Below are 72,089 nucleotides of genomic sequence, written 5' to 3' on the forward strand. Positions count from 1 at the left end.
TTAAACATGGTACGGCTGGATTTATCAATTTATCTTGCTATCTTTCATTGTTCCTCATGATGATTGCCTATTTCTTCGTGTCTGCATTTTGTATCAAAAAGTAATTGCTCCTAGCATTGATTCCTTTTCCTGATATCGGGTGTGCTCCCCTTTTCTCTCCCAGAGGCATTTTGTATGGTTTGTTGACTGATAATAAGTGGTCCCGCTCTCGTTTGATCAAATGTAGACTTGCTAAGCTACTTTTTACCTCAGGTTGGGTGGTTAGGAGGGTGGTTGTACCCCCAGCCCACCAGAGTTCAAACCCCAGGTTTGACATCTGTGTGTCTCATAAAGGCGGAATATTCTTTCAGTGGGAGGCGACGTTCCCGTCGACAGCGAGGCGCCTGTGGTGACTTCGTCAATTTCAAGATCCAATCCGCCAGCTCGGTCTTCCGGAGGTGCTCATAGGGGTAGGGTGTGCGTGTGTGCGTTCATAGGGGTGAGTGTATGCGCGTGTATGTGAGCGCCTGCGTTTGTACTGTGTTTCTCAAAAAAAAAAAAAAAAGCTACTTTTTACCTGATATGATCCTAATACGTCCCACCACATGTATCGAACACATTTGTAATTCAATTTTTAATATCCAATTTTATTAAATATTTTTAGAATATGTTTCTTAAGATGGACGGGCGCGGCAACGCGCGCTTTCATGGTCTACAAAGATGGAATGGGTGAAGACGATTGCTTCTTACTAAAGCAGGCCAGGCATGGCCAGAAATTATGCATGGCTTGCCATTCAAGTGATGATGTTCAGGAAACGCTTGGGTTACTAACAATAGGCTGCAACATTGAAGTGCAGACTGCATACAGGGACAACGCAGCTTGGTTGCTATTCGGCCATGTCCATGCATAACCTTATAGTTATGCTTGTATAACATGTCCTTTATCTACCACGAATCATGCAAGAATATCTAGCCGACATGCATTATTTCATATTAGTATGATGCAAATTAAGATGTGAGAAAGATGCAAATCCTATCTCAGCTAGTCTCGTAATTAAATGGTTAGCAGTTGTTTTAGCTCTACCTATGTGAATATCCATAGAATTCAAGGTTCATATCTATGTGTAACCATCCATCTGTAATTTTTTTTTTGAGGTAAGAACACTTATATTAATAAACAGGAGCAGGCCGCCTCATTAAAAACCTTTCAATCCCTTTAGGTACCCTGATAAGGAAAAGAGTGCGTAAGTAACCTGCTGCCCAGAGATTAGAAAGTGTTCAAACAAGCTTACAATCATTTGCTATCAAGTCCAACACACACTGGAGCAGCATCACGTAAAATACCACTAAAGCCTGATTTACCGAGTTGCGCCAACACATGCGCATCACCATTTGTCAAGCGGTCCACCTTCTTAACTTCGATATCTTGATACACCCTTAAAAGTTCACGCGCTTCCTGGAGGAGAGCCCAGCTGCCAGACATCTCCTGGTCCCTGTCCGACATGGCTTGGACAGCGCGACGACAGTCAGATTCCAGCGTTGTTGGCCAGCGCCGAAGCTCGATGAGGTGTTTTAGACCTGCAAGACAAGCCATCATCTCCGCCTCTTCTGCACTAGCACACAAGGGAATGAATTTCCATTCGGATACCACTGGCTTCCCTGTGTGATCACGAATAAGGATACCAATACCAGCTTTCTTCGACAGGATATCCCAACCTGCATCGACATTCGCTTTCAGTCGCCCTTCCATTGGAGCTGCCCACGCAGGTGAGCCCTCAAATAAATCATGCCCAGAAATATTTGGCTTGGTAGCCAATTGAAACGACTGATGGTAGTTGTATATAAATGAACTGATGCCGAAATCGATGCTTTGCTGTCTCCATGAACGACATTGTTACGGTGGTGCCAGACCCGCCAAAGGAGAAAGATGAGCTTTCAATCTGGTGTCCTTAGAGGCATCCAACAAAGTATGCAATAGCCACTCTTTACCAGTATATTGGATCTTCTCATCGGGAGGTAAATTCCATAAGCTTCTCATCTCCTCCCGTAGCGCTCGAGCAAGTGTGCAACGAACATGACCATCTTCATCTTCGCGACCACATATTGTGCAAACAGGATCAGTTTCAGGAATCCGACGATGTAGCCCCGTACGGACAGCAAGCGTGTCAGTTGCCACTTTCCATGCAAAAACCTTCATCTTTTGAGGGACGTCAGCTTTCCAGATAATGTTCTAGATACCCTGTTTCCCGTAGGTCCAGAGCTTGATTGTCCTTGACTCAGCCTATCAAGTGATGACTGAATGCCGAGGAGATATGCTGATCTGACAGAAAATATGCCATTGCTTTCACCGCTCCATGCAACAAAATCTTCACACGATCCGGAAGGAAGCTTGATTGACATAATAGCATCTGCATCGCGGGGGAGGCAGCACTCGCGAACAGCTTCCTCATCCCATAATCTTGCCGTTGGATTTATCAACTCCGAGACCCATCTATTGCGGGAGTTACCCCGTCTCCCCTCCACTTTCATAGCATCCGGCCTGGGAAGCTAATTATCGCGAAAGATCTTCACTTTAGACCCAGAACCAATCCTCCAAACCACACCTCTCTTCAACAATTCAAGACCGTGGAGAATGCCTTGCCATGTCTGCGACTGACTCTGTATAAAAGCGGTGTCAAGCAAATCGCCAGAAGGGTAATATCTAGCTTTCAACAATCGGGCACACATTCTATCAGGAAAGTGTATCAGGCGCCAGGCCTGCCTTGCTAGTAGTGCTTGGTTAAAAACCTTAAGGTCTCTGAAACCCATTTAGCCTTGAGCTTTTGGCCGAGCCATTTTTTCCCACGACATCCAATGCATACGCCGTCTATTTTCCTCATCTCCCCACCAAAAATTGCGAATAATTTGTGATAGATCATCGACCAGGCCTGCTGGGAATTTGAAAACCCCCATAGCATAAGTAGATATAGCTTGAAGTACAGACTTAATAAGGACCTCCTTTGCACCTGAAGACATGTATTTTTCAGACCAGTCGTTGGCATGCTTTGAGAACTTTTCTTTTGTTGATTTAAATTTCCCACTCTTTAATCTACCTTCAGGCACTGGGAGTGACATAGACATCCCCAATGGGCCTGCCGAAGATGGTACCCGGGGTTTACTGAAGGCCCACGACCCGAAGTTTATGAAGCCCGGAAGCCCAATTAAGAGATAGTTTTGGAAAGATAGAGTTGTATTAGGAATAAAACTTGTAACTATTACGGGACGAACTCAAAGAGTCTCCCGGTTTCTGTAACTTGTACATCACGAAACGTTCGGCTCCACCTCCTATATAAGGGGGAGTCGAAGGAGAAAGAGCGGATCGATTTCATTGTCAACATAACCCGAGCTTTCTAGCAGTCGAGTACTTTTCCGGCTGAACCCTCGAGATCTACTTGCCCTCTATGTCTTACGAAAACACTAGTCTACAATCTGTACGGACTGACAAGTCGATACCTTGTCAGGGAGCCCCAGGTATTTTTCCTCAAAACACTGGGTTTCATACTTCAGGATACCCTGCAGTTCAATTTGAACCGCCTCGATGCACTGGTCACCGAATAATATGGAGCATTTACCCATGCTTACCAATTGCCCGGTGCTCAATTGTAGCCTCAAAGAATAAGAGACTATCATCCGCAAATAGCAAGCGGGATATGCCAGGGGCTCTCCTACATATATGTAGCTCATGTAGGGCATTGTTTTCAATCTCTTTCCTGATGAGACAAGACAAACCATCAGCAACAAAAAGGAAGAGATATGGTGAAAGTGGATCACCTTGTCGAATGCCACGAGTTGGAGTAAAGGGGTCCAACATATGTCCGTTAAAGCGAATTGAGTAGCGCACAGTGTTAACACACGCCATTACCCACTGTATCCATTGACTGTGAAAGCCCAATTTCGCTAAAACCCCTTCCAAAAATCTCCAGTCCACGCGATCATACGCTTTGGCCATATCCAGCTTATACACACAAAACCTCCTACGGACAGATGATCCCGTCTGAATAGAGTGGATGCACTCAAACGCCATTAGTGCATTATCCGTAATAAGTCGTCCAGGGATAAAAGCACTTTGGGTTGGTGCAATAATATCCTGGAGAAAAGGGCGAAGGCGATTCACGAGGCACTTTGAGATGACTTTAAAAATCACGTTACACAAATTTATTGGATGGAAATCCCGTAGCTCCTCAGGATCATTCTTTTTTTGGAATCAAAACAATGTAAGTATCATTGACCTCTTCCGGCATAATCCCATCAGAGAAGAACCGCTGCACAGCCAGGACCACTTCATCACGTAACAAGCCCTAATTTCGTTGAAGGAAGCGAGATGGAAAACCATCAGGCCCAGGGGCCTTGAGGGGGACAATCTGGAATAAAGCATCGCTTATCTCCTTCTCCGAGAAGGGGGCACACAGTCTCGTGTTCATCTCCTGTGAACTTTATTGTGCAGTTATATCTATCAAGAAAATTTATTTACCTCAGACTACCTCATCCTCACGACATGGCGCGAACTAGGTCTTCTGTTGCAATGTTGTTATAGGAAGTGGTTGCATTGCATTATATCAGAGTGCGCTCTCGTGATGTGTACATGCCTACCAAAAGGACCATTGAGAAGGATGCAAACAGACCTACACCATGTCTTAAAAGTATTTTACTTGTGTTATGTTATCTTTTCTTTTGAACTTTATTGTGCAGAATTGTTATACAAATTAGGAAATTGTTCTGCGTTATCTTGGACTCCTCCTGGGTGTTTGATTGTAAATCAAATCTCTTAGATGGACAAGTACTCTAGCTTGATTAGAATTATTGATTGTTTAAATCCATTATAAAACAAGATTGATGCTAAGTTTATGTGTTGATTTTGAAGTTCTCACAAAATGGTCTTAGCTAGGTTGTGTTGGGAATTAATAAACATTGATTCGGTATACCTGAGTTTGTGTGCTTATTATTGTTTGTAAGGATCTTCAATGCAATATATCTCTAATTCAGACTAAAAAAATATTTGTATTTCAAGTTTTTTTCCAAATATCATTTAGTTACTTTCTTGAGATGGACGGGCGCAGCAACGCGCGCCTTCATGTTCTAGTTACTTGTATTTCACTATCTCTTCGCCGAACTAGTGCACCTATACATCTGACAAGTGTATTAGGTGTGTTGGGGACACAAGAGACTTCTTGTATCTTAATTGCAGTGTTGCTTGAGAGGGATATCTTTGACCTCTACCTCCCTGAGTTCGATAAACCTTGGGTGATTCACTTAAGGGAAACTTGCTGCTGTTCTACAAACCTTTGCTCTTGGAGGCCCAACACTGTCTACAAGAATAGAAGCGTGCGTAGACATCAATGTGCTGATTCAAAATGACAACCTTGACGATGTGGAGTGGAGGTTTACCAGATTCTATGGTAATCCAGTGAGGTCGAGGAGGAAGTTGAGTTGAGACTTAATGAAGTACTTGAGGAGGGAGTACAACAACCCCTGGATCTGCGCAGGGGATTTTAACGAGGTCCTCTATGCCACGGAGCAGATTGGGGAAGTGAACAACAAGAATGGAAGATGTAATGGTTTAGAGATGCTATAGATGTGTGTAAATTAGAAGATTAGGGATTCTATGGTACACCCTAGACTTGGGATAACAAACAACATAGGGATAGGAATATTAAAGTACGTTTGGACAGAGCACTTGGTGATGATGCTTTTATGGATTGCTTTGATAACACTCTGGTTAATCACGTATAATGTTGTGAATCTGATCAATGTGCACTCTCAATCACGGTTAGGAGATCAGATTGGATTTATTCGGGGGTGACTGCTAAACCATTCCGGTTCGAAAATGCTTGAACGCGTCATGAGCGGTACCCACAAATCATGGAGGAGGCGTGGCAGGCTGGTGGTATTAATTTGCATCAGGTGTTTGATGCTCTGGGCGATGCACGTAATAGGTTGAAATCCTGGAGCAGATATGAGTTCGGGTCAGTGAAAAAACAGTTGAGTATGCTGAGGAATAGACTGAAACAACTTAAACTTTAAGTAAGAAATATAAATTTAACATAAATGGATATCTTTAAGGAATATTTCAGAGTAGAGGGTCATCGCCCCCTGCCCTAAAAAAGCTTAGCCACTATGAACAAGAAGTCATTGGTGTCGGTTCGTCCTAGGGCCCCCGAAATCTGTGGATCGGCCCTCACCAAGGCACTATGTTGCACAGGGTAGCGCCACGGTGCATGGCGCTACCATCCCTGGGGTAGCTCCAGCGAGTGGGGCGCTACCCTAATATTTGTTTATGTCAAAACAAAAACAAAACACCTTAATCACTCCTCTTTAAATAATAATTCATAAACACATATGTAACAACTACAAATTAATAAGGTTTACAACAAAAAATATTCTCTGATTTTAAAATTTTATAACAACAAAATCCCGATTTCAAGGTTTACAAGATTAAAGTGCACGATACAAAGTTCATCAAATAGGTGGCATTAAGTCTGAAAGTTTACACTAGCAAATTCTAAACAACTAAAGTTGAAGACATGTCTGTATTAAGTCCAACAGGGGTACTTGGTTGCATCCTTCTTCCGCTTCCGCCTCTTTCCTTACATGACAAGCCCTCTTCCTTTTCTCCCATTCCGCCTCACGAAGATCCTTCTGTTCTTGCTCCTTCACTTTCTCCAACCATTGTTTCTCAAGTCTAATCTTCATCTTTTTCTCCCACTCTTCCTCCCAAATTCAAAAAGATTAACATATTTTAAAGGGCAGCGGCCTTACCGGGGAAGTTAAACTTCAAAAGGATAGCGCTCTTGTCAGGGGAGTTGAGGTCACGAATCACATGCCCCACCTCGCCACGCTGGCACATGTTCAGCGCCGCTGCCGGCGGCGCTATGGTGAAGAGGGTAGCGCCCAAGAGAGGAGAGAGGCGCTACTAAAAAGAGTCAAATTTTAAATATTTTTCAAAATAAGATCAAATCATGCTGAACTTTCGAAAAAGTGTCAAATTTGTCCAAATTCACGCATCGTGCCCCTCTCTCTCAGGTTATATGGAGCCCCCTGAGAGCCACGTCATAGTTGCTTATTACATAGCTAACTGCACTTAAGGTGCTTAACACAGGTTTTTTAACTTACAACTGAACCTTACATCTCAACCACTCAAATGTTAAACCCCCTCGGACGGTCAGGAAAGGCAACAGCCTGTGCCGTTGACTGGCGATGGAAAGGATCCTGACACTCTGCTCGGCCCAAGCTCGGCGCTGGCCTTCTCCTCTGCTCGGCTCGCGCCACGCTGCTCCTTGACCACGAGCTCGAGGCGCTTGCCTCGCTCGACGCTAGCTGCTCTCTGCTCCGCGTGCACCCAAGCTCGCCGCTGGCCTCCTCCTCTCCTCTGTTCGTGCCTCGCCTTCGCCGCTGCTCCTCAGCCTCGTCCATGCTCCGCTGCTCCATGCGCTCACCTGCTACAACGCTGCTCCGTTGAGTGGCTCCTCCTCGACAGCGCGCCGCCGCAGGGCGACTGCTCCTCCTAGACCTTGGTCGTCTTCTACGTCGCCACCATCCTGAACTCTTGCTCATCGTCCTCCCCTGAAGAGGAAGGTGTTGCTCCCGTTTCTCTGAAGAATAAGGTACAGATTCAGTTCGTTGTGCAATGTTGAGTGACTAGCTGGTAGCCGGAGATAAGAAGCAAATAATCACCATGAAGTAAAGCTCAGAAGATGCCTGTTCCTTCAGGTTGAAAAAAAACCCACACAGAAAGCTTACACCATGGGCCTCATCTTAGGTTAGCCATCAAATCTCGTCCTCGAAATAGGCTTGCGCCCCGCTTTATAAATAAAGCCGCAACGGCCGAACCGATACAAGGTGGTGAGGAGAACCTCTTACAAAGCAGATCAAGGATAAACAAAAAAGAACACGAAAACCAAAACTTGCGGCGACGTTGAAAACGGCCCGAGTTGCAACAGAGCTCCACAACGGCGCCCCCAAGAGGGTAACGACGCATCACGCCGCCGCCGCCGAGACCGCAAGGTCTAGGTTTTCACCTGGAGCCGTCCCGCAGGGAGGATACCCACAACGACGCCCCCAAGAGGGTTGCGACACCCGCAGGCATCGCCGTCGCTGGCGCCGAGGCGCTGAGCTTTCGCCCGGAAGCATCCTCACACCACGCCCGGAGAACTTAGCCGCCCGCAGCCACCGAGGTAGGTTTCCGAAACAAGATCTGGGAGCTACCAAAGCCGAAGCGCCGCCACCCCAGGAACACCCATCGTCCGCTCCACGCCATCCCCATGACCGAAGAGTGGGACCACCACCACCGCAACGTTGCCCGCCGTAGAGCCAACCGTGCAGCCCGCCTTCCGGGGCCGCCGCCCCGGCCTCCCACGAGCTCGAGCCCATGACCTAGTCAACACGCGAAACGCTGACGGAATGGACAGGGCAGGCCAACACCATAGCTAACAGTCAACAGGGCCAGCGCCAGCTAGGGGAGGGGATCCGCCCTCCGGCACACAGGGTGCCCACCGTCCGGACGTGGTAGCACTACCAATTAGGCCTAGATCAGGCCCGACCGCCTGCCAGGCCCGGATCAGGCCCCATTATCAAATCTCGTCACTGCACAGCAAATAAAATGTTCATCAAGAAAAGCCACAACTCTGGAAACTTATTCCTCTGGTAACAAATAATGCACTGCCAGGAACCAGATCTTTTTATTTATATATATTATTGTTAAATTATTATGAAGTTGGATTGGTGAAGTTTTCTGAAGCTATCTTCAGCCATGAGAGTAGAGAACAAAATTACAAGGCTCGTAGTTTAGCTAGTTATGCTACTACTCTTGAAGTAGGTAGATTTTTTCGGTCTGGCTTATTCATGTATCGCTTCCTAAACGGACTCAAAAAAAGAAAAGCTCCGGCCATATGTCCTGAATGGGGAAAAATAGATCGATCGAGACAAAACAAAAAACAGCCATAAGCTGCAGAAAAAAAAGTGCATCACTTCCTAAACGGACTTGAATTCCTGCCCTGGACGGAAGTAAACCATGTTTTAAAGGCTAGCTCAATCGATTGAGTTTGTTCATGGGTCTCCAGCCGCAACAAAATCTGAGAAAAAAGCCGCAGCAAAATCTGTGGAAAAAAAACCACCTACACAGTCCGAGCTTGGTGACTAGCTGCTGCATAAACCTTGTGTGTATAGGGAACCTGTGTATAGGTATGCACCTATAACTTTTACCTTCCCGAGTGCTCTCTTTTAAGGATGTTATTCTGAAATCTATTGCTACAGTTGGGTATCACCGGAAGTTGTCTTCATCATTGTCCCACATGCAAGACATGGCTCGCAATCAAACTGGTTCTTCAATTCGTGACACATTCACGTTGTCAACACGAATAAGCAACATTGCTCCAACTCAAATTACTCCCACATCAGATAAAGCCATAACACAACCTGAGAGCTCAGCGGCAGGTGGAAAGTATCCCCATATATTACCAAGATTCTACGAATATCTTTACTATAACAACTTCTAGTAATGTCCATTCAGATTGACCGTAGGTGCAGATAGTTCAGGTTATGCCAATAACTACGCTAACATGAATAAAGGCGGGCAAGGGTGGATCGTGATAGCAAAAGACAACAAAGTATGACTATCAAAGAGGCAGTGGATGCTTGCTGAAGAGCAGCTACGAGAAATAAATCAATTGAGAAATAAGTGCTGGCCAAAGAGCAAGGAGGCAGAACATGCTGGCAGAGTGTCACGGTATGCCAACAACTAAGCTAGCATGACTCCAAATAAAGGCAGCCAAGTGATGATCGTGCTAGAGAAAGGCGACAAAGCATGGCAATAGAACAAAAGGATGCAATGAATGCTCGCTGCAGAATTGAGAAATAAATTTAGGAATGCTATCCTATCTCCCCTTCAGGCAAACCATCTAGACTGTCCGCGTGTACCAGCCGGAACAAGTATTCTCTCCTGGTCAACTGTAGGTCACTCAGGGCGCAACATTAATATTCTCGCCATCAAGGACAATGGATAGGCATAACCAAAAATTCGAAGAAGCGAACAGTCTCAAGGAAGTCCTGAACACTTGAACTTCTGGACCAGATTTGAGCAGCTTCCATGATGATCATATTATATACCTCCGATTAGATGTGTCTTTCAAAATGTAATGGTTGCTAACATATTTAATATTTTAATACTACTTGCATATCTTCCCTATATGCGTGAATAGTGTATAATTCATTTTTTACAAGTAGGATATGTCTGATGATAGAACAAACTTAAGGGGCCACGGTAATGCACGGGCATTCAACTTATGTGTGATGATAGCACAATCAACCGACAGACGTTGGTTAGATTCCTTAGTTCAACATCTACACTTCATTTGGCCTACAACTTCAAATATGCTACTCCAGGCCTTACCACAACTTTCGATTAACCTCCCAATCTTTTTTTGGAAACTGTACTCACATTTCATCAAAATTTATGTTTAGAGCAACAGTGAGTCATGCCCCCATGTAACCGTCTTTAACTTTTAGTTTGAAACACGCATGGATTTGGCATATGCAACGACTAGTAACAACAACTATCTTCAAGAGGTAATCTTAATCAGACCATGAGTACTGTCTAAAAGAGGAGCATGTCAACAATGTTTTTACAACAGATAATCTTAATGAGACCATGACTATTGTCTAAAAGATGAGCATGTCAACAACGTTTTTACCTCAAGGTGTTTGCTGACGCTGGTGATTGCTGCCAAGATGTACCACTAGGCCACTGCTCTTGGTAGTTTCCATAGCCTGTGTATGCGCCATATGCAAATGGGCTATGGGCAGAAAGTTGTTGTGGATACCCATGGTAGTTGTTCAAACATGTCTGGGATGCCTGAAGTTATAGGCAACAAACAGCTTATAATAAGATGAGGGGGGAACGGGCGTCAAAAGTAGCACAACACAGCATAGCAGAAATAGATAATTTCATCTCTGTTACTTACAATGACCTCAAATCCTCAATAATGAATTTACTGTAACAGTTTAGTTGCTTTTAGACATTTTTTTAAACTATATGATGGTAGACAAAAGTGAAACATAGTATATGGAATACAACATACCTGATTGTTTTCATGGAGCCGCGATGGATACACAGGGGGCACACATACCAGACTGTTTCCATGGAGTTGCGATGGATACACAGGGGCGGCACATACCTGATTGTTGTCCTGGGGACACAATGGATACACAGGGGTCGCACCCCACTTTTGCTGTTGTGGCTGGAAATGGTGAACTCTAATTAATCTTGCTGAACGATGATGGAAAAATGGATTGGAAACAGGGCATATGGAATAGAACATGCCAGATAGTTTTTAACAGGATGAACCTGGCAAATATGATGATTCTGTATACTCTTCTGATGATCTCGTATACGCTTGAGTTCCTCAGAGATTTCTGATAGCCTGTGGAATAGAAAGTTAATTAAAGAAAATATAGCAATATAAGGCAAAACAAATCAGTGAATAGCTATCAAATTATAGAATGAATTGATCTAAATCGAATCACAAGTGCCCATGCCTTAGCAGAACAGAGTTTCCGCAAAGAAAAGGAAACTTGCCTTTGGATTTTGCTCCTTGGTTTGCAGGAACTGGCCTCACTGACACGGATCTATGCACAGAAGAGAGTGCAAGTTAGTTGGCAGCAAGCAATTCATTTTTTTGAAATAATAATAAAAAGTGAGGAACACGGATCTATGCACAGAAGAGAGTGCAAGTTAGTTGGCAGCAAGCAATTCATTTTTTTTGAAATAATAATAAAAAGTGAGGAGAAATACTAACTGAGGTGTTGCTTGGATGATTTGCAGAGCTGCTAGCCTCTGGGATCTTGCAACACGCCGAGACTTCAACGCCTACAGAAGCCGCAAAATTCATAAGCAACACCAATATCTTTTTTTTAGGGAACCAGCAAACAAAGATGCAGATGCCATCGAACACAAACAAACAAGGCAGTCACAAGAAGAAGATAACTACTAAGAACGTAAGGCCTAGCATACCTGGAATGATATCCAGATGGCGGGACAATGTAGAGGCACGGAAAGGGTGTTCAGGGTCATAGCGACGGTGGTAATAAAAATCATCCGGAAGATAATACTGCCCAATTGCTTTGAGTTCCTTGTTTCCTATGTCAATAGCAGCCACCCATCCATCCCCATCACTGGGTTCCACCATAGATTTGAGATAAATAATATCATCACCATCCTCCGGGCTGAGGATGGGGAAAGCTGAGTAGCGTTCCCTGAATGCCGCCAACGATGGTGTGTCCATCTTTAAATCAGCAACATGAGCAGCACATGTCTCGCCTGTTGGACGCGCGCCTTTATGGTCTAGTCGTCTCCCTGATGAAGTCAATAGCACCGGTGCTATAATTCATATTATCATGGTTGTGACGCGTTTGCGTCTCTCAATCACGGTTAGGAGATCAGATTGGATTTATTCGGGGGTGACTGCTAAACCATTCCGGTTCGAAAATGCTTGAACGCGTCATGAGCGGTACCCACAAATCATGGAGGAGGCGTGGCAGGCTGGTGGTATTAATTTGCATCAGGTGTTTGATGCTCTGGGCGATGCACGTAATAGGTTGAAATCCTGGAGCAGATATGAGTTCGGGTCAGTGAAAAAACAGTTGAGTATGCTGAGGAATAGACTGAAACAACTACGGTCTAGACCATGAATGCGCGCGTTGCTGCGCCCGTCCATTTTGGAGAGAAGGGCTATAGAAATTCCTAAAAAAAACTTAGATAATAGAAGCATATATTTCTACATGACTAAAGTATTCAACTCTAATAGGAACTTCATGTTCTACAGATTTCAACTCTTACATCCATCTCATTTTTGAGAGAAGAGCTATAGAAATCCCAAAAAAAAACTTAGATAATAGAAGCATCTATTTTTACATGACTAAAGTATTCAACTCTAATAGGAACTTCACGTTCTACGGAGTTCAACTCTTACATCCATATAAATGGCTATGCCTTCAAGTTTATATAGACTAAACAATCGAATTATAAAGTTTAGCAAGCCTGTATCTGACCAAGGAAAGGGCGGAGAAATCCATCAGCCAACACACCATACTGAATGCCTGCAAAAGCACACACATTTCTAAAAGCTGAATCAATGCAAGCATTTAATAACTCAAGAAACGAAATTAATATGAGAAAATGTCCATCAGGAAAGGATGTCGAGATGAACTGATCCAAATCAAGCCCTAGCCTGCTGAAACATGAAGTTTCCTACCAAAGGCAAAACGGTAGCCATTTAGACCTTAAAACTCCTGAATGAGAGGCACCAATAAACTGAGAACATTTATTATATACGCTCAGCTGAACCCTTGTCCTTGAGTAGCTTTCCTTCATCAGTCTAGTCACATCAGAAGTATATAGGTAATATTCATTTTTCGTAAATGATAATGATTTGTGAAGATATATTGATGGTATTGTCATAGTTGCACAAGACAGGGAAAATATGTAATGAAGTAATAATTCTAGCTAGTAGGACAAATATTATTAGGTTGGCCAAATGTAAATATCTAACTGAATATTTGAAGCATTGCTGAGAACTAATGCATGGCATTATGAAGTGCAATGCTGAAACTACAAAAGTCCAAACATAACACAAACCATCATTTAGAAGTTATTTCTTGGTTTACAGATCTTGCTATTTATAGCAGAGCTACTTAATAATATGTAAGAGTCAAGCAACAAAGATAGTAGAATCAAACAATCCATTTTTTAGCACCATGGAAAAATACAAAAAATTAAGGTAACAATACAAAGGTAGAAGTATAAACAAAGGTGATCAACAAGTACAAAACTGTCAGATCTGCTCTTGCATCAGGAGCAGCACAATACACGTTTTTCTCTGTCCACTCCTGACCCCGAATAATCCATGGATTTCATATGAACAACACAAATTAAAGTCAAAATCTATTAGTGCTCAGCTGTTTATCCTTCAAGGTAGAACTTTGTCTTTACAATTTGACAGAGGTTTAATTGCATAAATTTTATAGAAAACCCGTTGTGCAGTGTAAATCACATATAAAACATCTAATTGTACTTCTATTTGTTAAAAAAACAATTACACCATTTCTTCCCCTGTGGATGGCTTGCTCTTTCCCAAATGGAACCTGGCATGCATGGATAGTAATGCATAAATTAACAAGAGCTAATACACAAGTGCTCTATGTTTATCGCATAACACAAAACACAACAAGACAGCCCTAAAGCAGATTGTTCATGGTGATTTAGAATATGCTCAAACATAATTAATTAATGGTCTGCAGTGGTGATAGAACTTGTAATAACAACTCAGTTCTAACAAACAATAAGACTAAATTGATGGCGTAAAAATTACTCAACTCTCAGCACAAAATGCTAGACAACAGATCACCTCTACACCAGCTCAGTTTGGCCCAAGTCGCAGTTTATTGAGTTGTCAGCAAAGCCTAGATGGCACCAGAAAATGGAAACAAGATGTTGTGAACAAATTGACAGAGGTGCAAAAATGGTTATACTACTAACATAATCATGGCTAGTACATGTAAAAAAATCACTGCTAGTAGACATTTAGTTTTATAATTTCAGTATTTCACTTATTATTGATGTCGAAACTGGAAACAATCTTAAGAAATAATAACAAAAGATAACCAATGGCTTGACATGTGATGTATGACAATATATAGTATACAACAACCATTATTCAGAAACAAGTGATGGCGTGTAATACTAAAATAGAGCAGAGCTTGGAATCCTAACAGAATCATGGTTAGTACACATGTAGTGCTCTAATTTCAGTATTTCACTTATCTATCTATCTATCTATTATATAATTAAAACACAAGACAAACAATGGTTAAGATTTAACAAAGAAAAATAAACGACCAAGATTTAAATCGGTACCTAGATCTTCACGGTGTACCCGTCAAAAAGAATATAACAAACCCAAAATAAATCACGGCAAGAGTCCAGATTACCAGAAACATCCACGTCTGTTAGGGTGGATACGTAGTCTGTTCCTTGACTCATAAACTAAATCTAGGTTAAAAGTAACTAAACCAATTTTCGTCTCGACTTCCTCTCCTTTGGGAAATATTGCCTCGTGCGCAGCCGCGGCCAAAATCATCAGCCCGTCGCCTCCGTTCTACATGACGCGTTCATGCCCAACAATTACAGTAGATAACGTCCGCGCGAAACCAGATTCCGCCAAAGTGAATGGAGTCATGCATACACTGATACACACGTGCAAATCTGATTTGCCTCTACTGCTGCTCGATGCGTCAAAGGCTATATCTGGGCAAGTACTTTCACCACCTGTCTAGAATTCATGCTCTTAATTAGATTCGACTATTTGGACGTACACAGGAAAGCAAACTTCTTATGTAATCTGCTTATCGACTTAACGATTTATTATGATGATTCCTGATCCATTTGATTTCTCATACCACGTTCCTTTGCAACTGCAGCAGGTCTGAGAGGGCCGGCCGGGGTATCAGGAAGGCCCGGCCGAACTGGGGCGACTCTCAACGGTGGCAAGAAGAAGATGTTTCGAGAGAGGAGTATGCGATTGTAGTGTAGGAATCAGTTGGAATCCAATTCGAAATAGGGTAGTGTGTGCAGGAAGAGAGATCCCGCGGATGCGCTGGCAACATCAATAGGCGTGCATCGTCAGGATTTCATGGAACATCGATTCGCTCTGATCGAGAACTATTTGGGTGCGGGGAAAACGCGCGACGAACCGAAGACCTTGGTGAGCAATAATAGTATAACACCGGCGGCAATCAGGAGCAGTAGAAGTATCATCCAGTGAGATTACAAGCGGCCAAAAGCGTAATAGAGATCAGAGAAAACAGCGTCGCGCCGTTAAGCGATGCCAGTACCCAAGCGTGAAGCCTAGAAGACGAAGGAGAGCTCAGCCTATCACTACGGGAAAAAGAGCCGCTGCCGTGCAACCATCGAATGCCGTGTGCTCGCGCACGGGAAAGAAATCGTTGCCGTGCAAAAAAAATTAAAACACACGGCAAAGGCGAGCGCACGGCAAAGAGGAGCTACAGCGCACGGCAAAGAGAAAGGGCACGGCAAAGAGGGCGTAGAGCGCACGGCAAAGAAAGGGTGGACGGCGAAGAAATCTTTGCCGTGCGGAAGCGCACGGCAAAGAGCTGCCCGCACGGCAAACTCCCAAGGGCGCACGGCAAAGAGCTCGTGCTCGGCAAAGACGCCGAACGTTATCCAAACGCGCATCCGCTGGCCGGCCTCGCATCCACACATCCGCTAGCTAGCTGCGCTCCTCGCCCCGCGCCGCCGCCGCCGACTCGCCCTGCCCCCCACGCCGCCGCCGCCGACTCGCCCTGCCCCCGCGCCGCTTCCGCCGCCGACTCGCCCTGCCCCCCGTCGCGCCGCCGCCGCCGATTCGCCCTGCAGCCCGTCGCGCCGCCGCCGCCGCCGCCCGAGCCACATCCTTCGCCGCCACCTTCTCCGCATCCACCACCCACTCCTCCCGCGGCCTCCTCCGCCGTCCCTTCCCCGGGACCCCCGCCCCCCGCCGCGCCGTCGCCTCGATGGCCGTGTCCGCTCCCAGGTCGGCGGCCGCCGCCTCGTTCCTCGAGCGCCGCGAGTCCGAGCGCGCGCTCCACTTCGTCAAGTACCAGGGCCTCGGCAACGACTTCATCATGGTACGCCTTGTTCTCTTCCGGCTATTTTTTCCTGTTGTGTTAGGGATTCCGTGCTGTCTCCGCTGTTTTAGATGCTGTGTTTACATTACTTGCTGCTGCTGCTGCTGATGATGAATCCTGGTGGAAATGCTGAACACTTGAGCTACGATATAATAGATCCCATTGATGAGCGTCTGAAGTGCAGATCGTGTCTGTACACTATTCAGTGTGGTGATCATGTATTCCAGGATCATTCATAGTATTCCATATATTCTTTTAGAAAATGGAAGATATATCACCCCTATGGTTAGCTACCCCATTTCCTGGCGCCAGACTTCTGTGCTGATCGCAGCCAATTGATACATGAGCATGGTGCCTGCATAAGAGAATGAGTCTTTGTGTGGATGTTTTAAGTTTTGACTAGATTGTTAGCTTGATAACTGTAAAGGTTTGGAAGTGTCCTTATATTTTCAGTCCTATTACCTGACGCAGCACTTTGGTCCAAGGCTATATACCATGCCAAGTAGCTGTCTTCAAGAGGGAATTAGAGTTGTCATATGTTTGTTTTCCTTTAGCTGTTCACTTGTTCTACGTTCTTTTTTGTAGACACATGTTAGTAGAAATTAATGAAAATATTTAAAAAATCTAGTGGTACAGTTTCTACTTTACCAGTTGTACCTATTACAGTTAGTAGTCAAAGTTAGTAAAGTTTGACTGCACGCTTTCTAGGAAGTCATCTTTGTTTTTTGAATAGTCAGTAGAAAGTTCCGCCTGCACATTTCATCTGTTTATCCAAAACTTATGTAAATCTCATTTAATCTTTATGTAGTTATTGACTTATTGTTGGACTGCATCTTACAGTGGTTACTGGAAATTTTATGGTATATATAGATAATCTTTTCTTTTCAATGGCCCCTAAAGTTGCATTCTCGTATTTCAGCTTTAAAATTCATACTGGTGCTGGATTAATCATTCCTGAAATACAAAATGATGGCAAGGTAAATACCTTTTAGTTTGTCTAGTCATTAACTCATGTTTATAGGTAAATTTCTTAGGCATACACCTCCATAGTTTGACATCCGCTTTACCCAATCATGAGCAAAGGTAAACTATTTTTTTCATCTCTTGCTAACCTGCGAAGGTTTGTTCCTGGTTCTACAACTGATTTCAGGAACATTCTTAATCAGCCTCAGCTCATACACCTATTGCAATTTCTTAACAACATGAAAATTTGCGCTAATATCGAAGAACCTGATTAAGTTTTCACAATTTCAGCACATATGCCAGAGGAAGCTAGTTAAGTCATAGGAATCGTACTGCACCACTAGCTACAATTTGCACAATTTCAGCGTGTTTGCAATAAGTATGATTAAGTTTCACAAGAAGTATTTTGTTCTTCTGGTCAACTTGCACAATTTCAGTATGCTCGCAAGAAAACTCAATCATCTACTTGCACAACTTATGCATCTACGAACTTGTAGGAGGACAAGGAGGTGGAGAAGGACAAGGAAGTGGAGAAGGACAAGGAAGTGGCGAAGGTTGATGTTGCTTGTGTATGAACTTGTTGTGCGACTTGGAACATTCTATGTTGGAGACTTTGTTGTTGATGTTGCTTGTATGAAATAATTATGCGACTTGGAACTATTGTATGGACATTGTTGGACTACTCGTGTATGAACTTTGTTGTTGATGATGCAAATACTCTATATATTGTGCTATATGTGTATCTGAACTGTTAAGTGTATTTGTGAATTGCATATGCAGGGATTAATGGGGAAGCAGGGAAATTCTGGAAATTTTGCACCACCTTTGCCGTGCACATGCACACGGCAAAGGCCACAGCACACGGCAAAGGCACTCTTTGCCGTGCACATGCACACGGCAAAGGCCACAGCACACGGCAAAGGCACTCTTTGCCGTGCGGGCTGGAGTGGAAGCGCACGGCAAAGACAGCCGCACGGCAAAGCGGCACAGCGCACGGCAAAGGGAATCGCACGGCAAAGAGGCCACAGCGCACGGCAAAGCTGCGTCGCTCGGCAAAGCCTTTGCCGTGCGATTTTCGCGCGACGCACGGCAAAGATGGCTTTGCCGGGCGGGTCTTTGCCGGGCAATCTTTGCCGTGCACGGCCGCACGGCAAAGACTTTGCCGAGCTGATTTGCCCCTTTGCCGTGCGTTTAGGCTGCACGGCAAAGCCCTGTTTTCCCGTAGTGTATGGTCCTCCAGTGGTATCAACTTTTCAGACGGCCAGGTACGTAGGAGATGTACTCCAACGATGATAGTTTCTTTATGCAGCCAGTCAAGACCGTTTTGGAAGGCAGGACATTAATCCATATGCGGAGCAGATTCATCGACCTAACGTGTTGCTACAATGCTACCTCGGCAGACACAAAACGCCAAGGGACCAGTCAGGTCGGCGGCCGGGATGATCGGTTGGATTGTGTGAGAGAAGAATCATCAAGGGATTGGCTAGGGCGCAGCATATCAGGCGGTTTCCATCACCAGCGTGATTTTGGATCGGACTGGGTAAGAGCCTTCATCAGTCTAGACCGGACTGGTACAGGAACGACTGATCTCTGAGTAATAAAAACAATCCATTGATGTGATCCTGCATAGCTCGGCGAAGCAACTTCGACAAAAAAGCGTGGTCTTCCAGCGTTTCATCCCACTTGGGCACATGTGACCACACTGCAGTGCCATGTTCGTTGTCGTAGAGCATATCAAGGTGGCAGGATGTTCCTCAGTTCCGAAGATTTTGGTCTAATCGATCCACACCACAACTGGAGATGCCACCGTGAACGGCTACTATAAGCGCCCTTTAGCACCATGTAGATCTACCGATTTCCAGCACAATGGCGCGTCAACTAGGTGACCAGAGATGTGAGCTGGAGATCTATTTCAATCTCGATGCATACACATATGGACGTGAGCAACTGAGTTGACAAGATGAACAAAAGATTTCACAAGGTACTCATTCAAGGTAGCCATCTATGAATCTATCCTTATTTACACCTTGATGATGAGACCAGAGTAATAATGGCATCTCATACGGGCTGCAGCTTTACAGATTAGAGGCGATGAGTTCAGATGATGGCCACCATTGCATGCAGAAGGCAAGTACTAGAGAACGTGAATGAATTTCATTGCCAGAAGTGCAAGCATATGTGCATGGATTTCCCGGCCAGAAGTGCATGCAATACTAGCAGAGAAGTCACCTTAGACAAGAAAGGAAGCTAGCGAAAGGGAGAGTTTGATTTTTTTTCACTATGTTTCCTGCAATTTTTAGTGTACTAAAGCAGTTTTTTTTCAAGGGTGAGTCTTTTCATAATTTAATTGGATTGGTAATCTATTGCAACGTTGACCTTTGGAGGGTGGAGACTATTTCAGAAATTTTTGATCAATACACACAACTAAGAGTCTGGGTTCCAATGCAAGCATTTGTGGAAGCATCTCCATATACACAAATGACATTCATATGGATAGAAAAAAGGCAACACAATTTTTAGGCATGTAACACAATTTTTAGGCATTAAACATTAATGTTAGACTCCAATCCCTAATTCACCCAATAAAACATATTACCCAAAAATCAACTAATACTTCCTTAGTCTCTGTAAATATTGGATACAATATTTTCCTATTCTGAATGATATATGGGCACAAAGTAATGAATAAATTTATGTCACCTAATAAAAGTCACTTTGACGTATGAGTTTTTGCATCAGTATTTAGTTGTCATATTTACATGTATCATATGTAAATATAAAAGACCATGAGATATCTAGCCGCGCAAATGCGCGGGTCGTCCTGCTAGTTCATATAAATAAATAATCTGAAGAAAAAATGCCAAAAGTAACCACTGGTTTGACATGTGATGCATGGCAACATACAATAACCCTTATTCAGAAGCAAGCAGCCGCATGTGATACTTAAATAGAGCAGACCATATGTAGAATGAAGAAAATTGCTTAAGCACAGCCTAGCAGTCTCCTCTAAGCCGTGACTTATCAATTTTTTTTTTTCAAATCCAGTGGCTCCTTGAGTTAATATAGAAAATATAGTCATTGTGATCGTCCCAATGGTAGCAAAATAGAAAGTGTAAGTGTGGCGTTCCCACGAGCTAATGAAAAGGAAAGCAAGGGGTAGAATAATTCACACATACTTGTCATACAAGCTGACCATATACTACAAAGAGTGATTATATAGGTATATCTTTCTATTACCTTCTATTTCTATTCTTATGCACAACAATCCAGGAAGATTTGAACCACACCTAGAGTATTGGCTTAGATTTTATAGTCACAGCACATCGGATCTCCTAAATTAAGTGAATCACAGGCATGTGCACACAATCGTCAATTGATCCTGCAAAAAGGGGGAGCCAGAATCAATACAATCTCAAGAAACACAATAAAAAATATGCGAAAGATTCGCCGTTTTACTATCTTTCGTCTAGGAAAAGAACAAATAGAAGTATAATTATGGTACACTCCAGGTTAAGTTACCTATTTTTAAAGTCTGGATTTACTTATCATTTCAAAAATGCTTTTTAGATCCTCGTGCTAAAGCTCATCCTTGGAACTGAATATTTGGAATACCAATGAACACAAGTAGACATCATAGAGGTCACCATAGATAAGGTTCTCGATGATCTCTAACATGAATAATGGGGAAATAATGTTAAAGAAACAAAAAACATTCTTTTCAATATTAGTACCATTAGCAAGTGTTTCTTCATTCCGTCGCTTTGAACCCTGGGCTTATATATCGATGGTAATGAAGAATAATGTTGAACAGCACGAAGAAAAAGAACTGCACTCTCAGTCCCTAAAAAACCAGGACGATGCCATGTGGCATTACCCAGGAACATTAAAATGATAGAACAAACTCGACTCCATCAGCAAGAATTAGTAAGAAAATACCTTCATCAAGACAAGGCTCCAACATGCACCATCCTCATGCTGTGCGTGGTAACATCCTAAGCTAACTCCTACGGACAAATACATCCGTTGATTAAAGTTGAGAGGAAGGAGAAGAAAAAGGGCTTGCACGACTCGAAATTACCACGATCATTACCCGTGCCGGCCGTTTCAGTTACCTCGAGCGAAAGGAGAGCTGTTCGTCCGATGATTGGCCTAGTCCATAGGGGTTAGACGACTCGTAGGCCCGTACAGAGGGAGCCCAATCCACAGCCTGCACGGCATACAAGCTTCGCCGGCGCGGGAGAACAAACCAAATAAGGGGTCAGCCTACTCTAAATCCGGCCGAAATAGAAGAAAAAACGGCAAGCTGAGGCATTCATACCCTCACGTCGATGTTTCTTCGGGAGTGGGAATCACCTCAAGGGATTTTTGATCCTTCGATGCCTTACTCCTCCGCGGCGCAGGCATAGCAGAAACGGCGGCGCAAGTGTCTCTGGATCCGACATATGAAGGAGCCGACAAAATTGTCCAAATAAAAGTTAAATAAAGTAAACCAAATAGGCGAGGAAACTGCATGGACAGTAATACCAAACATTCAATCTTAGCAAATTTATACATACCCAGAATCAATAAGGACAACCTTAATTTGGGGCCAAGCGGCAGGATCAATGTACGAATTTCCAAGATCTAGGTGCGAGCTGGAGCAGAAAAACATGTAAAATCCTAACAAAGAACTAACAACAAATCTCACTTATTTATTTAGATCAAGGTCAAGAGCTCCAGGCCATTCACCCAAGTGCAGATGCGGACATGATCGAATTTGTTCCAAAGATTAAAAGGGTGAAAAATAATAATTAATAATGAGATTGCAAGGCATGTACTTTATACTTAAGAAATAATGCTTGTAAGTAGCTTACCTGGATCGTTTTCAGACTGGAGGATGCGCACTGCGCACACCATAGAACGATGTGGTTCACCATTCACATCTAGGCAGCAGCATGGGCTTAGAGATCAGAGACGAAGCGGTGAAGGGCAAAGCAGTGATGAGGTGGTGGTGGACTTCTAGGGATGGATCTTTAAGGGCTCTCCTGTATTTTTTGAGCCATCGCCTCCTACAAGCCGAGGACTGAATCCAGGCACTTTTCAGCGTCCTCTTTTGCATCCTCAAGCATTTGTATCCTTCTCATGGGAAAAAATTCCCGTCTGTGGTCACCGCCGCATAACCCCTGGTCTAATCACTGTAGAAACACATGGATTAAGAAATAGAGAGATAGAAATACCAAAAAAGTGAAAGGAAGAAGACGGAACACATCGCTGCAGAATAAAGAAAAAGAAAGATGAAATAGGTAAGATCAAAACAAACATCATGAAATAGGTGATAGGAGGCGGCAAGGGAGAAACTGCCGTCCACACCAATCGGAGAAAACTGCGGCGGTGGAGATTGGCGAATCATTTACAACATCAAGAGATCTCTTCTGTAAGGGTAGGATAATTGCGCCATTGATGGAAGAAGAAGCGGCAGCGGTCTCTTATGTGCAATAACCAATCATCATGGAAGTTTATCGGTAGGCAAACTTCTGTTATGGAGATACATCACCGTCTATGGGAATCCCGTTTCCGCATCTTTCAAAATAAACTGTATTCTACGCGGATGCATGGACATCCACAAGTCAGCATTTCATATTCGCATCATCTCACCACCATCACGGATAACATAAACATTGGCAAACTACAACAGAAGCCGCAATGATAGTAGATCTGGAGATACGTTACTGTCTCGCTCTCGCTGCTTACTCCTGCCTATATATTGTTCATATTTTGGGTAGATTTGCGGGCCCAGCAGTCCTCTCTTCCTCCCAGCGATTCTATTTTGTTCAATGTTCTTCTATTTATCGTTCTCAGTTTCAAGGTGCCAATCGGTGGATGTTTTCATTCTTATTCCGGTAAGTTTCTTCGAGAAGTTCCTAGGTCTTTTGATATATTGGATCGGGAAATTATTCACCTAACAGCTCGCAATAGGCACCGTGCTTTCCAGCTCTCCTCGCAGCCTCCTTGCAATTATTTCAGGCGTACCCGAGCGACATCACCACCTGTTTGCTGGTCACCTTGTGGACTTAATTTAGTCTCGTGGTTTCTCATACCCTTTGTTGCTTCATGTGACTTAATTTAGCATGATGGCCACTTCCAGGTCGCCACTACTCTAGAGTCTAGACACAGGTTGGCCGCCCATATCGGTGATTCTACTCGTTGCCTCTCGGCTCCAGTTGGTGTCCCTGCAACCAGTTCGTCCGCGCCCTCGTGCCATCGACGTCGTCGACTGCCACCGGCCGCTTCCCGTCTGGGTACACCATACATGTTATGTTACCTGTCAATTCAAGACCTATTTTTTTTTTTAATGAATTCAAGATCTTTATTGCGTAGGTGTAGACATGCTTTTGATTTTGCCCTTTAGTACGAAATAGGACAGGCTCACAATTTGAACACCATGGATGGATAGTATCAATTGGATACTGTAGGACACGAGTCCACGTTCAGGACTTCAGGCTGATTTCCAATGCAAGGGAATTTAAGTTGTAACACATTCCATTTTTATGTTCGTTTTTTCGTAGATTATTGCATAATCTCTGTTTAACAAATATTATTGCATAGTCCAAGTCGTCATCACCTCCCATAGATGGCACTACTGATCTGACAGTGTTGTGGAATACTCATGTAGTTGAATTTCAGTATACTCTACACCCATGAGAAGAAACTCCTATTTTCCCCTCTATATTCATGGATGGACGAAGGCTAGAAGACTGCTCTGGTTTAGGCGGCAAGTTGCTCGTGATCCCATTCATCGTGCACCTGATTCATTGCCAAGGTTTGTCCTGATACTGTTAGTATATTTTATTATTTCTTCGAACAATTAGGAATAATTAATCTGATGAGACGATGTTACCGGTTTCGACCATCTTTGCTTGTTTATCCACGCTTTTCTATTCTATCGCAGGCTTTATTCATAGCTATGCACTCATGTTCTTAAGTTCTTGTGAGAAGTTCTATGTACAATTTGATCTGAGCTCACACATGGTTGTATTAGTATTTGAGTTATTTAGATATGCTACATTGCGAAAACCATATCATTCTCATGTGTAATTATCTAGAAATCATTTACATGCCCTTATGCTATGGTGTATTTGCAATGTGCCTTCTGATATTTATTTTTGAAGTTGGATTGGATACATTTTTGTGTGTACATGCTATGGTATTTGATATCAGTTAATCTGTCCCGCCTGTATATCTATAATTAACACTTCCCTATATCTTCTAGGTTTTGCAAGAGAACTTGGTGGAGTTAAAGGGCATTATAGGCTGACGAGTGCCATGATGGCTGGAAGCAAGTTATTCCAATATCTTTTTTCCATTTGAAATTATTTTCTGCCAATGTTAACTGCTTGCTTTTTTGCCACTAATACTGATCTCTGAATAAAATTATGACCATCTAATGAGCCCCCCTTACCAAAATCTTTGGGGCTTTGTTTCAAGCACTAACCCAAAATGTGCAAGTTCAAATGACATCAGAGGTATCACAACAACACCTATCAAGCAGTACCTCATAAGTATTCTCCTAAAGGCTAAAGGTGAGTTTTTGTGCAAACAACATTACCTCCATTTTGATGCATATTCATTCCCAAAGCATCAACTTACTCTAATTAATCACCAACAGTGAAAGATGTGAAGTTAGGCTTTACTTGTTTAAGTATGAAAAATGAAATCTGAGTTTTTGTCAACTTTCCAAAGCATCTGCTTTCTCCTTTCCAGTTTTGCAAGATAGCAGGCATTAGCTTTGTGATAGTATAGGTATAATAAGGAATAGTATAGCAAGTTCTGTATTCAGTTAGTTCTGTCATGTATTATTGTCAACTTACACCTTTGCGTGCGGAAGAAGTAGCTCAACCTAAAATTTTGATATTTGCATCATGCCATGCTTTGTCCTATTGTACGAAAGTATGCTCAGCATTTTTTTTAAAGGGGTCCAAACTGAGGGTTTCTCTTTTTGTTTGTTTGTTTGTTTGAGAGTAGCTTATCATGCGTACCACGCGATAACTGAGGTTTTCTCTTGATACTACATTAACATGGATTCTGTTTGGTTGGAAAACCAGAAAGTAAAGCTATTAGCAATCTTGCATGGCCGATAACAAAATTATCAACCCCTATAAATTTCGATTTTCAATAGGTTGCCTTGTGTTATACTGCCCCACCCTCTACCATGCTGGTGTGGTGTAGTGATCTGCGCTATGCACATTGCGTGTACGCCTGCAATCAAATCTATCACATACTATTGTACCTTGATTCATTATTAGATGGTACAGGCTATGTAAAGTCTACTGTGTAATATCATCCTAAGTTGTGTCTTCCAGCAAATTCGAAGATGTCCATGAGCCATTCCGTTATTTTTCTGTGTATGAAATATTTCAGTGAATTTCTTCCAACAGGTTGTACCTTACATATTCACCACATTTCTGGCAGATACCATTTGTATGCACAGGGAGACAAGTCCCACTGACTGTACTCCATTGCTTATGAGGTACGCCCACTGATGGCTCCGCTGCCTTGGTGTGTCTGTTTGTCTGTTGGCATGTTGGACACATCACACGGATGGCAGAGGCAAAACACTTGCGGAAACCTTCCGGTGGCAACACGATAGCATATGGCAGTTGTGGCCGGGAGGGATATTATTGACTTCGCAATTGTCGATTGGAATAAATTGTAATGCAGATTTTCTGATCTCAACATTGTGCTTGTTTTCTTTGATAACTTCCTGTACAACTTTAATTTTTAGATTTTGGACTTGTTCAGGGTTGTCCTTTGAACATATTTACATGTGCCCTATTTACAGGGATGTATAGAAATTTGAAATACTCACTTCTTCTATAATATTTCTACTGTCAAAGTGTCTAATGTTTCTAAAATTATATTCTTCAATTACTGACCAGTATATGGAATGTAAGTGTTATGTTTTGTGCTATTAATGTACATTATTATTGTAAGTTCGAATCATTATTATCATAAAATGGACGGGCGCGGCAACGTGCGCCATCATGATCTAGATGGCTCATGGCTGGATAACAGGGGCATCACGGATTGCAGAGGCCTCATCTTCCACGGATGGATTTTGAATTTTTTATCTTAATGACTGGTTGGAGAGGGAAATAATATTCAAGTTCCTTCCTTGAAATTGCACTGGGTTTAATTGGAGTATATAGGGCTCATTACATTTAGGGTAAATCTGAAACAGGGTGCGTTAGGTACGCAAGAGGAGGAGAGGATGGCCGTCTCATTTGTTATCTCCTAGCCGCAAAGTGGAATGCCTTACGCCTGTCACTTCGCGGTGGAGGAAGGGGCCATGGAGATCGGAATGCAGTACCAGGCGAGCACCCTCCAAGGTTAAACCACACCGAAATCCTTGAGTAGCTAAGGGAAAATGACTGGTTGGAGAGGTGGAGTGGAAAAAGAGGCCGCAGGACATGACATTTGAGAGAGTCAATATTCATCCATACATAAACGGGAATCACATTACTTATGTTTCACACACATTTATAGACATAAATAATTGTTGCCGGTGAGTAAATTTTTTTATCCCGTGGCAACGCACGGACATTTGTGCTAGTACTGTATATCGGAGAGAGTCTCCTCAAAAAAAGAAAAAAACTGTATATTGGAGAGAGAGGGGCCGTGCCGTGCCGTGAGAGGAGAAATGGTAACCCTAATCCCCAAGATATTGGGAAAACAAACCACCAAGATAAGCTCAGAGCTAAAGGATAACCACTTACAAATTACCAAGTGGGAATAAGTTTCTAAAGTCGTACATACGATTTTTTAGAAAAAGAAGATAGTTGCATATATTATAAACTTGATCTTTGGCATACATGACTGAAAAAACTATAATCCCTTTCATGACGTAGGAGCCATTTCCAACATACAGAAGGTGAACCTATCTTATCAAATAGAGTACCACCCCAAAGGGTGCTCGCCCTGAATCTGTTAGTGGGTGCATCGTAGCTGTAAGTTTGGAAGTAATATTAATTTGTGTGGAGATCACCATGGATTATACTTAAGCTTTCACTGATAAATGGAATTAATACATTTAGCCAACTCCTTTGGGATGATTCAGCTTATGTGGGATAATATGCTAAACTTGTTCAAATGGTTAAATAAACAGCAATCGTGATTGTCCAATTGAAAGAAACAATATGCATATCAGTATTATGATGGATTAAGTTGCTAAAGCTGGCATGCACATCGATTTATGTAAGTAAACTCAAACAAGTGAGTATGCTACATGAAAATTTCTATGATGCGGAGTAAACTCTTCAATCACTATTCGTGGAAGCCTACATATCCGTAACTGAAATAAGGAAAATTGCCTGAAAGTGGTAATAATAAAATTTGAAGGTGCTTCAGAAGATCTGACAGAACAGTCAGGCTTAATAAAATTTCCAAAATGTGCACACACCTTGAGGCTTGTTCACTCAAAGCTCAACCGTCGTCCATGAATCTCATTGCTATTTCAATAGTAGCAAGAAAATAACAGATCAACCTGCTAACATGGAATGTAAAAAAAATCAGCACACGTAAGTAGTTTTAATTAAGTTTGACCGTTCGCTTTGATGGATATGCTCCAGATTAACAAAGCAATGAAATTTGTGTTTCCAAAATCTTATGTATTAACTGGCACGGGATTGTTTAGAACCCAACAAAAAATGGGTAAAACATGAATAATCAGAAGTGGACAATATCAACAAAAGAAAATAGAGGAATTTTCAGATTATGGTATTGAATCATCCATGGCATCAATCGTAGATATGCCTGTCTTAAATACTTTCTTCCGGGTAAGTACATTCCTTGGCATTCATAGATCATGCACAAGATTAACAAAGCAACGTCAAAATTTTCTGTGTTCCCAAATCTCCTGTAAATTTTAACAAGCTATCCAAGTGTGCCTGTTGCCAAATTGGTGGGCACTCTCTATAAATTTCACGTGGCCGCTGAAAACAAGTAGGCCATTATCTACAGATTTTCCATAACCACTGAAAATACTCCCAAGCATTTTCACTGGGGACAATATGAATGAGCAAAATTTAAAAATCTTTTAGAAGTTAGCACAAAGAGCACTTAATCATAGTCAATTAAACTGAAGAATATCCATTGACACCAAAGCATCAGAATTGCCAAAGATCATCTTAATTTGCTGCTACATGCGAGCACGAGTTTAAGGAGAATTTGACGTTTCATCAGCAGTGAACTGCATAGTTGTGTATTTATCATAAGGGAATTTGAAAAAATATGAAAAACTGAATTAGCAAGAGATTAGTAAACAACAAGTTTTGTCTAAATTCAACTCCTCCATCAAATAGTTAACTGTAGTTCATTTTTTAATTGGACAACGTTGAATGCAGGTTTAGAATTTAGATAGGGCACCACTGAACTGATATGCAAAAAAAGTAGATGATAAATAAGCGCACGAAAGGTTGATAGCCTTCTAGAGAAATTATAGCGTTGGCGGATTGAAACTCAGAAATTGAACTTAGTGTGGATTTATTCGGGTACATGATGGGTTGGAGATGTATTTTCTTATTTGTGGACATGTGTTTTTCTTAGGAGAAGATGGTGCGTATCAGCCTCAGATCGATGAGTTGGTGTTCTTGTCTCCTTACATACATTATGCTTCGCTGAACTCAGTATGTTTGTTCAATACTACTATATGTTGTTTCTAGAAGCAGCTTTGACCTCTTGGGTCAGACCGTATGTAGTGTAGTTAGTTTTTCAATATTGCAGGCAAAAGGAAATACTTGAGGCCTCAGTAGTAGACAATTTATTTTGATTTTCGTTGTGCTAAAAATGTGTTATTATCGTTTCCGCGGACTAGGAAAGCGCGCATTGCCGCGCCCGTCCATCTTTGAAACCACTAAATAAAGGAAGAACAATGCTTCGAATTGTTGCTTCGAGAATTTAATACCACAAATGCTACACTAAAATCTATACACTGAACTTCTACCACTGAACACTGCAAATGAATTGTGTCAAACGATGATTGTGTCAAACTTCTCCAAATGACTGTGTCAAACGATGATATAAATATTGCATCTAGTTAAGTTCTTTATATGATGAAGCTCAGTAATAGTAACTCCTATTTTTTTTTATAAAATAGCCAACATGTTTCAGTCATATGTCAAACACTTGGTGAAAAGCTTAAGCCATGATAAAATAGCCAACATGTTTCATTCATATGTTTCACAATAAATTAAGTAACCAGAGAAGTCCATCTCTGATTTTGTTTCATGACAAATCACAAACAAATTACATGTCAAACACTTGGTGAAAAGCTTAAGCCATGATGGGTTAGTGAGGTGATTACATCAAACTTTATTCAGACCACAAACAACATCTTTCTAGGCACCTTTGTCTTCAGCTCATATTTCTCATTCCAGTATACAATATAGCCAGAAGGCTACCAAAGATAGTACCATTTGAATACATCCTCTTCCATCCTAGTGCACGTGACATGTTGTGATCTCACAATAAAGGGTAAGCATGTGAAATATGAACAAACTTCTCAGCTGGACCATACCAGTTCGGACCTCGGATGAAAAACAACACCATTTTTTGAGGAAACTACAGCATGATAGGCTCCTAGTGCTCTTACAACATATTTAAAAAGTCCCATTTCGGAAGCCTACATTTTTGAGACTTACATTCTAAGCTCTCTTATAAAAGGAATCTATATTATTTCTACAGTCAGGCTTGATCCTAGGCCTTAACAAATCTGGATCCGAAGTAAATTGGGCCAGCCATGAAACAACGAAGACATCTATCTGCTTTAAATATTTTTTCATGTAATGGTTGTTTCCATTACATGAACCCAATCCAAGAGGAAAGGCTCCGACCATCTTGCAGCAGGTACTGAGATTCTATTGCTTAGATCCAAGTGCATGTTCCAAGAAAGAAAAGCAACACCATTACATTAATAACTACCTATAAGAACAATTCAAAATGCATTATGCATAAATGAAGCAGAAACATAACATTGTAAACTACTCAAAATGCATGATGCATAAATGAAGCAGAAACATACCATTGTACCACTGTGTGATTATCAAAAGATGCATCAGGGCAATGAAAACTACTCCTAAATAAGTTTCAAACTCCCCTCTCATCGGTATAACCCCATAGTCATACGGGAAAAACATGTAAATTAAGAGAAACTTTTGTGGAACAAAAGGGAACGAAACAGTGCAGACAGGCTGGCATGGACTATACACGAATATTGCTAAAGATTTGGTGATACCAGGAAATCCAAAATATATCACAGATAAATTAGACTTGAAAGGAGGTCAGAAGGGAGAATCAAAACTAAGCTATATCTAGCTTCTTAAGATATACAGGTTGAGCATATAAAACAATATTGGCAGTGAAGGAAGACAACTAAATATACTGGTACACATAAAACATGCTATTAGATATGGCACTAAATCCATTGAAAAATCTAACCATTTGAATTTAGGAAGTACAAGACGACCGTTTATCAAAAAAATCAAAATATTTTTTTACTATTTGATTATATTTAATTGTCTCCCAATTCCTATAGTTTGCCACATACGTCGGTTCATCCCGTTGAAATTGGATGGGGTAGATGCAGGCATGTCAATGAGTCATGAAGTCAGGGCTGAGTGACCGATTTGTAAGACGAGCGGGAAAAAATGATAATTTTTATAGTTGAAACATAAACACAAGATTAGAAAGTTTTGTTCCAAATCCTGAGAGCATATTGTTCAAAAAAAAACATATTTGAAAAACCATTTCTACCAACTATACTGGGTTCAATTGAGAAAAATATAAATTCTACACAACTCAAGGCAGGAGTGCCAACACTTGTAACTTGTCTGCTTCTCGAGTAATCTCGTGCTGCACCAAGAAAGATAATAAGACAGTAAAGAATCCGGTCCAACAAGTGTTTTGGAATAGTTTGGGTAAACTTTCAGACAGAACAAAATTATTTCACTTCAGCTACTTCTTCCCATAACGTTATCTCCAAAGTTTTTTCCTGAGCAGCAAAACTGTAATCTCCTGTTATCGTACATGCTGCTGCAAAAAAATAATGATAAATGAACGTCAATGATAGAATGACATCTGCTAGTCCTACGCATAAGATACATAATAAGACTCTTCTTATTATTGGCATTATTTCAACTCCAAATTTCCAAAGTATGACCAGAGCAGTTAATATATTTATTTAATAACAATGATCTCCAGGCTTATTGTACTTACATCAAACAGCTTCTCTACAGCAACGTAAAAACTCCAGCACAAATCGTTCAATTAAATATTAATTGTTTACTGATTTAATATCAAGAAGAAGATCCATACAATCAGTGACCTTCAGAATAGGTAAGATAACAAGTAGATAGAGAAGATGTAATGCAGAATCTTATGTACCTTGTTAGGAATATTAATGCAAACTTGCAAAGGATAGATGAGTCGAGCGTGAGTTGAGTTCTCAAACGTGTCCAAGGGTGCACTGCAGGAATAACTCCACTCTAATGCACAACCACAATGGCGATGAGCAAACAGAAAAGAAAACTTGTGAGCTTCAAGCTCTTGATCGGCCAGAATTACATTAGGCAGCAGGTTGGATGAAAGAGTTCTAGTACTGATCCTGCCCCCATTATCTTATTTACTATTCCCGCATCCACCGCGCTTCCAGACGACCTTAAGAATACCCTTCCAAAAGCTGGGCATTTGTAGAATTGCTCAACACAGATTGATCCATCTAGCGTAACCTGACACAAAGTAAGAAGATTACAAGAATGCTTTCTATGCAGTTTCAGCCGCAGTGATGCGACCTCAAGGTATATAACTTAACAAAAGCTATCTGTTCACAAGGATCAAAGCTCAATTATGTGGTTTGTTCAGTTTAGTTGCAAGATAACTTGAAGGTAGTGTGCAGCCACCGCAACTTTTTCTTTTTGCCTCCAACACCATGGGCAGCTCCCTGATGAAGTCAATAGCACCATTGATGTCATATCGATCGCTTGATGTAGATCCCGTCCATATATAAAAAGCATCCATACTTTGATCCCATGGATCAAAGTTCCATGCTTGTTTGATACCATCCAAGCATGCTCCACATACACACATACAGTAGCATGAAATTTCTAATTAAGCACCGGTGATAACAGAGACTCCTGTGGCTGTTTTGACATAAGTTACTATATCAATTTTCCCTTCTGATCTTGGGCTGGAGTATAAATTGCATTGATGCAATTCATTAATGGATAAACAATCTTAACCTCCATACTTCGGAATGATAATATGAATTTTGTAATTAGCATCTGTCGAGAGCATTGTACAAAATCATTTCTAGATATTTTCCTTGAGGATGTTTGATTGCTGCCTTGAGCAAAACAAGCTTGCCTGGCTGAAGCGTGCTTGTTTTCAAGGCTGGTTTACTTCGTTGCCTATGTTTCTTATGTACATACTGCTTTTTCTCTATGTAATTGTGTGCAGCTGAAGCAAATAAAACAGATGAGCTCTCCAGCAGCTACAGTGCAATTTGTCAAACAAATTAAGTTATAATTTAAATTGTTCCAGCATTTTACAATGATTTTTTAAAATCTGTGTTAACTGTTTTTTTTCACACATGGGATTGACAACGTGGATGATTAACTAAAATTAACAACAAAACAAAATGATGGAATACGTTTTGTTCTTTTACAGGATTATGTATTCTAAACATTATAGAAGTGACATTTCCAGTCTGCAGAGTGTAAAATAACTCAATCAAATGACCTATGCCAGTGTTGCCATATCGTTATGTCATGCAATATCACGATAGCTCACTGCACCAACGATATTTTGAATCAATTTGGAAATTATCTTCTTGACATGAATTCCTTGTTATTTTTTTACAGTGCAACTACCTGATTTTGTAAACAAATATGCCCCACAATCATATCCAAACACCATAATAAAAAATGGTCAAATCGAAACTTTGCATCTCAAGTATTTTCATTGTTTCTATCAATATTTCTGTTAATTAAAAACCCATAACCTTTTGGAGATGGGCGGGCGCGGCAACGCGTGCATTTTTTTTAGAGCCTTTTTTTAGACCATGAAAGCGCGCTTTGCCGCGCCCGTCCATCTCGAAAACGTAATTGCTGAGACTTCGAATATAACTGATGGTATATGAGTAACTGAGCACTAAGGTTCATATTAGAATTTGAATGGTTCGTATTACAGTGCATTGATGTCATGGTTTTGTTTACAAAATCCACCTTCTGTTTATCCTAATAGGCAAATCTAAATATTTCTCAAATGTCTTGCTGCAAGCAATATGCGTCAAAAACACAAATTCCAAATTGGTTCACCATAGATCAATACAATATAATCTCGTTGATGCATTGATCGATAGTATTACATTCAAGAAGGACATGGCAACAATGGCATATAGTTGCAGCATTTCACACTCTGTAAAATGGACATGCAACTTGTTTTATTTCGAATACATAATCCTATTGGAGAAGATAAAAGCATTTTGGTACTTATTTTGTTTTCAGACTTAACTAATCATCCATTGTCAATTCCCATGTGTGATTTTTTTTGTAAGATTTAATATTTATTTATAGAAACCACTCTAACATGATGGCATAGTATAGATAATAATTTTACTTCCGAAATTGCACTAAAGCTACTTCAGACTTTTCAATTTACTTCCTTTTGCTTCATGACACGTTCATCTGGATACAGCAAGTACATAGGGTGAATACACAATATGTCACCGCTATTTGAAAAAATTGCCCATTCTTAGTTGTTCTTCACTGAAGATGCAGAAAAGGAACTCAAAGTTATTTCATCATACAAACATAACTAAGGCAGGAGTTCATACTAAAATAGAAAGAACATATGTGCATAGTTACTACCTTTGAGAAGATAGTCATGGAAAGAAACATAAGAATAAAAAACAGCTTCGAAAACAAACATAGATCATCAATTGTCACGAGGCATCCGACCAGGCAGCAACCAAACAACCTCTATGCACATAACTACATGATTTGTCTAACAAGCTTCACAAAAGAGGCTGCCCGTACAATTCCAGGGAACAGGATGTTACATGAAATATCTGAAAATGGTTTTGTACAATGCTCCGGACTGATACTAATTACACAATTTTATTTTGATTACCCAAATTTACCATGATTTTGTATAAAAGCTCTGGAAAGATACTAATTTATTCACGAGGTCAAAGTTGACCTACTAATGGTGATACAGAACAGGGGGAAAAGTGAAGAAGGAAAACCAATTCATGGTGTGTGTCCCCATGGTCAACTCAACTGTAACAGTGCAGGCAGATCCCTTGTCCTATGTGCAAATGCCTTCGACGCATCAAATATACTACAGTAGTACTGATCACATTTGGCCACCAAAATAGTGAGTTCAACCTTGCCTGCAATACGGGAGCTACTCCTTTGGAGTCATCTGGCCAGAAAGATAATAGAGCGGCCTTGTGGATGTAAGTGCCATTTCCATCTGCTCTCCATCTTGACCCTCTACTGAAGTGCACCAGCCTGAAATCAACATACACCGAGGGGAGGCGTGAGCGTGGTAGGGAAGGGGGTGGACTGGCGGTGGTGTCTGAGAAGAGCTCTGAGAAAAACAAAATTACCATCAGAGAGACGGTTCAAAAATCCCTCACCTAATATTGGTATAAACTGGTGTCCAAAAGTGTGCAATGTTGATGCAGAAATGCTAAATCGCAGAGTTGCCTTATTTGCCGTGCGTCCACATAGTCAGAAGTGTTCAAAAGAATCATCTGGTGCAGCATGCAAAGAGGTAGTATTATTAGGCCAAAATCTGATTGATCTGAATAGAACAAAAAGAAAAGAAGGTAAGATATTGAAATCATTTCATGACAAATAACGCACCAAACAGCACTAAGCATTACATTGGTTAGTTCAGAGCTAGAAGTTCACAATGAAGCTCGAAAACTAATAATTCAGCTATTCCTATAACTCCAAACCCAACCTAATAGGCAGGTGGACGTCTCCATTGTACTATTGAAGACGAATAACTTGAGAAGGGAGATGGTTTTGTCGACGACCCTGCGTCGACCAGTTCATCCACCTCTTCTGTTGACGGGGATCATTTCTTAGACCCGAGATGAGAAGGATACAAATGCTCGAGGATGCAAAAGAGGACGCTGAAAAGTGCCTGGATTCAGTCCTCGGCTTATAGGAGGCAATGGCTCAAAAAATACAGAAGAGCCCTTAAAGATCCATCCCTAGAAGTCCACCAACACCTCATCACTGCTTTGCTCTTCACCGCTTCGTCTCGGATCTCTAAGCGCATTCTGCTGCCTAGATGTGAATGGTGAACAACATCGTTCTATTGTGTGCGCAGTGCGCATCCTGCAGTCTGAAAGCGATCCAGGTAAGCTACTTACAAGCATTATTTCTTAAATACATGCCTTGCAATCTCATTATTAATGGTTTATTTCACCCTTTTAATCATTGGAACAAATTTGATCATGTCCGCATCTGCACTTGGGTGAATGGCCTGGAGCACTTGACCTTGATCTAAATAAATAAGTGAGATTTGTTGTTAGTTCTTTGTTAGGATTTTACATGTTTTTCTGCTCCAGCTCCCTCCTAGATCTTGGAAATTCGTACACAGTCCTACGCTGGGATGTAAACCAGGTTGATCCTGCCGCTTGGCCCCAAATTAAGGTTGTCTGTATTGATTCTGGGTATGTATAAATTTACTAAGATTGAATGTTTGGTATTACTGTCCATGCAGTTTCCTCGCCTATTTGGTTTACTTTATTTAACTTTTATCTGGACAATTTTGTCGGCTCCTTCATATGTCGGATCCAGAGACACTTGCGCCGTCATTTCTGCTATGCCTGCGCCGCGGAGGAGTAAGGCACCGAAGGAGCAAAAATCCCTTGAGGTGATTCCCACTCCCGAAGAAACATCGACGTGAGGGTATGAACGCCTGAAGCTTGCCGTTTTTTCTTCTATTTCGGCCGGATTTAGAGTAGGCTGACCCCTTATTTGGTTTGTTCTCCCGCGCCGGCGAAGCTTGTATGCCGTGCAGTCTGTGGATTGGGCTCCCTCTGTACGGGCCTTCGAGTCGTCTAACCCCTATGGACCAGGCCAATCATCGGACGATTAGCTCTCCTTTCGCTCGAGGTAACTGTCAACACCCGGATTTTTAAGTCCAGATGCCTATTATGCCATACATCGCAATCCCAGGAATATTGTTGTTGCGAGACATAATAGTTGAATATCATAGAGTCATCATTTATTACAACACATAATCGTCTTACAAAGGTAGATCACATGATCCAAATTTACAATAGTAGTTGATCTATTGATCAACGAACATCACAAATAGCGGAAGCGAAGTAGTAGTGGCTATCTAATCCACAGGCCAACGCTTGACGTCAGGAGCAGTCCTAGTTGTCGTAGAAGTCCTGTTGTCCACCTTCCTCGTACTGTTGTTCTCCTTCAAAGTCTGGCCATTTGAATAGCCAGGGACAAAGCCATGAGTACTTTAAAGTACTCGCAGACTACTACTAGTGTAAGAACTATCAATTCTAGTAAGGGAATACTAAGCTCTAGGTTTATTTGCATAAAGCCAAGTTTATTTCATAAACATTTAGTAAAGATGCTTGAATCACTAGACTAACCCAAGTGGGAACATTAGTGTCATTCCCACAACTCGGTTGTGTTTTAATTCCAATTCACCCTTCACCTTTCCAAATTTAAAACACAAGTCATATGTCACATTTTTGAAAATGGTCTGATGACGGGACAAGTATGGCCTTTCCAACCGTCCTTAACCGTGGACGCGGCTATTCGAATAGGTTTACACTCTGCAGAGGTTGTACTCTTGTGCCACAACTTTTGATTACATCCGTCGAGGATAAACCCCGAATCATCGTAACACGATACGCGGATCATCAACCATAACCTTTCACTTATATATGCTAGTATGAGCACCTCTCCCCATGAGCTTGGCCTCCCGGTGGAAACCGCAGTCAACCCGGGAACTGCACAGGGCGTGGGCCGGACATTCACCTCATATTTAACGTCGTTTCTTTTGTGTTGTGGAGGCAGCTCTTGGCATAACCCCGATGACGCTTGTTTAGAGGGAACTCATACTAAGACACATAAACTTCCAGTTAAGCCCTACCCATAATCAGGTATTGTGGGGGTACTTGTAAATTGGAATGGTATCGCATCCGAACCCAACCATCAGTTTTTGTAAAATTCACCAAGTCATTCACAAGTCATATTCACCTTCAAAATCTTTCAATAGAATGAGTCCTCATTCCAAGGTTTTCAAAGTCATTTCATTTCACATGTTCCCATCTAGAGTAGTCAATTTTATTTCTTTAGCAATAGCAACTAGTCATGAGGGGTGCTATCTAGCTTTGTTTGCTTTAGGCTAAATTTGATGCTCTTGTTCTATTCTAGCCCAAGTGAATCATAAATCAAAAACAAGCTTTGAAATACAATAAGCAAAATAATTGCACGGTAAAAATGGGATAGGTTTATTGAACATAAAAATAAATGGTGATGGTGCCTTGCTCTGGTAGAGCTTTGCACTTGGGACTTGCAAGAGTGTTAGCTTGCAACATTATAACTTGCATTAGTCTAGCTTGCCTTGGTTGGTGTATGGATCAAAATGTTCCTCCTTCTTCTCCGTAGATGTTCTCGTCGTCCCCTTCGTAGCCTTCGGTACTAGCGTCTATAAACGAATACGAGGATACAATCACCAAACAATACTTAAGTGCTAGACTAATCACACAAATGGCTCACACGAGCTATTCTAGCATCACCCTATTATTATCATGTTGGTTGACTTTGTTTTCCTTTTAAAGAAAAATAATTTCCTCTCATTACAAATATTAATTAATGTTTCTATTTATTTGTTTGGAGAACTAATCTCCTCTCATTGAATCTTGTTAAGGTTTAATTTCCTCAAATACTAAGGTATGAGCACATGTTGACTAAGGTCAACACTTCACACTTATTATTTGAGAAACATGATTTAAATGAGGGAATACACCTCATGCAATTTAATACCAACATAGTAATGATTTAATATCATCAAATAATTCCATATGAGAGTTAATAGACCATGGTCTCTACCTCATGTAGAATTACTTGAGACAAAGGTTTAAATGAGAGGGATACCTCTCATATGATTTAATAATTAGTGGGAACAATTTAAATGCTACTATGGCAAACATTTAATATTCTTAAGTGAGCAAATATGAGACCAAGCAACAAGGGTCATCACTGTAGGATAACGTTGCATAGAAAACAAAAATTTTCCTACCGCGAACACGCAATCCAAGCCAAGATGCAATCTAGAAGACGGTAGCAACGAGGGGGTATCGAGTCTCACCCTTGAAGAGATTCCAAAGCCTACAAGATGAGGCTCTTGTTGCTGCGGTAGACGTTCACTTGCCGCTTGCAAAAGCGCGTAGAAGATCTTGATCACGATCGGTTCCGGCGCCACGAACGGGCAGCACCTCCGTACTCGGTCACACGTTCGGTTGTTGATGAAGACGACGTCCACCTCCCCGTTCCAGCGGGCAGCGGAAGTAGTAGCTCCTCTTGAATCCGACAGCACGACGGCGTGGTGTCGGAGGCGGTGGAGAATCCCGGCGGAGCTTCGCTAAGCGTGCAGGGAAGAAGGAGGAGTGGGGCGGCTAGGGTTTGGGGAGAGGGGGTGGCCGGCCTCCAAGGGGTGCGGCCAAGGTGGTGGCTTTGGTGTGGCCGGCCCCCTCCCCTATGCCCCTCATTATATAGGTGGAACCCAAGTGTTGGTGTCCAAGTCTTCGAATAAGACCCGAAACCAAAACCTTCCATAGGAGGGGGCAATCCTAGCCCAACTAGGACTCCCACCCAAAGGTGGGATTCCCACCTCCCATGTGGGGGTGGCCGGCCCCCTATGGTGGAGTCCACTTGGGACTCCACCCCATCTAGGGCTGGCCGGCCATGGAGGTGGAGTCCCTTGTGGACTCCACCTTCCTTGGTGGTTTCTTCCGGACTTTTCTAGAACCTTCTAGAACCTTCCATAGAACCTTCCGCGACATTTTATTTCACATAAAATGACATCCTATATATGAATCTTATTCTCCGGACCATTCCGGAACTCCTCGTGATGTCCGGGATCTCATCCGGGACTCCGAACAAATATTCGAACTTCATTCCATATTCAAGAACTACCATTTCAACATCCAACTTTAAGTGTGTCACCCTACGGTTCGAGAACTATGCGGACATGGTTGAGTACTCACTCTGACCAATAACCAATAGCGGGATCTGGAGATCCATAATGGCTCCCACATATTCAACGATGACTTTAGTGATCGAATGAACCATTCACATACATTACCAATTCCCTTTGTCTCGCGATATTTTACTTGTCCGAGGTTTGATCTTCGGTATCACTCTATACCTTGTTCAACCTCGTCTCCAGACAAGTACTCTTTACTCGTACCGTGGTATGTGGTCTCTTATGAACTCATTCATATGCTTGCAAGACATTAGACGACATTCCACCGAGAGGGCCCGGAGTATATCTATCCGTCATCGGGATGGACAAATCCCACTATTGATCCATATGCCTCAACTCATACTTTCCGGATACTTAATCCCACCTTTATAGCCACCCATTTACGCAGTGGTGTTTGGTGTAATCAAAGTACCTTTCCGGTATAAGTGATTTACATGATCTCATGGTCATAAGGACTAGGTAACTATGAATCGAAAGCTTATAGCAAATAACTTAATGACGAGATCTTATGCTACGCTTAATTGGGTGTGTCCATTACATCATTCATATAATGATATAACCTTGTTATTAATAACATCCAATGTTCATGATTATGAAACTAATCATCCATTAATCAACAAGCTAGTTTAAGAGGCATACTAGGGACTTCTTGTTGTCTACATATCACACATGTACTAATGTTTCGGTTAATACAATTCTAGCATGATATATAAACATTTATCATAAACATAAAGATATAAATAATAACCACTTTATTATTGCCTCTAGGGCATATCTCCTTCGATCTCCCACTTGCACTAGAGTCAATAATCTAGATTACATAGTAATATACCTAACACCCATGGCATTCGGTGTTGGTCATGCTTCGCCCTAGGGAGAGCTTTAGTCAACGGATCTGCTACATTCAGATCAGTGTGTACTTTGCAAATCTTTACTTCTCCATCTTCGATGTACTCGCGAATCGAGTGGTAACGCAGCTTGATATGCTTCAGCCTCTTGTGTGACCTTGGTTCTTGTGCATTGGCGATGGCACCCATGTTATCACAGTAAATGATTAATGGGTCCAATGCACTAGGAACCACACCGAGCTCTACAATGAACCTCTTCATCCATACCGCTTCTGATGAAGCCTCTGAAGCCGCTATGTACTCGATTCCGTTGAAGACTTCGCCACCGTGCACTCGCTTCGAGCTTGCCCAGCTCATCGCAGACACCATTCAATATAAACACGTACCCGGATTGTGACTTAGAGTCATCGGGATCGGTGTTCCAACTTGCATCGGTGTAACCGTTTACAACGAGCTCTTGGTCACCTCCATAACAAAGAAACATATCCTTAGTTCTTTTCAAGTACTTCAGGATATTCTTGACCGCTGTCCAGTGTTCCATTCCCGGATCACTTTGATATCTGCTAGTCAAACTAACGAAGCATGTGCTATATCCGGTCTAGTACATAGCATGGCATACATGATAGATCCTATCGCCGAGGCATAGGGGATATTATTCATCCTTTCTCTTTCTTCTCGCCGTAGCCGGTCCTTGAGTCTTACTCAATACCTTGCCCGGTAACATAGGTAAGAACCCTTTCTTACTTTCGTCCATTCTAAATTTCTTTAGAATCTTGTCCGGATATGTACTCTGTGATAGCCCTATTAGGCGTCTTGATCTATCTCTATAAATCTTGATGCCTAATATATATGATGCTTCACCAAGGTCTTTCATTGAAAAACTATTATTCAAATAACCCTTAACACTCGCTTAATAGTTCTATATCATTCCCGATCAATAATATGTCATCTACATATAATATCGGGAATGCTACGGAGCTCCCACTCACTTTCTTGTAAATACGAGCCTCTCCATGACACTCGTATAAACCCGAAGTCTTTGATCACCTTATCAAAGCGTCGGTTCCAACTTCTTGATGCTTGCTTCAGTCCATAGATTGAACGCTGAAGTTTGCATACTTTGTCGGCATTTTTAGGATCGACAAAACCTTTGGGTTGTACCATATACAACTCTTCCTCAATGTCTCCATTAAGGAATGCCGTTTTGACATCCATCTCGCCAAATCTCATAATCGAAAAATGCAGCTATTGCTAACAAAATCCTCACAGATTTTAGCTTCGCTACCGGTGAGAAAGTCTCATCGTAGTCAACTCCTTGAATTTGTCGGAAACCCTTTGCGACAAGTCGAGCTTTATAGACAGTAATATTACCATCAGCATCTGTTTTTCTCTTGAAGATCCATTTATTCTCGACAGCCTTTCGGCTCTCATGTAAGTCTACCAAAGTCCATACTTTGTTATCATACATGGATCCCATTTCGGATTTCATGGCTTCTTGCCATTTGTTGGAATCCGGGCTCATCATCGCTTCTTCATACGTCGCAGGGTCCTCATCATTGTTATCCACAATCATGACATTTAGACAAGGATCAAACCAATCAGGAGTGGTACGTTCCCTTGTCGATCCGCGAGGTTCGGTAGTTTCCTCGTTCGAAGTTTCATGATCATTATCATTTGCTTCCTCTCGTTGCCGGTGTAGGCGGTACAGGTACAACTTCCGGTACTCGCGCTACTCTGATCAACGAGTATAGATTCATCAATCTCATCGAGTTCTACTTTTCTTCCAAGTCACTTCTTTAGTGAGAAATTCTTTCTCAAGAAAGGTTCCGTTCTTAGCAACAAAGATTTTGCCTTCGGATCCGTGATAGAAAGTGTACCCTATAGTTTCCTTAGGGTATCCTATGAAGACGCATTTCTCCGCTTTGGGTTCTAGCTTGTCCGGTTGTAACTTTTTTACATAGGCTTCGCAACCCCAAACTTTCAGGAACGACGACTTAGGTTTCTTATTAAACCATAATTCATACGGTGTCGTTTCTACGGATTTTGATGGTGCTCTATTTAAAGTGAATGCGGCTGTCTCTAATGCATAACTCCAAAAAGATAACGGCAAATCAGTAAGAGACATCATAGAACGAACCATATCTAAGAGAGTTCGATTACGACGTTCGGACACACCGTTTCGTTGTGGTGTTCCCGGCGGTGTCAATTGTGAAAGTATTCCGCATTTCTTTAAATGCATGCCAAACTCATAACTCAGATATTCACCTCCACGATCGGATCGTAGAAATTTAATCTTCTTGTTACGTTGATTTTCTACTTCACTTTGGAATTCCTTAAACTTCTCGAAAGTTTCGGATTTATGTTTCATGAAATAGATATACCCATATCTACTTAGATCATCTGTGAAGGTTAGAACATAACGATAACCACCGCGCGATGCTACGCTCATTGGTCCGCACACATCGGTATGTATGATTTCCAATAAGTCGTAGCTCGCTCCATCATACCGTAAAATGGAGTCTTAGTCATTTTTCCCATCGGACATGCTTCGCATCTATCAAGTGACTCAAAGTCAAGTGATTCTAGTAATCCATCAGTATGGAGTTTCTTCATGCGTTTCACTCCAATATGACCAAGACGAAAGTGCCACATATAAGTAGAATTATCATTCAATTTAATTCGCTTAGCATCAATGTTATGTATATGCGTATCACTACTATCGAGATCTAACAGAAATAAGCCATTCTTTTGTGGTGCTCGACCATAAAAGATATTATTCATAAAAATAGAACAACCATTATTCTCAGACTTGAATGAATAACCGTCTTGCATTAAACAAGATCCAGATATAATGTTCATGCTCAACGCAGTACATAATAACAATTATTTAGGCTTAAAACTAATCCCGAAGGTAGATGTAGAGGAAGTGTGCCGACTGCGATCACATTGACCTTGGATCCGTTTCCAACGCGCATCGTCACTTCATCCTTCAGCAGCTTGTCGTTTATTCTTTAGTTCCTGTTTCGAGTTACAAATATGAGCAACCGAACCAAGTATCAAATACCCGTGTACTAGAACGAGAACCAGTGAAATGAACATCTATAACATGTATATCATATATACCTTCTTTCTTCTTCTTGACAAGGCCGCTCTTCGGATCAGCCGGATACTTGGAGCAATTACGCTTCCAGGTGTCCCTTCTCCTTGCAGTAATAGCACTCAAGCATCGGGCTTAGGGCCGTTCTTAGGTTTCACAGGAGGCGTGGCAGCTTTCTTGCCACCCTTCTTGAATTTTCCCTTAGACTTGCCCTGTTTCTTGAAACTCGGTGGTCTTGTTGACCATCAACACTTGGTGCTCTTTCTTGATCTCAATCTCAGCAGCTTTTAGCATGCCAAAGAGTTCGTGTAACTCCTTGTTCATGTTCTCGCATATTGTAGTTCATCACAAAGTTCTTGTAACTTGGTGGCGAGTGATTGAAGGACACGATTAATCCCCGATCTATTAGGAATCACTATTCCCAAGTCACCGAGTTTCTTCGCATGCCCGGTCATGGCGAGCATGTGCTCACTAACGGAGCTGCCTTCTTCCATCATACAGCTGAAAAATTGTTTCGATGCTTCATAGCATTCCACGGCCGCATGAGTCTCAAAAATAGTCTTCAACTCTTTCATCAACTCATGAGGATCGTGGTGCTCAAAACGTTTTTGAAGATCGGATTCCGGATCGCATAAGATGGCACACCGAACTTGAGAGTACCGAGTTTTCCGAGTCGCGTAAACAGCTTTTACTTCATCGGTTTCAGTTTCGCAGGAGGGTCACCTAGCGGTGCATCAAGCACATATTGCAGATTTCCGCCGGAGAGGAAGATCCTCACATGACGGAACCGATCGGTGAAGTTGCTACCGTTGCTCTTAAGCTTTTCTTTCTCTAGGAACTGGTTAAAATTGATTGGGGACGCCATCTCTACAACATATATTTGCAATAGTTTAGACTAAGTTTATGACAAATTGAGTTCAAATTTTAATTCTACATAATTAAAAATCTAGATGAACTCCCACTCAAAACAATATCCCTCGCATTGTCTTAGTGATCACACGAACCAAATCCACCGCACCTAAACCCGATCATCACGAGAAAAGGTGTGATTTCATTGGCGAACACTCAAAGTGTTCATCATATCAACCATATGATTCATGCTCTACCTTTCGGTATCATGTGTTCCGAGACCATGTCCGTACATGCTAGGCTCGTCAAGTCCACCTTAGTATCTCGCATGTGCAAAACCTGTCTTGCACCCGTTGTATGTACTTATTGAATCTATCACACCCGATCATCACGAGATGCTTCGAAACGACAAGACTTGATAACGGTGCTACTAAGGATGAACACTTTATTATCTTGAGATTTTAGTGAGGGATCATCTTATAATGCTACCGTCGCGATCTAAGCAAAATAAGATGCATAAAAGGATTAACATCACATGCGGTTCATATGTGATATGATATGGCCCTTTTGTCTTTGCGCCTTTGATCTTCATCTCCAAAGCACGGACATGATCTCCATCATCTTCGGGCATGAACTCCATCATCGTCGGCGAAGCACCAAGGTCAATGGCGCCGTCTTCATGATTGTCCTCCATGTAGCAACTATTACAACTACTTTGAAATACTACTCAACATGAAATTTAAAGACAACCATAAGGCTCCTGCCGGTTGCCACAATACAATAATGATCATCTCATACATATTCATCATCACATTATGGCCATATCACATCACCAAACCCTGCAAAAACAAGTTAGACGCTCTCTAATTTGGTTTGCATATTTTACGTGGTTTAGGGTTTTTCGATATAGATCTAATCCACCTACGAACATGAACCACAACGTTGATACTAATGTTGTCAATAGAAGAGTAAATTGAATCTTTACTATAGTAGGAGAGACAGACACCCGCAAAGCCTCTTATGCAATACAAGTTGCATGTCGAACGAGGAACAAGTCTCATGAACGCGGTCATGTAAAGTTAGTCCGAGCCGCTTCATCCCACTATGCCATAAAGATGCAAAGTACTCAACTAAAGATAACAAGAGCATCAACGCCCACAAACCATTGTGTTCTACTCGTGCAACCATCTATGCATAGACACGGCTCCGATACCACTCGTAGGATAACGTTGCATAGAAAACAAAAATTTTCCTACCGCGAACACGCAATCCAAGCCAAGATGCAATCTAGAAGACGGTAGCAACGAGGGGGTATCGAGTCTCACCCTTGAAGAGATTCCAAAGCCTACAAGATGAGGCTCTTGTTGCTGCGGTAGACGTTCACTTGCCGCTTGCAAAAGCGCGTAGAAGATCTTGATCACGATCGGTTCCGGCGCCACGAACGGGCAGCACCTCCGTACTCGGTCACACGTTCGGTTGTTGATGAAGACGACGTCCACCTCCCCGTTCCAGCGGGCAGCGGAAGTAGTAGCTCCTCTTGAATCCGACAGCACGACGGCGTGGTGTCGGAGGCGGTGGAGAATCCCGGCGGAGCTTCGCTAAGCGTGCGGGGAAGAAGGAGGAGTGGGGCGGCTAGGGTTTGGGGAGAGGGGTGGCCGGCCTCCAAGGGGTGCGGCCAAGGTGGTGGCTTTGGTGTGGCCGGCCCCTCCCCTATGCCCCTCATTATATAGGTGGAACCCAAGTGTTGGTGTCCAAGTCTTCGAATAAGACCCGAAACCAAAACCTTCCATAGGAGGGGGCAATCCTAGCCCAACTAGGACTCCCACCCAAAGGTGGGATTCCCACCTCCCATGTGGGGGTGGCCGGCCCCCTATGGTGGAGTCCACTTGGGACTCCACCCCATCTAGGGCTGGCCGGCCATGGAGGTGGAGTCCCTTGTGGACTCCACCTTCCTTGGTGGTTTCTTCCGGACTTTTCTAGAACCTTCTAGAACCTTCCATAGAACCTTCCGCGACATTTTATTTCACATAAAATGACATCCTATATATGAATCTTATTCTCCGGACCATTCCGGAACTCCTCGTGATGCCCGGGATCTCATCCGGGACTCCGAACAAATATTCGAACTTCATTCCATATTCAAGAACTACCATTTCAACATCCAACTTTAAGTGTGTCACCCTACGGTTCGAGAACTATGCGGACATGGTTGAGTACTCACTCGACCAATAACCAATAGCGGGATCCGGAGATCCATAATGGCTCCCACATATTCAACGATGACTTTAGTGATCGAATGAACCATTCACATACATTACCAATTCCCTTTGTCTCGCGATATTTTACTTGTCCGAGGTTTGATCTTCGGTATCACTCTATACCTTGTTCAACCTCGTCTCCCGACAAGTACTCTTTACTCGTACCGTGGTATGTGGTCTCTTATGAACTCATTCATATGCTTGCAAGACATTAGACGACATTCCACCGAGAGGGCCCGGAGTATATCTATCCGTCATCGGGATGGACAAATCCCACTATTGATCCATATGCCTCAACTCATACTTTCCGGATACTTAATCCCACCTTTATAGCCACCCATTTACGCAGTGGTGTTTGGTGTAATCAAAGTACCTTTCCGGTATAAGTGATTTACATGATCTCATGGTCATAAGGACTAGGTAACTATGAATCGAAAGCTTATAGCAAATAACTTAATGACGAGATCTTATGCTACGCTTAATTGGGTGTGTCCATTACATCATTCATATAATGATATAACCTTGTTATTAATAACATCCAATGTTCATGATTATGAAACTAATCATCCATTAATCAACAAGCTAGTTTAAGAGGCATACTAGGGACTTCTTGTTGTCTACATATCACACATGTACTAATGTTTCGGTTAATACAATTCTAGCATGATATATAAACATTTATCATAAACATAAAGATATAAATAATAACCACTTTATTATTGCCTCTAGGGCATATCTCCTTCAATCACATTACTTCATACAACTTGAGAAGATGATTTAAATGAGGTGCTACACCTCATAGATATAAAATCTTAAATTTGGAAATAATTTAAATGGGCTAGAAATGGCCACATAGCCACTATTTTTGATTCTAGCCCATGATCATATGAAACAACTATAGTGTTTTATTACATAATAAATTAGAAAACCTAAAATGTGATTTATGAGAGGTGGAAACACCTCAAAATAGTTTATGGTTGATTTTAGATAATTATTTGAAGTTTAAAAAGTTACTGATTTGTCATTTTTATTGTAGAGGATCTATAATGAATTTTTGAATGAAACCAGCCGAATTAGTTAGAGAATTTCATAAGCTTTCTAGAACATTTTGAATCACTAAATTTGGATTTGTAAACTTGAAACTATTTAAATTCTAGCAATGCATCAGTCTGTAAATTAAAGAAAAAGAATAAAGCGAAATTCAAATTTTAAACGAGGGCGGGAAGAAGTTGGGCCGGCCCAGCTGCTGCCCGGGCCGTGCATGCATGGCGCATGCACGTGGCCGACGCGCGGGGCGCACGGAGCGTTGGATCGAGATCGGACGGGGCTGGTTCGTCGTGTACCTCGCGATTCTCGCAACCTTGCGGGGGCCGTATCTCTCGCCTCGGAGCTCTGATTACGGCGGGGTTCGGTGCGTTGGAAAGCTCTTTCCAAGGGCTACAACTTTGGTGTAGGGCTCGAGGGCTATGGTGACAAAAATCTGGGCGGCTTTTGGTGGTGACCGCCGGCTAGTTCTTGCACCGATGAGCGGCAAAGAGAGGAGAGGAGCGGTGCTAGGAGGGAGGGGAGGATGCTGTGGGATGGTGTGGTGCTGTCCCAAGCGAGGAGGGGGGTTTATATAGGCTCCGGGGGAGGGAGGCGTGCCATGGCCGGCATGATGGCGACGTCGTGGGCGCGTCGCGTGCAAGCATCTTCATCATGGCTACTGCGTCGAAAAGGGGAGGTAAGGGGTAGGGGAGGATGCGTGTGCGGTGGCTAGCTTGCAGACGTAGCGTGCAGGGCACACGAGGTCGAGGCCGACGTAGGCGTCCTTGTGGGCGTCGCGTCGTGTCGCCACCCTGGCGTGCGTGCGGGCCTATGGCCATGTCTGGCGTGTGTGTGGGGGTGAGGAGGTACTGGTGGCGCAGGGGAGGTGTTGGGTTGCCTTGTGCACGCGTGGGGTTGGTGATGTCCTCGGGATGGTGATCATGTGCAATCGCATGCTTGTTTTGGGTCAAGTCTTTCTCTCCTCCACCAAGGGTCGTGTCTAGCACGATCAGCAGGTAAAAGGGAAGCTATGTGACATGGTCATAGGGGGATGAGAGGTCCAGGGGCAGGGTTGGGCGTGGTGGTGAGCATGATGGCTGGCATGGTGTGACAAGGCTGTGCAGGGCTTCTTCTGGGATCAACCTTGGTTTGGTGATGATCAGTAGGCTAAGGTGGGTCTATGTGACATGGTGAGGGTGACCAGAGAGGTAGGATAGCAAGTGGTGGCATGGTGAGGTCTACATCAATGGCATGGGCTTGGCATGATCTTGTTGTGCATGAATTTGGTGTAACCAAGGTGCTGCAAGCTTGAGAGGGGTGAGATGAGTGTGTGTGACATGGTGTACCAGGTTGGAGAGGCTAAATGTGTGCACAAAGAAATAATCCCAAAAGTGTATGTGGTACATGTGATGAGTGGCAATCATGAGCATGGTGATCATGACTAAGGTGGTGTCACTTCTTGGATGTGCTTTCAGAGTACATGGTGTACTATCAAGGGGTACAAGGGAGAGAGAGGGAAAGAATAAAGTGAGGGAAAAGGGGTTGTACCTTGATTCCCCTTTATGTGTACCTCCCATTTCTAAAGTAATGATCTCCCTTGTATTTTCTTTTGCTCAAATTTCTGCATGGATATGTTCTAAATGATGTTGGGCAGCCACTCAAGGCATTGGTTCGAAATTTGGAGAGGTTTTGTGAAAATTCAAATAGTGGAGGGAATCTAGAATTTGTTTCAAGGTGGCATCTTGGCTTGAATAAATGGAGCAATGGTCAAAGCTTTGGTCAAAGTGGTCAACACGAAAAATGTTCATATTGATGAGGTCTTGGATGAGGTGCAAAGAGTTGTTAGGGTTTGGTTTAAGAATATTCAATTGCAGGGGTGCAAAGTGGTGAAGATTTTATAAATGTGTCAAGTGACCATTATCATATGTATGTTGAATTTGAAATTTTCTTTGATTTGAATTTGGTTTCTTCTATGCATTTGTGTTTGTTTATCATATATAAGTATTTTAGAAACCAAAGATCAAGCTATGGTGGCCTTTGTTGAAGATTTGCAATTTTGGCTAAGTGTATGTGAGTGAATTTTGAGGAATTTCTCCCTATTTGATTTATCTCCATTTGATTTGACTTTTCTTGGCTCTAATGTGATTCTTATAAGTTTAGCAACATTTTCAAACCATTGAAACCATTTCAAATGGTCTTGTTCAAAGATTTGCAAAAATGGCCATAACACATAAGGGGTGATGTGTCAAATTTCATTTAACTTGTAAATTGTTCATCTTGCTTCACTTGGGCATGGGTTAGGGTCAATTTAGGGTTATATTAGGTTGGGAGATGGTTTCATATCATTTGGTCAAGGTTTAGAGTCATAGAGCAACAATTGAGTATTAGGGCTATGTGTCACATATGCCTTTATGCATATGTTGCATTTTAGTTTTAATTTGACTTGGTTTGACCCAAATGGTGTTGTTGAGTGTTGAAATGGTATATAGGAGTGATCCCACCATTCATAACAATTCCTAGGGTCAATCTTCTCAAATTCAAGAATTTGCATTTTTCTCTCATATGCCTCTATGGCATTTTTAGTTTCTTTTTATTTCTTTTGGAAATAACTTGGATTAGGTTTGATAAGTGCTAGGTAAGGTGTATGATGGTTTTCCAAACCTCTAAACAAGGTAGAGGAGCTTAGGGTAAAGTTTCACAAAAATAGCCATAGGCACATATGCCTTTTTCTTATTTAATTTCCTTTTATTTTATTTTAACTAGGATGGTGAAAAGAGGGGTGAGGTTTAGGGTTTTAGATCACTTCAAATACTCATAACAAGCAATCATGGCAATAGCACAATAATTAAGCAAGATCACTATGTATCCCACTCTATTTAATAAAAGTTTTTGTTGGTTCCAAAATTTGGAACTAGGGAAATTCATTTGTTTTGTTTTGAATTTTTGGGATGTTACAAACCCTTCCCCCTTAAACAAATCTCGTCCCGAGATTTTAAGAAAAGTTAGGTTCCTAAGAGAGATTGAGCATTTTGATTAACAGGAAGACATACTTGGCATGGTCTGTGGTGCTTCCTGAGCTTCAGTGGCGATCAAGCGGTAGTAACGACCGTTGCGGTTGTTTGGGTAGTTTGGGGCAAACTTCCTTCCAGTTGTGGCACAGCGCTCCTGCTGGGCAGTTGCAGCGGTATTGAGGGCAGTCCTAGCAAGCTTCTTGGGGCATTCATTGGAGTAATGACCCACAGTTCCACATTCATAGCAGGTTACCGTTGAGTTGTCCTTTTGGGCAATGGGTACAGCATTGCTTCCAGTCCTTGGGGCATTGTTGGCGGCTTTTATCGGGCACTTTCTAGAGTAATGACCCGTAACACCACATTCATAGCAAGTCACAGTGGACTTGCCTCTGGGGGCATGGTTGGGTATTGGGATGAGCTGCTCCAGTGATGCTATTCGACGCGGAGGCGAGCAATGAGGTAGTCCTTCTTGGCGTGTTGATGACGAAGTGCCTTGCGCTCCATTGCAAGGATGTTGATGGTGTCGATCATCTTGGCGTGCTCAATGTGCATCTGGTTGGCTTGGGCACGGGGGTTGTTGCGGGTAGGAGGGGCCATCTGAACAATGAGGTAGATCATAAGATAAGGGGGGAATTTCTATGGTTTGTTTGAGCTAAAATTTGAAAAGTTCCAAACTTGAGTAGTGTTGAGGGGGTACAACCAACAACACTTTTTCATTCATACCAAACATCACACATTACAAAGCTAACACACCGTTGGTTTTAAGAACCATTCACCGCTCTACGATACAAGGGGATCCTGATACAAACTCTTGCGTAGGTGTGAGTTCTACTAAAGTGATCAAGTGTGCAAAATTTTAGGTAGTTCATAAGGAAGAGCATGACTTCTTATTTTTAACAAGATCTCCAAGATACGAAAGTGACTAAGTTTTTCCAAAAATATTCACTTCATTTGTTTTTGAACTTAGGTTTTTCAGAACGTCCATTCTAACTAGGGTCTCCTAAGGTCAAACAATGGCTCTGATACCAACTTGTCAACACCCGGATTTTTAAGTCCGGATGCCTATTATGCCATACATCGCAATCCCGGGAATATTGTTGTTGCGAGACATAATAGTTGAATATCATAGAGTCATCATTTATTACAACACATAATCGTCTTACAAAGGTAGATCACATGATCCAAATTTACAATAGTAGTTGATCTATTGATCAACGAACATCACAAATAGCGGAAGCGAAGTAGTAGTGGCTATCTAATCCACAGGCCAACGCTTGACGTCAGGAGCAGATCCTAGTTGTCGTAGAAGTCCCGTTGTCCACCTTCCTCGTATCGTTGTTCTCCTTCAAAGTCCGGCCATTTGAATAGCCAGGGACAAAGCCATGAGTACTTTAAAGTACTCGCAGACTACTACTAGTGTAAGAACTATCAATTCTAGTAAGGGAATACTAAGCTCTAGGTTTATTTGCATAAAGCCAAGTTTATTTCATAAACATTTAGTAAAGATGCTTGAATCACTAGACTAACCCAAGTGGGAACATTAGTGTCATTCCCACAACTCGGTTGTGTTTTAATTCCAATTCACCCTTCACCTTTCCAAATTTAAAACACAAGTCATATGTCACATTTTTGAAAATGGTCTGATGACGGGACAGTATGGCCTTTCCAACCGTCCTTAACCGTGGACGCGGCTATTCGAATAGGTTTACACTCTGCAGAGGTTGTACTCTTGTGCCACAACTTTTGATTACATCCGTCGAGGATAAACCCCGAATCATCGTAACACAGTACGCGGATCATCAACCATAACCTTTCACTTATATATGCTAGTATGAGCACCTCTCCCCATGAGCTTGGCCTCCCGGTGGAAACCGCAGTCAACCCGGGAACTGCACAGGGCGTGGGCCGGACATTCACCTCATATTTAACGTCGTTTCTTTTGTGTTGTGGAGGCAGCTCTTGGCATAACCCCGATGACGCTTGTTTAGAGGGAACTCATACTAAGACACATAAACTTCCAGTTAAGCCCTACCCATAATCGGGTATTGTGGGGGTACTTGTAAATTGGAATGGTATCGCATCCGAACCCAACCATCGGTTTTTGTAAAATTCACCAAGTCATTCACAAGTCATATTCACCTTCAAAATCTTTCAATAGAATGAGTCCTCATTCCAAGGTTTTCAAAGTCATTTCATTTCACATGTTCCCATCTAGAGTAGTCAATTTTATTTCTTTAGCAATAGCAACTAGTCATGAGGGGTGCTATCTAGCTTTGTTTGCTTTAGGCTAAATTTGATGCTCTTGTTCTATTCTAGCCCAAGTGAATCATAAATCAAAAACAAGCTTTGAAATACAATAAGCAAAATAATTGCACGGTAAAAATGGGATAGGTTTATTGAACATAAAAATAAATGGTGATGGTGCCTTGCTCCGGTAGAGCTTTGCACTTGGGACTTGCAAGAGTGTTAGCTTGCAACATTATAACTTGCATTAGTCTAGCTTGCCTTGGTTGGTGTATGGATCAAAATGTTCCTCCTTCTTCTCCGTAGATGTTCTCGTCGTCCCCTTCGTAGCCTTCGGTACTAGCGTCTATAAACGAATACGAGGATACAATCACCAAACAATACTTAAGTGCTAGACTAATCACACAAATGGCTCACACGAGCTATGCTAGCATCACCCTATTATTATCATGTTGGTTGACTTTGTTTTCCTTTTAAAGAAAAATAATTTCCTCTCATTACAAATATTAATTAATGTTTCTATTTATTTGTTTGGAGAACTAATCTCCTCTCATTGAATCTTGTTAAGGTTTAATTTCCTCAAATACTAAGGTATGAGCACATGTTGACTAAGGTCAACACTTCACACTTATTATTTGAGAAACATGATTTAAATGAGGGAATACACCTCATGCAATTTAATACCAACATAGTAATGATTTAATATCATCAAATAATTCCATATGAGAGTTAATAGACCATGGTCTCTACCTCATGTAGAATTACTTGAGACAAAGGTTTAAATGAGAGGGATACCTCTCATATGATTTAATAATTAGTGGGAACAATTTAAATGCTACTATGGCAAACATTTAATATTCTTAAGTGAGCAAATATGAGACCAAGCAACAAGGGTCATCACATTACTTCATACAACTTGAGAAGATGATTTAAATGAGGTGCTACACCTCATAGATATAAAATCTTAAATTTGGAAATAATTTAAATGGGCTAGAAATGGCCACATAGCCACTATTTTTGATTCTAGCCCATGATCATATGAAACAACTATAGTGTTTTATTACATAATAAATTAGAAAACCTAAAATGTGATTTATGAGAGGTGGAAACACCTCAAAATAGTTTATGGTTGATTTTAGATAATTATTTGAAGTTTAAAAAGTTACTGATTTGTCATTTTTATTGTAGAGGATCTATAATGAATTTTTGAATGAAACCAGCCGAATTAGTTAGAGAATTTCATAAGCTTTCTAGAACATTTTGAATCACTAAATTTGGATTTGTAAACTTGAAACTATTTAAATTCTAGCAATGCATCAGTCTGTAAATTAAAGAAAAAGAATAAAGCGAAATTCAAATTTTAAACGAGGGCGGGAAGAAGTTGGGCCGGCCCAGCTGCTGCCCGGGCCGTGCATGCATGGCGCATGCACGTGGCCGACGCGCGGGGCGCACAGAGCGTTGGATCGAGATCGGACGGGGCTGGTTCGTCGTGTACCTCGCGATTCTGCAACCTTGCGGGGGCCGTATCTCTCGCCTCGGAGCTCTGATTACGGCGGGGTTCGGTGCGTTGGAAAGCTCTTTCCAAGGGCTACAACTTTGGTGTAGGGCTCGAGGGCTATGGTGACAAAAATCTGGGCGGCTTTTGGTGGTGACCGCCGGCTAGTTCTTGCACCGATGAGCGGCAAAGAGAGGAGAGGAGCGGTGCTAGGAGGGAGGGGAGGATGCCGTGGGATGGTGTGGTGCTGTCCCAAGCGAGGAGGGGGTTTATATAGGCTCCAGGGGAGGGAGGCGTGCCATGGCCGGCATGATGGCGACGTCGTGGGCGCGTCGCGTGCAAGCATCTTCATCATGGCTACTGCGTCGAAAAGGGGAGGTAAGGGGTAGGGGAGGATGCGTGTGCAGTGGCTAGCTTGCAGACGTAGCGTGCAGGGCACACGAGGTCGAGGCCGACGTAGGCGTCCTTGTGGGCGTCGCGTCGTGTCGCCACCCTGGCGTGCGTGCGGGCCTATGGCCATGTCTGGCGTGTGTGTGGGGGTGAGGAGGTACTGGTGGCGCAGGGGGAGGTGTTGGGTTGCCTTGTGCACGCGTGGGGTTGGTGATGTCCTCGGGATGGTGATCATGTGCAATCGCATGCTTGTTTTGGGTCAAGTCTTTCTCTCCTCCACCAAGGGTCGTGTCTAGCACGATCAGCAGGTAAAAGGGAAGCTATGTGACATGGTCATAGGGGGATGAGAGGTCCAGGGGCAGGGTTGGGCGTGGTGGTGAGCATGATGGCTGGCATGGTGTGACAAGGCTGTGCAGGGCTTCTTCTGGGATCAACCTTGGTTTGGTGATGATCGGTAGGCTAAGGTGGGTCTATGTGACATGGTGAGGGTGACCAGAGAGGTAGGATAGCAAGTGGTGGCATGGTGAGGTCTACATCAATGGCATGGGCTTGGCATGATCTTGTTGTGCATGAATTTGGTGTAACCAAGGTGCTGCAAGCTTGAGAGGGGTGAGATGAGTGTGTGTGACATGGTGTACCAGGTTGGAGAGGCTAAATGTGTGCACAAAGAAATAATCCCAAAAGTGTATGTGGTACATGTGATGAGTGGCAATCATGAGCATGGTGATCATGACTAAGGTGGTGTCACTTCTTGGATGTGCTTTCAGAGTACATGGTGTACTATCAAGGGGTACAAGGGAGAGAGAGGGGAAAGAATAAAGTGAGGGAAAAGGGGTTGTACCTTGATTCCCCTTTATGTGTACCTCCCATTTCTAAAGTAATGATCTCCCTTGTATTTTCTTTTGCTCAAATTTCTGCATGGATATGTTCTAAATGATGTTGGGCAGCCACTCAAGGCATTGGTTCGAAATTTGGAGAGGTTTTGTGAAAATTCAAATAGTGGAGGGAATCTAGAATTTGTTTCAAGGTGGCATCTTGGCTTGAATAAATGGAGCAATGGTCAAAGCTTTGGTCAAAGTGGTCAACACGAAAAATGTTCATCTTGATGAGGTCTTGGATGAGGTGCAAAGAGTTGTTAGGGTTTGGTTTAAGAATATTCAATTGCAGGGGTGCAAAGTGGTGAAGATTTTATAAATGTGTCAAGTGACCATTATCATATGTATGTTGAATTTGAAATTTTCTTTGATTTGAATTTGGTTTCTTCTATGCATTTGTGTTTGTTTATCATATATAAGTATTTTAGAAACCAAAGATCAAGCTATGGTGGCCTTTGTTGAAGATTTGCAATTTTGGCTAAGTGTATGTGAGTGAATTTTGAGGAATTTCTCCCTATTTGATTTATCTCCATTTGATTTGACTTTTCTTGGCTCTAATGTGATTCTTATAAGTTTAGCAACATTTTCAAACCATTGAAACCATTTCAAATGGTCTTGTTCAAAGATTTGCAAAAATGGCCATAACACATAAGGGGTGATGTGTCAAATTTCATTTAACTTGTAAATTGTTCATCTTGCTTCACTTGGGCATGGGTTAGGGTCAATTTAGGGTTATATTAGGTTGGGAGATGGTTTCATATCATTTGGTCAAGGTTTAGAGTCATAGAGCAACAATTGAGTATTAGGGCTATGTGTCACATATGCCTTTATGCATATGTTGCATTTTAGTTTTAATTTGACTTGGTTTGACCCAAATGGTGTTGTTGAGTGTTGAAATGGTATATAGGAGTGATCCCACCATTCATAACAATTCCTAGGGTCAATCTTCTCAAATTCAAGAATTTGCATTTTTCTCTCATATGCCTCTATGGCATTTTTAGTTTCTTTTTATTTCTTTTGGAAATAACTTGGATTAGGTTTGATAAGTGCTAGGTAAGGTGTATGATGGTTTTCCAAACCTCTAAACAAGGTAGAGGAGCTTAGGGTAAAGTTTCACAAAAATAGCCATAGGCACATATGCCTTTTTCTTATTTAATTTCCTTTTATTTTATTTTAACTAGGATGGTGAAAAGAGGGGTGAGGTTTAGGGTTTTAGATCACTTCAAATACTCATAACAAGCAATCATGGCAATAGCACAATAATTAAGCAAGATCACTATGTATCCCACTCTATTTAATAAAAGTTTTTGTTGGTTCCAAAATTTGGAACTAGGGAAATTCATTTGTTTTGTTTTGAATTTTTGGGATGTTACAGTAACTGAAACGGCTGGCACGGTAATGATCGTGGTAATTCCGAGTCATGCAAGCCCCTTTTTCTTCTCCGTCCTCTCAACTTTAATCAACGGATGTATTTGTCCGTAGGTGTTTGCTTAGGATGTTACCACGCACACCATGAGGATGGTGCATGTTGGAGCCTTGTCTTGATGAAGGTATTTTCTTACTAATTATTGCAGATGAAGTCGAGTTTGTTCTATCATTTTAATGTTCCTGGGTAATGCCACATGGCATCGTCCTGGTTTTTTAGGGACTGAGAGTGCAGTTCTTTTTCTTCGTGCTGTTCAACATTATTCTTCATTACCATCGATATATAAGCCCAGGGTTCAAAGCGACGGAACGAAGAAAGCACTTGCTAATGGTACTAATATTGAAAAGAATGTTTTTTGTTTGTTTAACATTATTTCCCCATTGTTCATGTTAGAGATCATCGAGAACCTTATCTATGGTGACCTCTATGATGTCTACTTGTGTTCATTGGTATTCTAAATATTCAGTTCCAAGGATGAGCTTTGGCACGAGGATCTAAAAAGCATTTTTGAAATGATGAGTAAGTCCAGACTTTAAAAATAGGTAACTTAACCTGGAGTATACCATAATTATACTTCTATTTGTTCTTTTCCTAGACGAAAGATAGTAAAACGGTGAATCTTTCGCATATTATTTATTGTGTTTCTTGAGATTGTATTGATTCTGGCTCCCCCTTTTTGCAGGATCAATTGACGATTGTGTGCACATGCTTGTGATTCACTTAATTTAGGAGATACGATGTGCTGTGACTACTAAAATCTAAGCCAATACTCTAGGTGTGGTTCAAATCTTCCTGGATTGTTGTGCATAAGAATAGAAATAGAAGGTAATAGAAAGATATACCTATATAATCACTCTTTGTAGTATATGGTCAGCTTGGATGACAAGTATGTGTGAATTATTCTACCCCTTGCTTTCCTTTTCATTAGCTCGTGGGAACACCACACTTACACTTTCTATTTTACTACCATTGGGACGATCACAATGACTATATTTTCTATATTAACTCAAGGAGCCACTGGATTTGAAATGTTTTTGATAAGTCACGGCTTAGAGGAGACTGCTAGGCTGTGCTTAAGCAATTTTCTTCATTCTACATATGGTCTGCTCTATTTAAGTATCGCATGCGGCTGCTTGCTTCTGAATAAGGGTTATTGTATGTTGCCATGCATCACATGTCAAACCAGTGGTCACTTTTGGCATTTTTCTTCAGATTATTTCTTTATATGAATAAGTGAAATAGTGAAATTAGAGCACTACATGTGTACTAACCATGATTCTGTTAGGATGCAAAGCTCTGCTCTATTTTAGTATTACACGCCATCACTTGTTTCTGAATAATGGTTGTTGTATACTATATATTGTCATACATCACATGTCAAGCCATTGGTTATCTTTTGTTATTATTTCTTAAGATTGTTTCCAGTTTCGACATCAATATTAAGTGAAATACTGAAATTATAAAACTAAATGTCTACTAGCAGTGATTTTTTTTTTACATGTACTAGCCATGGTTATGTTAGTAGTATATCCATTTTTGCACCTCTGTCAATTTGTTCACAACATCTTGTTTCCATTTTCTGGTGCCATCTGGGCTTTGCTGACAACTCAATAAACTGCGACTTGGGCCAAACTGAGCTGGTGTAGAGGTGATCTGTTGTCTAGCATTTTTTGCTGAGAGTTGGGTAATTTTTTTACGCCATCAATTTAGTCTTATTTTTTGTTAGAACTGAGTTGTTATTACACAAGTTCTGTCACCACTGCAGACCATTAATTAATTATGTATGAGCATATTCTAAATCACCATAAACAATCTGCTTTAGGGCTGTCTTGTTGTGTTTTGTGTTATGCGATAAACATAGAGCACTTGTGTATTAGCTCTTGTTAATTATGCATTACTATCCATGCATGCCAGGTTCCATTTGGGAAAGAGCAAGCCATCGACAGGGGAAGAAATGGTGTAATTATTTTTTAAACAAATTGAAGTACAATTAGATGTTTTATATGTGATTTACACTGCACAACGGGTTTTCTATAAAATTTATGCAATTGAACCTCTGTCAAATTGTAAAGACAAAGTTCTACCTTGAAGGATAAACAGCTGAGCACTAATAGATTTTGACTTCAATTTGTGTTGTTCATATGAAATCCATGGATTATTCGGGGCCAGGAGTGGACAGAGAACAACGTGTATTGTGCTGCTCCTGATGCAAGAGCAGATCTGACAGTTCTGTGCTTGTTGATCACCTTTGTTTATACTTCTACCTCTGTATTGTTACCTTTATTTTTTGTATTTTTCCATGCTGCTAAAAAATGGATTGTTTGATTCTACTATCTTTATTGCTTGACTCTTACATATTATTAGATAGCAGTAGCTCTGCTATAAATAGCAAGATCTGTAAACCAAGAAATAACTTCTAAATGATGGTTTGTGTTATGTTTGGACTTTTGTAGTTTCAGCATTGCACTTCATATTGCCATGCATTAGTTCTCAGCAATGCTTCAAATATTCAGTTAGATATTTACATTTGGCCAACCTAATAATATTTGTCCTACTAGCTAGAATTATTACTTCATTACATATTTTCCTTGTCTTGTGCAACTATGACAATACCATCAATATATCTTCACAAATCATTATCATTTACGAAAAATGAATATTACCTATATACTTGTGATCTGACTAGAGTGATGAAGGAAAGCTACTCAAGGACAAGGGTTCAGCTGAGCGTATATAATAAATGTTCTCAGTTTATTGGTGCCTCTCATTCAGGAGTTTTAAGGTCTAAATGGCTACCGTTTTGCCTTTGGTAGGAAACTTCATGTTTTAGCAGGCTAGGGCTTGATTTGAATCAGTTCATCTCGACATCCTTTCCTGATGGACATTTTCTCATATTAATTTCGTTTCTTGAGTTATTAAATGCTTGCATTGATTCAGCTTTTAGAAATGTGTGTGCTTTTGCAGGCATTCAGTATGGTGTGTTGGCTGATGGCTTTCTCCACCCTTTCCTTGGTCCGATACAGGCTTGCTAAACTTTATAATTCGATTGTTTAGTCTATATAAACTTGAAGGCATAGCCATTTATATGGATGTAGGAGTTGAACTCCGTAGAACGTGAAGTTTCTATTAGAGTTGAATACTTTAGTCATGTAAAAATAGATGCTTCTATTATCTAAGTTTTTTTTAGGGATTTCTATAGCTCTTCTCTCAAAAATGAGATGGATGTAAGAGTTGAAATCTGTAGAATATGAAGTTCCTATTAGAGTTCAATACTTTAGTCATGTAGAAATAGATGCTTCTATTATCCAAGTTTTTTTAGGAATTTCTATAGCTCTTCTATCAAAAATAGACGGGCGCAGCAACGCGCGCATTCATGGTCTAGAACAAGGCATATGAAGTGTACACCTAGTTCAAATCCGGTCAGTTTCCAGCGGATTCGGCGGGACACCGCAGGAAGCCGCATGGATTCCCAGATAGCTAGCGCGCACATATGACATGTGATATGTGGTGCGAAGGTGGTGTCCTACCACTACGCGGAGGTCTCGCGCAATACTAAAATGCGCTCCATGTAGCTGCTTCACAAAATAAACCTGTTTTGGCACCCCCATATTTGATCTAAATTCGAGCATTCAACGAGTGAAAACTTCTCAATGGAGCTCATCCGTCGCCGCTGTTCCCTCCAACTTAAAAGGGAAGCGATGGTGCCATCCGCCTGCACATCAATCACAACAGCCTGCTCGCGCCGCCACCACGCCCAGCGGCCTCCACTCGGTACCTGGCCGCTCACCAACCTAATTCCTCCTTTGTTTTTATACAATTCCTAAATCCCTCCATATATCTTCCCAATCTGGTAGGTTGATTTTCAACTTCTTTGGATTTCTTCTCTTTCAATTTTACCACACGGCTTCCGGACTATATTTTCCCTTTTTGCTTGGTTCAGGTGGAGGTCAAGAACATAAAGGTTACTGCTGATCTGTTCATCTAGCATCTCTAATTAACTTTCCTTTTTACTCCAGTTCGGATCACAACACCGCGAGCGCGAGTTCTCAATATGGCGGATGTGCTCCTGCTGCTACATACGATTATTGGTACGATCCACCGGGCCCGTGCAACTAACTGACGCTGGAGCCTATGAGGTCGTGCTCTTGTGTTCTCGCCTCCTATTCGATTTTCTCTCCAGTCTTCGTTCCTATGCGTTGCTGATAGGAAAAACAGACTTTTCGTGTTCGTGATTGCCGGAGCAAATGCAGGAGAGGGCAGAACAGTAGGTGAACTGCAGCTCTGTTGATTAAAATTCCTTTTGATTTATATCCCCTCGGTGTGTGAATTAATATAGCTTACACATTTCGTCTAATGAATTTGTATCTAACCATGCTTCTGCTAATTGAAGTTACAGATTATTTGTGCCTGCAGTGTAGCAGAGGTTCAGAATAAACAATACAGAAGATTTTTGATAATTAAGATATTACACACCGCTGTGTCCTTAATCTGGTCGGATGTTACTATACGAAGCCGCTATTAGTTGCACTCCCACTTGGATATTTCTTATCATTTATTTATCGTTTGAACGTATGTGCACTACATATAATTTGTTTGTCCAGATAGAGATGAGAGTACATAGGGTCTTCAGTCTTTACCTCCCTATGGATGAACGTTACAGCACGTTGCTGGCTTTAATAGATTCGCCTCCTACATGTATGACTTACAGTTTCTTTATACATTCAGTTTTACCTAGATTAACAACGCCGTCCATCTTGAGCCCCCGGTAGATGTACTGATAAGAAAAATTTATGTATCACTTCAGTTATAGAATCTATTTATTTTTTCTTCTGGTTATGTCTCATTACTATTTTTTTCAACTTTTGCAGCCAACAGGTAAATCAAGCTCCTGTTCTGAAGATATGTCTATGAGAAGTATTTGCTAAATTATCAAGTTCTAAATGACACACTTCTATTTGGTATACCTGCATATTGTTTACGCTGCAGGAAGGCAAGCAGTGTGGTTGCCGGTGGTGCCTGCTACTACAGCGACGACGCTACAAGTTCTCTCTTAGTTTTATTTTCCTCCTCTTATTTCATTCATTGTGGTTGAGGTGCTGCAATGAGATATCTAGAATGACACAGCATGCTTTTCATGTTGTTTACCATAGTTTTCCAGAAAAGGAGGAAAACACCAGGGCTAATATAAGTGGTATATTAGCCGTAACACCAATGACTGTTAAATTTTGCACTGCCACCTTAGTTTGGTAACCGTCTGGATATTTTATTCACATAGATATTTTGTTCACAATATATTGCATACGGAGTAGCAATTAAATCCATTTTCTCATGTTGTGTGATACATCAAGATAATAAATAATTCAGTATATTTTCCACTAAGACGAGCCTAAATATAAGTTGAGGCGAAGAGAAATATTTTCGCTCTCATATCCTATATCCTGTAACCCCATTGACAAGCAGGCTGAGTGTACAAGTTTATGTGATTTACAAGTTTTGCAGGACAGAATATTTAATGGTGGGGCCAAGCAGCTACAAGTTTATGTACTTACAAGTTTTGCAGGAGAGAATATTTAATGGTGGGATCAACCAGCTACATGTTTATGCTGAGTGCATGGAACAAATTGAATAAATTGACTTTGGGAAGGTCGATCCAAGCACCATCAAGGGAGGCAAACGGCACAACGCACGACATAGTTAGGGTTTTCTTCTTAATAATTATAAAAGTAATTTTGGAGATGAACACCCTATTTTCCTTATCAGATACCTCCTGGACAGTGTAAATATGTCTTATATACAAGCAAAAGATGACCATGCTATGCAACAAGGCGGAGTAAAATTATTTATGTTCCATTTATTTACTTCTATGGCTGCTCTTAACATCTCCACATAATATACCTCCTTCATTTGAGCTTTCTGAATACCTGAACCTTTAAAGGTCCTCCTAATTCAGTTTATTAAAATTATTCTGAGAGCATAGACTTAAATTTCACGTTTCACAAATTTATTCCATAAATTTTCCGCAGCAACGCGCGAGGTATCATCTAGTATTTCTATTGGGAAATGCCTTCTGATATTTTTATTTTATGACATGGAAAGTTCGAGCATACTAAACTTCTCACCTCGGGAGACCATATATAGAATAAGGATAGCATTTGCTTCACTTCTCCATGTCCACCTACTCAGGCATCCAGCTTAGCTACCCTTCCATTAATTTTGTTTCAAAGCCCTTCCTAGTCTCCTTCAACATCTGAAGATGGTAATATTAGCAGTCAGAACCCAGTAAAATAGCACTTTGATATAAATGATGAACACAACATCTGTCTTTTGTTTGGAACAGTTACCATGTGGATTTCTGAGAATAAAAAACCTCTTGTTCCTGGAAAGATTGTGATGACCAGGCCAATGATTTGCTGAGTTTACCAACCACATATGCAAAAAGAGCAATTAAACAGTTATTCAATCTGAAAAATTACCATCATCATGCCCATAGAGGCATATAGCCACCAACATAATGTTGCACCTCTAAAAACAGTATAGATAGTTTTTAGTTGCTATGAGTTGTAAGCAGCATTTGGAATGCTTCTCCCTGACGATGCATTGTGTTCATTTATTAACCCATCATCCTTGGCGGTGAAGGCGATCGGAGGTGCAAGAACAAGCTATGCCCGTGTTAACATTAGTACGTTACTAACAATTACAATTTTGAACATATGACACATATGGGGTGCACATAGAATTATATTATTCGAGCATAGTTAAAATAACGAGCACTTGAAATATAAAATATAGATTTAGAGTTCATACAATGATAGCATACCATACACCTAGTAGTCTAGTAAACAACAATTGTTGAGATTATAGCAAGAAATACATACACGATAGAGGGCTGCTACTCCTCCCCTTGCACCTGTGCAGGGAAGGCAATGGATATAGGGCAGAAGCGCGGCGGCCATCTTGGACAGAAGCGCGGATCGGGACGCTGGTCGCTGGGTCACCAGGGCAGCCACCGGGCGAGCTGACGAGTCGATGTGAGCGCCGCCGCTCGAGGTCGAGGTTGTGGCAGGGGCGCTCCCGTTGGAGGTCAAAGTACAGATTGGCAACTGAAGCCTCTGCCATGTTGCAGTCCGACTCGCCCTCCCCTCCTCTTATCCTAATCCTTTTATCTTCCCCCATTTTTTCGGCATGTCGCATGTGCAATACAATGATTAAGCAAGCGTACCTGTCCAGCAGTCATTGCTAAATATAATGAAAGACACATAGCAGCTCGCAGTTATCCGTGAATAAGAGTGTGGAAGGAGCGAGGATTTCCTGTAAGAAAATAGAATAAGAGGATGGAAGCACTGAGGAAAGATAGGTTGCTCTGTCCACCTATTTAAACCGAAGCTGAAAGTAACGGTAGGATTAAATGTAATAATCACAGGGCGTGACATAATTAGAAGATTGATAATGAATGGGTCGAAATTACCACCATGAATCCATCATTAAAGTTGCCGGGAAATACAGTTAACTCGTCGGGAAGGAGAAGCGTTCCTTCTGTGCCGCTAATTTCTCTGGCTCAGAACACAAATTATATTATCTTACTAATTATCTTATCTGGCTCAGTACATCTATACATCTGGCTCCACATCTGAGGTGGGTAATTTTGACTCACTCATTCCTGACTTTCTATGTTGTCCAGTCTGCACTCCCTTGAGAATCTTTTTTGGTCACGCGCAGCAACTCTAGGGCCTGGAATTATGTGTATGTTGGAATATGAGATAGTAGGTCACATTAGGGTCGCACTATGGCCATCTCTATGTATTTCTTCCACGGGCCTCTGCATCTTGTTTAACCATTAGGAGATGCATTATTAGGTAGTAAATTCAGTCAGTTCTGCATGATAATGTAGAACTACTATCTAGGAAGGATCAAATCAATCCGATATTTTCCGCAGAAGAAGATTTGGTTCTCCATCGGACATTCTGGTAGACTCGGTTGTACTCCTTGTTTTCCATTATAGTAGTTGATGATTAATCAGTTCTTCTTGTTTGTTTCTCCAAGTATAACATGTGGTTGAACAAGCACAAAGGCAAGTCCATGGCAAACAAAGCGGCACAGCCGTGGCAAGCCGGCCAGATTCAACAAATTGGGTGAGCGCTTGCATTTGCGTTGGACAGAAGTGACGCTATCTATTTCTTCCTAATAGTGTCAGTGTCTACAAATTGCAATTTGAATTGGAGGTGTAGACTGTTACGTAGATGGCACTTTTTTTTTTCTTAAGCACACCAGCAAACGCCTCTACACTAAACATGGCCTTATGCTCTCCTCTATCACGCTTTCCTTGCGGCATCCACGATGGAGAGGCTACAGCGACGGAAACGACGTGTGCCACCCACCAAACAGTGTTAGGGGGGTTGTTTCCAGGAGGTGAAGAAGCAAGATGCTATTCCTAAGAAACATACACTCTTTTTCACCGCCTTGTGTTTCTAGAGTTGGTGTACAATTTTGTATAAAGTTTTCCACAAGTTTATGAGTTGTAATGATTTTTACTGCTTAGCCTTCCTGTAGTGTCCATCCTACGCTCCAATAATTCCTTGTTTTATTTCCAAGATAATTGCAGTTCGTCCCATTAAGTTTGAATTCCCATGAAACAACAACCGTAGGCCATAGATTTCTGTATTCTTATATTGTGTGTACGGTGATAGTAGTTAGAATTATTCCTTTCTTTTTGCAAATTTCTTTTGCCAGCTGTGCTACTGTTTGATTAATTTTCCATTCTAGGCATTTAAAATTATCTTGAATTGCAAAGTGTTGAGTATTTCCTGAGTGACAACTGACAGCACAAACATGGCATGAGAAGCTATACAAGCAACCACAGAAAACGGATGAAAACAAAAGTACAACAGGTTTTATTTCTTCCCCTGAAGGTTAGGGTTTCCTTTCAGTGTTTTTCTGCCCGTAAGGTTTACTGAACACTTGTATTTTTATTCCTGTAGAATTCTACAATCCATATGTTTTTTTCATGCCAACCAGAGGCAATAATGAAGTTGCTACTGGCAATGTATTTAGCTCACCGCTCTCTTCTACGCTTACTATTTCTGTACTGTCGGACCATTATTACCTTTGAAGTATTAGTTGTTATTATTCAATTTGTTTCGGAAATATGCTCTTATTACACTGAACTGATCATCTCATGTTTGTGTATATGCTATATTTGTTGAAGGTGGTGAATTCAGAAACAGAAGCGGACGAGAATTGTGGAAATTGAGCTACTACAAGCAACACAGAATCATGCCCCAAAAAAATCGCCACATGTCAAGAGGTAATCGGTCTCTTCAAGGCTTTCAATCTCAGCTTCAGCAAAACCAAGTTTTTTTTTGTAAGTGTGCATTTATTTCACTTTTGTGCCACTTGTCAAGGTATATCTAACAAGCTGAAGGTACTCATAGCTTTTCTTGATTAGCTTTTCATAAGTTTTTTTCTTTACAGTTAAATCGTACATGTTCATCTTTATTACTCCTTCCATCCATAAAAGAATGACGGAGATTTGTCTAAATTCGGATGTATCTATACACTAAAGTGTATCTAGATACATTTAAATTTTCCACGCGCTCCATACAAAGCTTATATCTTCCTTAGTTTCTACAAAAAGCCTTTTTTACAGTTCCTTACAAGGTTCAAAAAAGCGTTGAGCGCTAAGCGAGCGGTGAGGCTCTGCCTAGAGGAACTACTGCTTAAGCGAGTTTAAGCGCCGCTTAAGCGTGCAGGGCAAAACAGGCATATGTAAGCCTAAAATAGAAAATATTGAATAACCTCACATAGTCCTGTGTTGTTTCTGGTCCAACAAAAGGCTCAACAAGATGCCTCTTGCTTCTTAGGTCGTAGCCAAACACATTGATCCCCTCCAAAAAGCCCAACAACCTCACACACTGCAAATAAATCGATCTCCTCCAAAAAGCCCAATAACCTCACACACTGCAAATAAATCGATCCCCTCCTGCATCCCAGCCTCCCAGGTCCCAGGTCATAGCCGCCACTCACGCACACCCGCCTCTCTCACTTTGATCCCCTTGATCTGGACTGGAAGGAGACGAGGGGAACGAGCTGCTGGAGGAAGGGGACCCTGTCTAGGTGGCCTTGAGGAAGATCTACATGGGGCGGCGCAGAAGAAGAGCTTGACCAGCGGCGTGGAGGAGCTCCAAGGGTGCTTCTGCCTCAACATGGGAGTGAAATTGGTATGAGTCGGGATTCCTTACCCTAACCCTCTTGCTTCTACCTGAGAGCCAGCCTCCACAACTCCTCCTCGCTTTTCCTCTCGCTCAGGCCGAAAGCTGAGCGGAAGGACTCCGCTTAGCTCTAATCTATGCTTAAGCGTACGCTCAGGAACGCTTTTTTGAACCATGGTTCCTTAGCCGCTTATTTATCTGTTGCCTTTGGTGTTTGTAGGTTAATGATGTCAGGTGATTCATACCTTTTGTAAGACATAGCCCATGTCAGAATGCGTTACACCATACAACAGTATTCTGTACTGGATGGATAGAACTGAAATGAAACTACACATAGCTGATTTTAATTGCTTCCTGATGTACCATTAAGTTACGACGCATGGTCTGAAAGAGCAAAAAGAAATTCTTAACCATGGAGCTTTAACTGAAAACGAGTCTTCATCTAGGCATGTCCACTTTGAATCAAAGTGGGACGAAATGGAGTTATATGATATATATGAACGGTAGGTACAGAAACACATAGTATGATGCCATGTAAATTCTTGCTTGTATGCTTATGGTCAACTCACTATTCCTTAATTTCTGAGTCTCCCTTTGTGGAGTTTATACAAGTATTGTTGTTTGGAATATTTCAGGTCGTCAGCCGTCCGATTATGGTACTGGACGTCTCAGATCATCGATTGTCCCACTGAGCTTTTAACCATCTATAATTCTGCATTCCCAGTCCAGCTTCCCGTTATCGGGCTTCTACTCCAGAGATTGATCTGGATGTCTTGTCGTGAACTGGGCCAATTGATTCCGAATTTGCTAATTTGCTTCATGGGCCACTGCTCTAAAACGTGGGGTTTTTACCCCCTGTTCACCTAGGGACCCATCGTCGTCTCGTTCCCCGCATCTCCTTCGCTTCAAAGCGACGAATCGAGTTATTGGCAACGGTGGAATAATGACGAGGAAGCTCGGCGGTCTCTCTTCGGTTACTGTTACTCGGAGTTGAGGTACTGTACGTTACTTCCCGCCCCCCTCCATATATGGCTTTCATGGACGAACGGTGTGAACATTTCTATTGAGCAGCTGAGGATACATCTGTTATCACCGGTGCTCAATTAGAAATATCATCTTCCACACAATACCAACTAGCATCATGTACCCGAATAAATCCAATCTCATCGCCCTCGCATTTCAAACCCTAAAATAATCGCCAGTAGTGTACATATGAAACGGACGTAATCATCCACTTGCATTTCCTAGCACCGCCGCCACCAAGACCACCAACCAAGAGCCCATCACCAAGTATATGAAGAAATCTCCGGCTGTAGGTCCACCCACTCCAGCTCCGCCAAGCACATCTCATACTGCTCCCCAAGCATCCCCTCCCAAACTGATCGTTCTCCCCCACCTGCCACCCATACTCCACCGGAAATCGTTCCGATCAGCAGTGAAAAGGTGGGCGGAGAAGATCCTCAAGACAAAGGACCTGCTCAAGATGAAACAGGAGCACAAGGTCAAGGAGAAATTGAGGTTACTTCTTCCGAGAGAACCGGAGCTGGTACTGGCGACGTCGTCGTGTTTCCGAAGAATTTTGGAGATCCGACTGACCTCACCTCCACCCCCAAGGCATACGCAACTAAGTTTTTCAACAAACTTACTGAGGCGGAAAAATGGGATCTTGAACAAGACTTGCTCAACGCCATGTTGGACAATGCCTGGGGGAAATCCGATGTCGCCACCGCGGAGATTCAGGACTTCAAGAAGAATGTCGGTCATTTCCTCGACAAACTCGTCTGCAAGCAAAAGGTACTCCCCAGTAGCCCCCAAGCATGTAAGCGGAAACGTAGATATATGTTAGCGCTTAAATGCTTAGACGAATATCACTTCTGGAAAGATTTTAAGTCGATGCAGTAGCCCCCAAGCATTATGGCGGAAAGGTTCCGGCAATAATGCTTTAAAGGAATCCACTGAAGCAGGCGGAATTCTTACTCCGGCTCGTTTAACTTTACAGGAACAGCAGGCGCTGCATTATGAGCTGCACAAAAACATTGCCCTTCAGCGCCGCGTTACCTTGAGTCAAGCGGAAAATATCCGGACTACGAAAGATGCGAATGCGGATCTGTCCAAACAAGCGGCGTAGCCCAAGGTTGGTTTCCGCCCTGCTTATCACTGAATTCGTATTACGATTTTAACTTGTGTTATTATAGGTGCATCCTCGTCCCTTGCTACAGCCTCTTCGGAGCTTGAGAACCTGCGCTCCTCGTACCAAGCATTGGAGACGAAGCTAAAGGAGGCGGAACTGAAAAAAGAGCAAGCCGAGAAACAGCTGGCGGAGAAAAGTTCCGAGCATGCCAGGGAAAAGGGCGAATTTATATTGAAGAGAAATGCTGACAGCGAGACCATCAAGAGGCAACAAAAAGAACTCACTGGGCTCCAAAAATATATGGAGACCGCGGAACATCATTGGGACGTGCTCAGTGAGAATGTTTTGGGTACTACTCCAGAATCTGCCGGAAGACTTTTTTCTCCGACCTTTCTCATGTGCTCAAACTGTTAACTTATATCCGATTATCTCATGCAGAACCTCTTGGGTATCCGGAAAAGCGTCGGAATTTGTTCCCCCGGGACGATCTCCTTCAACTTGCAGGCGATGATTGCAAAGACCTCATTTCCGCCTCCCGGAAGATATGCTACAACTTGTCCATCAAAAGGAGTCGTACTTGCAAAGTGCGCAAGCTTATTCAAAAGATGGACGTTCTTCCGGAACTGGTGACGGATCTTCAAGCATCATCAGCCCGAGGCGCAGCTGCGATGGCCTTGACCATGTGCTTGGCCCATAACCCGGAGCTTGATCTAGACCAGGTGACCGCCGGAGTTCCCTCGGACGCGGATGTCAATGCGCTCTTAGATGCAGTGAATGGCTACGACACCCGCATCGCGCGCAGGATCCGGCATGACGAATTTTACGACAAGTTCGTGCTTCCCGCGGACGAACCCCTAGAAGCAGAACTTCAAGCGAAGCTCGACGCGGAAGCACGTCCTGCGGAATCCGGCTCCCAGTTTACCTGGACCAGCTCCAAGGAAGCTCCCCAAGAGGAACCCAAGGACGGCGCTGCGTCTTCGTCAGAAGAAAGTGACGAGGACGTGTCGTCTCCGGCAAAGGATGCCGAAGAAAATGATCCAAAGGGCAAGGCTTCTCCTGCTAAGGGGAAGTGAAAACTTTCTTCCTGCGGAAAAAACAATGCATCATTTTGGCCCCAGCGAGGGTTTGTAATAAGACTTTAAATTCTTAAGTAGTTAGGGACGAAACAATTATGCATGGGCAGAAACAATTTATCCTGCTATCCTTTAATATTATTCTGCATGTTTCGTTTTATGTTGGAAAGCAAGTGCTGATGTCGTTGTTTTCCGGCTTGCTCGCTTGACCTTCCGCGAGCCGGAAGACCTTAGCCGGAAACACTCGCCAGCGGCGACGAAACCCAATGGTAATCCGTCAATAACCGCGGAAACAAGCCCCCAAGCATAGGTGCCGGAAATCGCTACTAGGAATCCACGAGTTCGCAACAGATAACAATTTAATCAGAAAACTTAAGCTTACGTCCTAAGGGACGATTTTTGAAAATCACAACTTTCATACACGCCTAGGCGGAAATATCCAGCTCTGCGGTTTTAGTCGGAAAACATACACGATCTAAAAAATGAACAAGTAAAGGAGGTAAATGACTCATAGAGTGAACCAAAAGCTTTATTTCATTGATCATGTATAATATTGTTACAAGGTATGCAATTCTATGCTAAGTGTGGAAAGGACGTAGCTGTGCAATGTTCCAAGGGCGATCTGTTTCGTCGTAGATATCATCCGGATCCTCACGCTTGCGTTTCCGGCGCCAATTAGCAGTGTCTGTCCCTCGGCTCTCGGAAATCAACAAGGTAGTACGATCCGTTGTGAAGCACTTTGCTAACGACGAAGGGTCCTTCCCATGGAGATTGCAACTTGTGATCTTTCACCTGGCGAAGGCGGAGAACCAGGTCTCCGGCCATGAACGAGCGATTCCGGACTCGACGACTGTGATATCGTCGGAGCTTCTGCTGGTAGATGGCGGAGCGCTGGTCAGCTAAATTCCGAGCTTCTTCGATCAGGTCCACAGATAGCTGTCTGGCCTCGTCAGCTGTTTCTTCATTATAGGCGGAAACTCGCGGTGAATCATGGATGATGTCGGAGGGAATCACGGCTTCGGATCCGTATACCAGGAAAAATGGGGTAAACCCTGTTGACCTGTTAGGGGTAGTTCGCAAACTCCACAAGACAGCGTCCAACTCGTCAGCCCAAGCTCCAGCTGCTCGTCGCAGCGGTTCTTCAAGGCGTGGCTTGATTCCTGATAATATTAGACCGTTAGCCCTTTCAACTTGACCATTAGATTGTGGGTGAGCC

General features: G+C 42.1%; 1 protein-coding gene and 2 long non-coding RNA genes across 6 annotated transcripts; 1 reads left to right on the plus strand and 2 right to left on the minus strand.

Annotated features, from left to right (window-relative positions):
* Positions 1-7,389: 7,389 nt before the first annotated feature.
* On the minus strand, positions 7,390-12,318 carry LOC124693061. Of its 4 annotated transcripts, none has more exons than XM_047226514.1 (8): positions 12,023-12,318; positions 11,808-11,878; positions 11,588-11,637; positions 11,333-11,432; positions 11,225-11,249; positions 11,091-11,128; positions 10,704-10,864; positions 7,390-7,607 (listed from the first exon to the last, which is right to left on the minus strand). In XM_047226514.1, the coding sequence occupies exons 1-8, from the start codon at positions 12,291-12,293 to the stop codon at positions 7,538-7,540; spliced, it is 786 nt and encodes a 261-aa protein (XP_047082470.1). In that variant the 5' UTR covers positions 12,294-12,318; the 3' UTR covers positions 7,390-7,537. The 4 variants fall into 4 exon arrangements, 3 of the variants coding, with proteins under 3 accessions (XP_047082470.1, XP_047082469.1, XP_047082468.1); XR_006999849.1 differs by adding an exon at positions 7,690-7,794 and having other exon boundaries at positions 7,395-7,607; positions 11,091-11,249; XM_047226513.1 differs by having other exon boundaries at positions 10,704-10,855; positions 11,091-11,249.
* A 4,205-nt stretch (positions 12,319-16,523) lies between these two features.
* On the plus strand, positions 16,524-18,389 carry LOC124688251. Its single transcript, XR_006998466.1, has 3 exons — positions 16,524-16,692; positions 17,612-17,669; positions 18,153-18,389. It is a non-coding gene; the product is annotated as an uncharacterized LOC124688251 (long non-coding RNA).
* Positions 18,390-31,410: 13,021 nt separating this feature from the next.
* Positions 31,411-32,670, minus strand: LOC124688252. The gene is made up of 2 exons (XR_006998468.1): positions 32,071-32,670; positions 31,411-31,719 (listed from the first exon to the last, which is right to left on the minus strand). It is a non-coding gene; the product is annotated as an uncharacterized LOC124688252 (long non-coding RNA).
* Between the last annotated feature and the right edge of the window lie 39,419 nt (positions 32,671-72,089).

This window comes from Lolium rigidum, chromosome 2, assembly GCF_022539505.1.
Source record: "Lolium rigidum isolate FL_2022 chromosome 2, APGP_CSIRO_Lrig_0.1, whole genome shotgun sequence".
NCBI classification, from domain to species: domain Eukaryota; kingdom Viridiplantae; phylum Streptophyta; class Magnoliopsida; order Poales; family Poaceae; genus Lolium; species Lolium rigidum.

What these genes read in the sequence shown, in the direction of transcription:
- LOC124693061 (XM_047226512.1), bottom strand. Translation starts at nt 12,293, where the DNA reads ATGGACACACCATCGTTGGCGGCATTCAGGGAACGCTACTCAGCTTTC. An exon ending in ATCATCCAAGCAACACCTCA is followed by an intron (nt 11,638 to 11,807) that starts GTTAGTATTTCT and finishes TTCTGTGCATAG; the next exon opens with ATCCGTGTCAGTGAGGCCAG. An exon ending in ATCCTGTTAAAAACTATCTG is followed by an intron (nt 11,250 to 11,332) that starts GCATGTTCTATT and finishes CACCATTTCCAG; the next exon opens with CCACAACAGCAAAAGTGGGG.